At 32.0% G+C, this 60948-nt stretch overlaps 1 protein-coding gene and 2 long non-coding RNA genes across 3 annotated transcripts; all 3 read left to right on the top strand.

Annotated features, from left to right (window-relative positions):
* Positions 1–7071: 7071 nt before the first annotated feature.
* LOC143257272 (uncharacterized) lies at positions 7072–12820 on the top strand. Its single transcript, XR_013031758.1, has 4 exons — positions 7072–7300; positions 11547–11730; positions 12039–12118; positions 12404–12820. It is a non-coding gene; the product is annotated as an uncharacterized LOC143257272 (long non-coding RNA).
* A 2061-nt stretch (positions 12821–14881) lies between these two features.
* Positions 14882–51521, top strand: LOC143257872 (cyclopentanol dehydrogenase-like). The gene is made up of 6 exons (XM_076516899.1): positions 14882–15685; positions 15981–16073; positions 48284–48369; positions 50116–50209; positions 50429–50498; positions 51481–51521. Exons 2-6 carry the CDS (start codon positions 16032–16034, stop codon positions 51519–51521), a joined length of 333 nt encoding a protein of 110 aa, XP_076373014.1. The 5' UTR covers positions 14882–15685; positions 15981–16031.
* Positions 51522–52123: 602 nt separating this feature from the next.
* Positions 52124–53769, top strand: LOC143257271 (uncharacterized). The gene is made up of 2 exons (XR_013031756.1): positions 52124–52558; positions 53412–53769. It is a non-coding gene; the product is annotated as an uncharacterized LOC143257271 (long non-coding RNA).
* Positions 53770–60948: the final 7179 nt, after the last annotated feature.

Raw genomic sequence — 60948 nt, forward strand, 5'->3', positions numbered from 1 at the left:
AAGGTGTTTCTTTGTATTGGTTTTTTTTAGTTGAGTTGTTGCATAAGTGAGGCTTTTTTAATTTTGCGTTTGTTGATGTTTGTTACTTTATTTAGTGTTTGGGTGTTTTCTGAGGTCATGTTGTGGTTATTTGATTTTCAGTGTTCGGAAACTTGTGAAGGTAACTTTTTTATTTTTTGAACCTGGTTTCCGTTTTTTCTTGTTTTTCCAACATAAAAGTCGTCTCAGTTATCACATTGTATTTTATAAATAATGTTGGTGTGGTGTTTGTCAGTGTAGTTTTTACATAGTATAGACCTTAGTTTTGTGTCCGGTTTTTAAATAAATTTGGAATTAACTGGAATGTCATATTTAGTCACAAGATTTTGCCAAATGTTCTTAATTTTCCTCCTGATGTTGGGAATATATGGTGTGCAGCCGTATATGGTTTCGTGATTTTTTAAATCATGGGTTATATTTACTTTTGTTAGTTGATTTCTGTCTTGGTGTGTGCGTACAATGTTTTATACCCTTTGTGGAGAAAACTTATTGATGTTGATGAAGTATTGTTTAATTTTTCTAATTTGTCGTTAAATTTATATGGTGAACATAGTTTTAGTCTGTGTTTATTTGGTATCTTAGTGTGTTGAGTTTTTGTTTTGTTTCATGTATTGAGTCCTAATGAATGAATAGTCCAGTGTGGATAATTTGAAAAAATTAAGTGTGTGTTTTGTGGATATGAATCCCTCTTCATATCTATACCAGTATTGTGGTGAATGTAATGCTGTGTTAACAGCTCGTGTGTCAACTTGTGTTTAACGACAAACGCACCAAACTTACTTTAAGTGTTCAGAGATAGGACTTACGATACCTAAAGTCATCTCTTTTTACCAACAATTTATGATTGGATACTAACAACCAGACATACTTCCCTTTGTTTTACAAATCAAAACTGTGATCATAGGACTAATTACAGTTTGCTTCACATACCGTGCTGTCCTCTACATTCAGCAAGTTCGTTATTCCAAATGTTAAAATATTAAAAGTAAATCTTTCTTATATTTAGTTTTCAAGGAATTACACTTTCTTCTTATTTTCTAACAAATATTAATTTCAGTAGTTTTTATGACCGTGTTAATGATAGTTAAGCGATAAGTCTGAAAAGCTATAATACTAAAATTGAGGAGTCGATTCCTGTGGTGACAACAGTACAGATAGCCATATCAGCAAATTCCACCTTAAAAATAAAGAAGCATTCATTTGTTCTAGAGCAAGAAAAATAAACCAAACAAAGTTTTATCTCTCTGTCTCTATCTTGTTTTTTTTTGTAATACTTTCCCGTTATGTGTTTTTATGGTTTTTATCGGTAAGAAGTTAATTTATTTCTCATTTCATACTTTGTAAATAAACACTCCTGCAAAGAAACTCGATCACAAAATATAAACCAGTGTCTTAGAGCGTAAAACAATTCAGAACCAAAGTAAAAAAGGTGAACAATATAACATATTTTTCATGTCTTTGTTGAAATATTTCACAAACTGTTTTATTTCACTGTCACTAGCTGTCAGGAAATTAAACTAACTTTCATCCCCGAAGTTTGTTTGTTAGGTTTTTGTTCTTGTTGTTTCATTTTTGATAATCTTTTAACTGCAAAACTACACAAAAAACTATTTGTCTTATGACCACGGTTGGAATCAAACCCTTAATTTTTACACTGCGAGTCTAGAACCTTATTGCTTTTACTGTGTGGAAAACAGCTCTGGAACTTGCATTAACAATTTTGGATCGTGGTGTCCTTATCTATGACATGTCATGAGGCATTAAGACGACTTCAAAAGGTCAACCAGACATGATGTAAGTCTCGAGTAGGTTTTAAGGGTCGTTGCTTGTAACCTTCTGCATCCGAGGACGACATTTCCCTACCTCACTCAGAGGTACGCCAGAGGTACTATATTTGACACACGTGCTCAGGTACCTCATCAGGTGTCCTAATTGTTTTTCTTTATGGAAACAACAGCACTTCTTCAGAGGGTATCTATAGGAGTAATTAACAGATACTAATAATAATGGTGTGTTTGCTTTGAGTCGTATAATATATTTAAAGACATTCTTACCTGAGACTTTCTCGTACCTTTAGTAGTTTAGAAAGAATACATTTACTGACTTGGTATATTTGATTACAAAACCTTAAGACAATAGTACTTTTATATTAAGTTGTAGAGAAAACAATAACAGATTATTTTCCATAAACACGAATAGTGGGCATGTTACGATACATGTGTTGTAAGTTCAAGTTGCTCCTCGCATGTTCCAAAGTCTTCACATTGTATGTTTTCTCAGGATATGTAGCAAATTCGAAATAAATTATTCACTTTTGTAAAAACTCCCACGGTATTCTCAAATCTATACATTACTCACATGCTCAGGATTAAAGCATTGGTGACTTCTTTGTCTGTAACTGACATGTTCGGGATTTCAGTATGACATATCTTGTCTGTTGATGACATACCTTTCATTTCATATGGGATACTTTCTTTATATGCAGTTGAAATGCCCTGAGTTCCAATATGGGATACCTTATCTGTTGATTACATGTTTAGCATCCTCTATAGGAAACCATAATTATTGTTTCTAGGTGACATGACCTTGATCCCATGTAGAAAATCATTGTTGCTGACATATTAGGGGCTCCATAAGGAATATCTTAGATAGCCAGAAGGTACTGGCGAGGGTGCAATACCTCGTGTGTTCTGGTGGTATTTGATAGTCAGGTTATTTTGGTGGTATTGAATAGCCAGGGCTTTTTGGTGGTACTGGATAGTTAGGTTGTTGTAGTTGGGATGGATAAATTATTGGATTATCTGTATATGGATTTTGAAAATGTACTTTTCCAAGTTCTTTGTTCTTATGGAAGAAGAAAGGAAAAGACTTACAGTCAACAGAATTTTTATAATCACACGTCAGAATCTGCTGGTTGGACACTGGTTTATAAGAAATAAAGTAATGTAGAAATTGGGAAAAATTTGTTTAGTTTGTTATTAAGTTTAAAGGTACACAATGAACTGTCTGAATTCTGCCTGCTGTGTTACGAGACCTTACACTTATCACTGAACCGTCAGGGCCCAGGTTGATGAATATACCCTCCTGCTTTTAATAAGCATGATGAGTGGAGTAAGAGCTCCTACGTTATTAATGTAATTTAATTGATAAATTATTTAATTTTCACTATTCATCTAATGAAGCATTTGATAACAAACAAATAATCTGAAATAATTATTGTCTTTTATTTTGTATTAATTTTAAATACATTATTTTGTTGACCCGTATTCGAACGAAGAACATTTTTAAAACTGAGCGTTTGATACTAAACCAGTTTGCAACAACTATATCAATTCCCCAATGAAATTAAAAGTGATTATCTCTCTATAACAATAGGGACCTCCGATAGTACAGCGGTATGTCTTCGGATTTACAACGAAAATTTAGGAGTTCAATTCCCTTTGGTGGTCTCAGGAGATAACCTTGTGTGGCTTTGCTATAAAGAAAACACTCTTACAATAGAAAATGTGATTTTGTTGTTACTTTTGTAAAGTTTGAGTACTTGACAGAAATGGTAACCGTGATGGAATTTCACGCAAAGTTACACGACAGATATTTGCGTTATCCATCCACAAAGTAGCATTCTAAGGCTAGAGGGAAGGCTACTCTTGAGCTACTCTTTTTCCCAACGAATAGTGGTATTGACTGGCATATAATAACGCTCCGACGGCTGCAAGGACGAACAAACTCGGTGAGCCGCGGAGATTCGAACTCGCGACACTTCGATTGTGAATTGAGTACATTAACCACCTGACCATGCCGGGCCTTCAGAATTGGAGAGTTAGCAGAGTGCATGTTGTTTAATTAGTTTCGCTTAGTTTACAGTTAGTTAAGACCTGCTAGTAAGGTACTTTGTGATAACCCAAAGTACCATATAATTCCTCTTCTTAGACACGAGGCCGACCCTCATGTGTCATCTTAGAGTTGAAATTGAATACTAGTTTGACTCAGGTTTCTCTTTTGGTAATTTCAATTTTTTTATTATTATTTCTTCCGCTCGAATACGCTATCGTTAATTTAAACAAGAATTTGCAAGAAACAATTTTTAATTTTTTACAAATTTTGCTACTATTCATTACTCAAACACTACATTAATTAAACATGATGTATCATAATTTAAAATGACCTCACTTACGTCTTGGAACACACGGTATGATTCTATTCTTAGGTCTTGAAAATGTTGAGGTGCCATTTTGAGAAGATATTTTAAATAGAATACCTAACACAAAGAAAGGATGTAAGAAGTAAGGGCGGACCCAGTGGTATATGGGGAATACACTTTTAATATCACAAAAACCCTAACTTTACCAAAGTGTGAGATTAATAGTATAGTAACCTGTTTCACTCTCCCTCTTGTAACCGGACAAGTTCAAGATTTCGTTTTACCCAAGAAATTTGAAACTGTGTAGTTTTATCGTTTTCTGTCAAGCCCACAAAGGGAGGCGGTGTTTTTGAGAGCGTTGGTAAATAAGTCATAAATATGTGTCATCACAACCACAGTATAAGACGAGAAAAACGAGGGAAGGCAAAACACAATAATGATGAATCAGCATTGTTTTCTTTGGTGAATTTATTCACCGTGAAAATAGAAGAGAAAATAATGATGACTATTTCTCAAATACAACACACCAGTTGCAGCAAAAAGGTTATTACGACAGGTCACATAATAACTTAAGTCACAAGAGTTTGATACAATCCTGTTCAACTTGTATTTCTTGTCACACGCAATAAAAGAACCAGATGGTTAAGGTTAGGAAACTTATTCAGTTGTTTCGGACATTACACCTTTCAGTTCGTCAGTTACAGATAATATAAAATCGTCTCATTGTGCATTAAAACACAAACTGATCAATAGAATAACCCATCAAAGATATATTTTTCTTAAGAAACCTGATTAGTTATAGAATTTTTATAGTATTTATATTTATTTGTATTATCATCGATAAAAGAAACCTTTGAATAGAATAACAGTTTTTCTTAAGCAAAACTTTGATTCATTAAAATTAACTACTTATAGTCTGTATAGGCTAACCGTAGTATTTAGAGTTAAAAAGTTGACTTGTATGGGTTATTAAAAATGTGATTTTGCGCATTCCTTCTATGCAACGGGAAATTAAAAGTCTATCACTCGTTTTTGATGTGTCGTTCACGATGTGAAACATTAACATCTTAGCTTTTTCACATTGGGAGTCTGTTATTTCATGAATAACATGATAACATACAAATATATCCTAATTAAATCGTAATCAGTGAAGCTGAATATTAAACTTTTTTTTTTCCTACGACAAGAAAAGTTAATTACAATTACGCTGGCTGGTATGTCTACTAAAACTTACTAATTAAGCTGAGACCAACGTTTCCACCTTCTTAGGTCATCTTGTGTGTTGTTAGACATGCCAGCAGCCCTAAGACATTGGATAAAACACATAATTACATTTTTCTTGGTGTTGGATGAATATATACAATTTTATAAGTTATTAAGTGAAAACATAATTTCACAGTTGTACACATTCAAGTAATTTCGCTGATACCTAGAAAATAATATTTGTTTGTTTTTAATTATTAATTTAAAGTATAACGTACTAAAAGTGTGACGGTTACAGTTATATAATTTTATTGTTTTGGTGTTTTACCAGATGACAAGCTTAGACGTTGATTTTTAGGTTGAGCCAGTGTTCTATGTAGTTTGTTTTATACGTGGAACCAGTTCTGGTGTGTTTTATATAAGAATTTGAACCAATATCCGACATAGCTTATATAAAGATTTGAATCAATTCATAGTGTAGTTTATATACCAAGTTCATTCAATGCACGGTGAGATTTATATACCAAGTTAAACCAATGTCTTATGTATTTTGTATAAGTTTAACCAACGTTTGATGTAGTTTATATAATAAGCTGAACCAATATATGATGTGTTTCATATAATAATTTGAACCATTGTCTGACGAGGTTTATATAACAAGTTGAACAAATGCTTGGCGTGGTTTATATAACATGTTAAACCAATGTCTGACGTGGTTTATGGAAAATGTTAAACCAATGCCTGATGTTTTTTACATAACAAGTTGAACCAATACATGGTTTGGTTTATATAACTAGTTGAAATAATTCCTCGCGTGTTTTATTTAAGAAGTTGAACCAACTCGTGACGTAATTTGTGTAACACGTTGAACTAATGTCTTGTGTGGTTTGTATAATAAGTTGAACAAATTCCTGATGTGGTTTATATAACAAGGTTAACCAATGCCTGATGCGGTTTATATAATGTAAACCAACGCCTGACGTGGTTTATATAACAAATTGAACCAATTTCCGATATAGTTTATATAAGGAATGGAACCAATATCCGAAGTGGCGTGCATAACGAGTGTCCGATGTTGTTTATGTAACAAGTTAAACCAATGCCTGGTGTGGTTTATATAAGAAATTGAACTAATATCAGATTTAGCTTATATAACAAGTTCAACAAATGCCTGGAATAATGATCAGAAATCAGTCATTATTTATACATAAATATTGATAATTTTGCAGGTTTTAGCAAAACCTTTATAAAGACAAACTTATCCTGAATTTCAAGCGTCATTTTCCTTTAAACATTTTCTCATTTGTGATTGTAAACCTTTGAACACTGATATTTTGTTACTGTCCGAATCTTTTTCTTTCCATTTGGAAAGTATTTATATTAATTAAACAATATTGTATCACTATGTTTTGTATCAGACACAAAATAGATATTTCTTCTAGTATTTCATCTTTATACATTTGAAGATAGACTTATCGCTTTCTGCTTTTAAAAATTCCTATTTATTTACCCTTAATGTCACTAGTTATCCATACATTCTATATCTCTGTCCACTTATGGTTGGGTAATCTTTGTTCATTTTACTTTCTAGGTCTTACAAGATTAATCTGTATAACAAATCACAATGATAAACTCTATCTAATGTATTTAGTAATTCAACTCCTTTATGTTTTTCTTGTAGAGAGGGTCTAAGATCAAGTGGTTCCTGTTTATCACTGGCTCTTGGTGTTTATCACTACCAATTAGTATCTCTTCCTTGGTGTTATACTGATTGATTGACATGCAGACAACAGTCCTTCATACATTTTTGGTGAAGTATTTCAACAGATGAAAAGTAGTTGTGTATCATCTTTGTGTGTGAATTCAAATAATGGAGATCATACTGATATTATGTTTGTTTAGGAAATCTAGTTCAATGTGAGCAGGTTTTTTGTGCGTGTTACAGTATGTGCTTTTCACAATTTTCTGTCTTAACGTAATTAGCCCTGATGCCTTATATATATATGAAATATTTTTAGTATTCTCTTCATGTTGTATAAATATCTTGGTTCACTTGCAGGTATCTGTTGTATGTAAAGGTTAAACTTTTATAGATCTTTATTTTACATTTTTCTTTATGTATTTTTTTCTTGAACAAAATACACCTGTGTATTTTATTTAACTATAGCAATGCAATGTCGGTTGTATTTGTATAAATGGGGTATTTTTTAACAAAGACAGACACGACCTTTTCAAACAGAGATGTTATTATAGTCAATTTATGCTATTAAACTATTTGTGCTTCGACCACAAAATGTGAAAATCACTTCAGCGTTCATTACTACTACAAAGATTCCTGCTAATTGCTACAAAGCGATGTCATTTATTATTAGCTTAAACAGTAATGCGTTACGTTGGTAAAGAGAAGGTGTTTGTGTGTTTTCTTATCGCAAAGCCACATCGGGCTATCTGCTGAGTCCATCGAGGTGAATCGAACCTCTGATTTTAAAGTTATAAATCCGTAGACTTATCGCTGTACTAGCTGTGGACGTTTACATCTAGGATTTGGTTATAAATAATCTGGATTAACCGAGAGTTTTTAATTATAAATTATGGTTTAAATATTGAAATTCCCTCTGATATTGGACATTTTATGGTTGTGGAAATATGAAAATAGGATGAAAGACGGATATCCTGTCTTTGATTTATAATCTCTTCATCTGTTACATTGGCAGAATTTCAGTTTAAAACCATTCAAATTTACTTAACCTGAAGAATGGTCGCCATGGCCTGGTGGTTAAGGCATACGACTCGTAATCCGTTGGGGCGTTATAATGTGACTGTTAATCCAACTTTTCGTTGTTAAAAGAGTTTCTCAAGAGTTGACGGTGGGTAGTGATGACTAGCTCTCTTTCTATAGTCTTATAATGCTAAGTTAGAGACGGCTAGCGCCGATAGCTCTCTTGTATCTTTACACGAACTTCCAAAAAAAAACAAACGATCGGTCCCTCTATAAAAGGGCACGGCATGGCCGAGCGTGTTAAGGAGTGCGACTCGTAATCTGAGGGCCGCGGGTTCGCATCCCTGTCGCGCCAAACATGCTCGCCCTTTCAGCCGTGGGGGCGTTATAATGTGACGGTCAATTTCACTATTCGTTGGTAAAAGAGTAGCCCAAGAGTTGACGGTGGGTGGTGATGACTAGCTGCCTTCCCTCTAGTCTTACACTGCTAAATTAGGGACGGCTAACACAGATAGCCCTCGAGTAGCTTTGTGCAAATTTCAAAAAAAAAAAACTCTAACAAAGCTTTTGTAACTCTTCTTATGACCTTGAGAGCATAAACAGGAACATTTTTGACATGTCTCTCTTCTTAGGAAATTTCCATTATACAATCATTGTTTATATTTTTTTAATATAAGTCACATTTCTCCTGAATTCTAATAATTGTTCAATACTTGAAACATTTGAAAAGCCGCAAAATGCTTCAATAAACATTATATAGATTCTTTAATAAATCAGGTAAATCATACAGTGATTTTTAATAAACACAAGACACAACGAACACTTCCAATTAATGTTTAATGTCTAAATAAAGATTTAAATTATTAATTAAATATACGACCTACCACTATTGGTTTATTCGGTCGTAATTGTATCTATCATATCTGTGGTGTCAACGTAGTATTTCCACTTTAAAAACAGATCTTATCTAACACCAACAGTCTAGACGCTAAGTAAATATGTAAATCAGTATATGTATGTATGTATTGTTAAGGTACGTTCATATGAAGCTGAAAATGCCGACTATATTTAAAGTTCTGGGAAGTAAAGTACATCCGATAGACAATAGTATTATTTGTTTTTGTTGGTATATTAATGTACATATGCAATATCTGAGTAACAACTTATTCTGCAAACGTAATACATATGTATTATGTTTCTAAATGTTCTTGTTATTAAAACGATTTTTATTCAATCTCAGTAAGTTAAATTCATTTTCTGTAGACTTCTGATAGTTTTGTTGTAATATATGTTATGTAACCCTCATCGTGACTCTTACCCTCTATATTACAGGTTTAGATCCCTTGCCAGCCCTACGATTTTTAATGACCATTGATACTTTACAAAATAACGAGCAAACTAACCCTAAACAAAGAGAATACAAATTACAATTACATTTTGAGTACACGAACACATGAATATCGATTAATAATAATTATTGATAGACATCTATTGTAAAATGTTAAGTTGGATAACTCAATATTAAATATATACATTGGGAGATCAAGTAATATTCCTAGAAGTAGTCTCATAACAAATCGACCTTTCCTCTGACAGACAGTTACTGTTGCCATATGACTTACCTGCCAATATACAAGTTCATCTAAAACATTTAGATACACAACGATCACGTTAGAAAATCATAATTACTGTTATTTCTTAACACACCGTTATTATCATAGTGGATAATCCCATCATGACTATCGTAGGTTGTTAAATCTTCAGCATCTATATACAGGTACAAACTGTGACTTGTGGATCGCTTGTTCATTCGTCTGTTTTCAATAATTCCGCGCAAAGCAATACGAGAGCCATCTGTGCTGACTGTCCCTAATTTACAGTGCAAGACTAGAGGGAAAGCAGCTATTCATCGCCACACTACCAACTTCTGGTCTTCCCTTTTTACCAACGAATTGTCAGATTGACCATCACATCGTAACGCCAACTGGACGATCATGTTTAGTAAGGCGGAGGCTCGAACCTGCATCTATCCGATTACGACGCGAACGCATTAACCACTTGGTCATGCCTGAACTGTTGGTTCGCTTTCAAGATCTCTCACTAATGTATTGTTATTTAAGAGTATGTGATTTAATTTTCTTTTTAAATAGTCACATGAACATCACCTATCTATACATAAGAACGTGTATTTTTAAATATAATTATTTAAAGGTTCGTTATCAATAATTTTCAAAGGATATTTAACGTAATTAAATATTTTAGTTAGGTTAAATAATCTAGCATAATAATACTCAGTTTGTATCTGAATTGAAAATATGCATGCACGTACGCAAAGGGTAGATGTAAGTTTAATTGTAATAGATATTTGATGAAACAACGTGTTTAAAGCTTATCAAAGTTTTTTTAAAAGTCTATCTTTAATTTTAAAATAACATAATCAATTTATTTATCTCTTGTACCACGTACGATAATGTTTAGCCCCACTTAAACTATCACAAAACACGTACACAGATTGATAAAGGCGTAATTAATGTCAGGCCTAAAACAAATTGACTAAATATTTCGGTGTGTGCGATTAGAATTATTTTGTATTATTCCAGAAGTGCCGTGTTTAAAGAAGTACTACTGCAATAAATATATTAAATTGTGAGTAAGATATAGTATTTTTAAGTAATAATATGTGAAGATTGATTACTAAAATAAATAACAAATATCTGATGCATTTTCATAGAATCATAGCCAGCTTCCTGTTCAAGTTGTTTATTTATTAAAATAAAATTGCATATTATTATTATAACCCAGCTTTGCTGATAGATGTATTTCACAAGAAAGCCTACTATATACAACAACTACTGACTGTGTAGGAGTGTTTGAAAATGTTTTAATTAATTTTTGCAGGTTGATCTATGTACTGTTATTCTACATAAGGGAACAAATCACGTGATTACAAAAGGCTAACTTTATTGGTAGACCATAAAACAGTCATATGTTACCACAGACTGTGTAAAGTTATTGAACGTTTTTCAATTAATTCTTGCATGTCGATCTCATAGGGCAGAATCATGACCATGTTCACTTAAGGTGAAGGTACATCATATCCTGGTGGTGTAACTTACAAACTATCGACACCTGATTAGTTTACACTGGTGAAAAAGAAATATTAATTTACAGATTTAGGTGAAATCACAAAACCATATTAATATTTAATATCAAAACAGTTAAATAATTAAATAATTAAAGGAAGTTCCGTGTTACGTGAAACTTAAAAATTATTTATTATTGAATACTAATGGATCCATCCGCCAGTTTTTCGTGTTATTTCGATCATCAGATAACCACCTACAGTATCTCATGGTGCCAGGTTAATCTGGGAAAAATTGTAATTATAACTATTGTACACTTTACATTGCATTATTAAAAAAGTTTTAAATCATCTTTTATCAGTCACGTGGTTTCTGAATGTTGAAGATAGAACGTAAAGTTACAAAAAAAGACTAACATTGCAAAATGAACCTAACCAACCAATCAGTAACTAGAAGCTTGCTTGATTAACGAATCAGCAACCAGCAGTTTGTCTGACCGTAAGGGTAAAGAGATGTACAAACAGTCTGAAGTCCACTAATTCCTGGTAAGTTTATTATTCTGCATGAAATAATGTGATATGTAAATGTGTTTCAAATACAATTTCGCTGAACTGAACAAAACTTATATTTCTAATAAAAATATTTTATTTGTGTGAGAATTTGTTTATTGTGTTTTTGTACCTCCCTATTGGTATTACATTTGTGTTATTGTTTGAAGGTTATTCATATTTGACGCAATATAATTAAAGTTGTTTTTGTTGTTGTTTTGTTTTTCTCAAACTGACATTTTTAAAACCGAGCCATAGGTTTTTGGGGCTTGAGAATAAAATAGTATGTTGCTGTTTGTTTCTAGATTACTTGTATAAACATATAGGATGTCAACCTCTATATCTACGGATAAGAAAGTTGACCAGAAAGTGGCGATAATCACAGGTATGTAAAATTATATAATAAACTCATGTATGTTCTCTTACCCTTTCAGTTCCAACTATACATCTGATAACTATTTCTATATCCATTACCAATCAATCAATAATATTTTATAATCAATTTATCAATGTAATATATTTTTTTTCACCTTGCTATATTTGTAAAATTCTGTAAAAAACTATTTTTCTTCTTGTATAACAAACAGTCTCGTTTGGATAATAGAAAACAATATTTAAACGTTTATTTAGATAGAATAGTTCGATTATTTTCTGGTTTTTATGATTTTAGTCACTGGTTGCAAGATCTCTGTAAGGGTGTGATAATGGCGCGAAACCGTGTGACTAAACTGAATGTTGGTATAATATACCGAAAATAAAGATGGTATCACACAGCCTAGATCCAGCAAGTATATCGATTCTGAATTAAGTTATTTTCTGTTATATCAAAAACGTTTTTGATAAAAAATAAACCTGTTTATTCAACATTCGTAATAAGAAATCAACAAATATTTTCCATTTCTCATGTGCATATACTTCACATAGACTAGGTAAAATATCAGGTTATACTTTTGTTGCTATGCGACATAACATAATAGCTATTTTTGGAACATAGTCTTACCAATTCTGAAACAAGTTAAGAAAAAAAAAACTACCTTCACTCAAGATAAATTAAAAGAATACCTTTTTATTTAAACCAACGTTTCGCCTTTCGACAAACTTATTGACTTTTATATATGTTGAAAATTGTTAATCTAAAAGATGTTTACAAATTATTATTCAATGAATATGTCATGAATTTATTTCATGAATGATTTAAATTTTGTTTGACTCACAGATGGTTTGTTTGTTTGTTTTGGAATTTCGCACAAAGCTAGTCGAGGGCTATCTGTGCTGGCCGTCCCTAATTTAGTAGTGTAAGACTAGAGGGAAGGCAGCTAGTCATCACCACCCACCGCCAACTCTTAGGCTACTCTTTTACCAACGAATAGTGTTATTGATCGTCACTTTATAACGCCCCCACGGCTGAAAGGGCGAGCATGTTTGGTGCGATCGGGATGCAAACCCGCGACCCTCAGATTACGACTCGCACGCCTTAACACGCTTGGCCATGTTGGGCCGACTCACAGATGGTCAAGCTTTATTTCACAAAATGTGTTTATGTCAGTAAGTTTTGAAATGTAAGGTTAAGGTAAGCTGTGAGGTTGGGGTGGTTTTACTTACCTCGTCGTTTGTCACGGGCTGTACACTAGTAATAAAATAAATTAAAATAAACAACATTCATATTAATATTAATGAACTAAGTGTTCATTCTTCACATGTTTGTTTGAAAGCTATAAACACTTTCTTTTTCTACAAATTAAGATAATTAAGTGGATATCTAAACATTTAGGTGCTAGTTCAGGGATAGGTGGAGCAACTGCCGTGTTGTTCTCACGTCTGGGAGCGAGGCTAGCTTTGACTGGAAGGAACCAAGAAAATTTGACAAAATCTGCTGAAGAATGTGAAGCAGTTTCACTTTATAATATAAAAGTTTGACGAAACGTAATATAACATAGAAGTATTTAATACCTATTATAAAGGTTTAACGAACACTAGATACCATAGAAGTATTTAATACATAATCTATATGTTTGACCAATCATTAAATCATTAAAAACATAGAAGTTTTTAATACATTAGAAATGGTTTGAAAAAAAATCTGAAAAATACGACCTTCACCTTCAGATATACATATATATAATTATTTTAACCAATGTTTAATATTCAAACAGTTGTGTATTTTATATTTGATGAAGCCGAAAAAGCAAAACATTCGTTAATACATCTATTTATATATATATATATATATATGCAGCTCATAGGTCGTTTTTTTTTAACATTTTTATCAAAATGTCAAAATCCCTTCAGCATGAGCTACCTGAACTACCTGAAATGTGGGAGATGTTTACATAACAAATATTGCTCATTTAGGAATTTATAAATGACGTGATATTAGTTTTTGATTGAACTAAAACATGTTCTTATAAATTGGAACTGTTGTTTCAAGGATATAGAAACTGATCAGAAAGTCTGTCTTTGTTTGACCTTTAGTTGAGAAGCAAAATGAAATATATATATTTGATACCACTTCGGTATTATTCTGGGTCTGCCAAAAAAAAAAACACATGGAAGTATTCTCATATCGTGGTTCAGTAATGTATTCTTTCAAGTTTACTTAAACTACTTTCGACTCAGATTGTTTGTTCACCAACACACAAACGAACACCTGTACATGAGAAATCAAATTACAAAAAGTTACAAACGTCTAAATCTAGTGAAATGTGGTTAGTATACAAATGAAACTTAATAAATAACAATTAATACATCATGCATTATAATTAAAATGCTCAATTATAATTAGAACGTAACCAAATATAATTGGAACGTAATAATTTACAATAAATCGCAAATAATTTAGTTTTCAAAAATTGTTATTTTTACTTAAATCTTTACTTCTTTAAGTAAACACCAGATGGCAAAAGATAATCAATCATTCCTATGAAATTATTTTTGATAAAATAAATTTTTTTATTTGTAATGAATTCCCAAGTATAAATAAGAACACATCTTCACTACAGTTAAGTCTGTTGTATTAATTTTTTTGTCTCTGAATTTATTTCGTGCTTTTATTATGAATTCTAATTACTGTTATAGAATGTATAACTTTATATCTGTACCTAATAATATATTATGTTTAACACAGCATGCTGGAGATGGAATTTGTACATTCCATAAACTAAATGTTTCTGTCATCGTTCTTGAGTTCATCATAAAACTTTGATTCCCGTCGATTGAATTTGTTGCTAAAATATTTATCTTTATAAATACGCTATTTATGTATGATAACGTTGCTGGCAACTATATATAATACAAGCAGAGCCTATAACAGTACTTTGTGTTAACTATTATACTTCCAACAAAATACACTGTACTAAGGTTGACAACACAAAGAACATACTCCTGCGGAGTAGTTTATCGGATGTTTATTTTATGTGAACAGTTTGTAAATTCTGTTGATGTTGGTACGCTTGCATATAAAGAAACGAAAACAAAAACAAAAATTACAAACGGAAAGTTGTAGATTTGTATGCGTGCAAAATAAGTTTTATTACCATATAAGGTGTTTCATGGCCTAATGTTTTTTTATGTTAAACACAAACCTAAACAATACTAGTGAAACTCGATTTTTAGCGTATGAGCTCTCAAACGCTACCTCCGAGATAAACGGGAAGAGCCGCGTGACGTTATTAAAGATTGTTAACTTTAAAACATTAATTTTAACTTCAACAAAACGTCATTTCACGTGATCTTTAACAATGTTTGTTTAACGTTACCATGATATCACGAGTGACAATACTTTGATTTGTTCACTATCTGTATGGTAATTTTTGGACAAATAATCTTGAAACTCTCCTTATTATTATTTCTTTTTCAAACATTCATTCATTACCATAGATTTATTCTATTTTAGTGATCCCCGCCCAGTAATATAGTCTCCAGATCTTTCAATTCCTGCGGTGACAACCGTTATGTGAGTTTATTATCAGCTTCAAAACAAATAGGATTTATTTGAAATAATTTTATTTCTTGATTTAGTTTTCATAACTTACTAAATTTTAATATAACAACACAAGCGGTAAAATTGTATAGCTATTATGTAGTTGTGTTATACATTATTTAAGTACTTTATATTGTTCTTGGGGTTCCTTTGTTACATAAATTACATCATACAGTAATTTAAGGCAAAAATTTAATTTGATACATACGGCTCAGTATTTTTATTCCTGTTTTCTAACTTAAAATGTTCACTTTATTTTGTATTGCAGCCTTTGTGTATCGACGGTGATTTAACCATAGAATCAGATATTGAACGGATTATGAAGTCAACAATTGACACCGACGGAAGACTGGATATTCTGGTGAGTTTAGTTATTAGAAAAATATAGATTAACACATTACGTCTATAACGTTTTCTTCTTTCCTTTTCAGTGCAACACCTAGAAATTTGAAGACAAACGTTCCACGACACAATGTAACACAAATTTTGTTACTGGACAGTATGTGTTATTTCTTAATTGCTTATGTTGTAAAAGTACAGTCAATGGCAATTATTCCCTTCAAACTTTGCTCTCGTGACATGGATAACAAAATTTAGAAATTAATTTATTTTCTGAGTAAAAACGGGCAATTTTGCACATTTTTATTTACATAAGGTGTGAATAAAACAACATGTGAATCAATATTTTTATGTATTTATGCTAAAGTTATACAAAATTGAACAAAATGTTTAGAAGTGAGTAGTTTTTCGAGATTTGCGACTGTAATGTAAATCACTTTCACGTATGAGCCCCCAGATATAGTCTCCCATCATATTTTCTTTATATGCTTCCACGATACAGTATTTATGCTTAGCCTTTGGTTGCCGATTTTTTTATGTATTATAGTTACGTCCGAGTAAATATCCCATTTTTCTAATTATATATTGTATTTTATGTAAAGTTGGTAATTTTATTTATAAATAATAACCATCACGTAAGTTCCATTAGAGTTCCTTCACTGAACACATACCTTGTCCAAAGTGACGACCTAATTCTATGACCCAATACCAACTACCCTTGTTTCACCTTTGTTATGTTTTGTAGAACCTTTATAACGTGGCTCCTGTTACTTTTCTAAGTCTTACAGCCCCTCGCTAGTACAGCGGTAAGTCTACGGGTTTACAACGCTAAAATCAGGGGTTCGATTCCCCTCGGTGGGCTCAGGAGATAGCCCGATGTGGCTTTGCTATAAGAAAACACACACAAACACTAAGTCTTAAGGTAGGTTCCTACTTAACCTACAAAGTACCAAACCGTTCTTGGGTTTTTTCTGTTACAAAAAGTGCAAATCGTTCTAAAATAACCAGTGTTTTACTACTGTACTCAAAGCATCCCTTGTTTAACGATACAGTTAAATATTAAAAAAAGTCCGTTCGTTGAAGAGATGAAAATTTTTTCATACTTTAATAATCCGGAATAAGGACACATTCTGTAATGTAATATTCTTTGAAATTCATCTGTACTTCTTTTTAAATCACTTCTTTTTAATTGAAGTGTCACAAAAGGATCAGAGATTCCAGGGAAAGTGATTGCAGATTATGGAAATTCTTACTTAGATAAAGATATATATATAATAACGATCTGTACTCACTAAAAGTAAAAGGTAGGGAGAAAATAGAAATTACATCATGTGAAAGGATCATCATAGCGCGTGTTGCCTAATAACAAACTCAATTTGCTTCAGAAGTTTCGGTTATAGCCCTAAGAGCTAGCAAAGCACAAGAAACCAAAATGTCTAAAGTTGTGTGACACAGTTAACATTTTACATAACTTTAATTTTTCATTCTTAAAGGTGAAAATAATGGGAATGTAAGAGTAAAGTTAGAACATTAAAATGTGTTATTTTTGTTTTAGGTTAATAATGCTGGAATAGTTGTACTGGACTCAGCTCAAGATGGTTCTTGAGGGACACTAGATTTGGTGTGGAAAACCAATGTTCGGTAACGAAACTAACATCTTGTAGTTATATTCAGAAATAAGGAATATATACACATAACACACACACACACACATATATATTTCGACAAACAACGAGAGGACTGTGTGTATTTACTATTTGTATTCAATACTGTATGCACATAGTAGAATTTCTTTCTAGTTAAGCACAAAAATGATATGTCCTCTAATCATTCCAGGTTTCAAACACCAGTTTATAGTGTTGTAATTCTGTAGGCATACTTCCATGCTACTAGACGGTATATTGTACTTGTATTAAAAAATGAAACATTGTACATTAAATAAAAACTAGCTGTGTTTCTCAGTGTTGCAGAGTTTTCGAAAACAAAAAACACTTTACTTTCTCTGTTTTCCGTTCCATATTTCGATAGGTAGAAAAATATTTGGTTTATTTATGAAAAAAACTTAGCGTTGATTATGAAAATAAACCATGAACCTGTTTTAAATCATGGCTACCTCATAGACGATGATTTTCATTTTTTCCTTACTAGTAAAGATAAATAGGCCCTTATGGATTATATTTTGATTATATTGTACAAGTATGAGTGTCCGTTTTAGTGAACAGGATAAGCCCAGTTTTATTCCCCCATTCCCTCTCATCCCTCCAGAAATACTAAAATTTGAAACGTAAATATTTATTTAATATTATGTTCAATTTGCTTTAATGTTTATTTGATATATTTTTATGAATGCGATACCGTATTCACATTTTGATATTAATGAATGAAATATGCTATAAACAAAATGAAATATTTACTTTATAAAGTATCAAAGAAAAAATCCGCTTCCAGGTATTGAAGCATCCGGAAGAAAAAAAAGTAGAATAATATATATTAGTTGATTTGATTTTAATCTCATTTTATATAATAATTATTATAATGTAAACATTTTATTTTTTACATAGTCTGTTTTATGGTAGACATTATGCTTATATTTTATAGGTTTGCTTTACTGTTTGTTTTTTCCCATACAACATTATAATTCTGCATGTATCTCTTCCGTGTTTGAATTATATATATGATGCATTAGTAGGTATATAGTTAATAACTTTAACTATTTGGGACTGTAATTAAATATTAGCTCAAACTTACCGAAAAAGTGCCAAGTGAGCAAAGAAATTATTCGTGTTAAATATATGATGACGATACAATTACTGTTTCGGGTAGCAGACGATAGATGCGTGTATCAACATAAAGTTGTTGTTTGTGCACCTTCACGAGTGAGAAACATGACGTGCGCAGAAAAAGTATGACGAGAAGAATGAATCAAACAAGCAAACACAGAGACTTGGAGTATTATATGTACATAATGAAAGAACTTTATACATATATTATATGTAGAGATAAGGAAAATATTGTAAGGCTGAATTTTAAAAGTTCCAACCTCTAGTTTGTTATGAACAAATTTCGTTACTTTTCATGTATTAGAATATTGTTTATTCTATTAAAATAAAGCAATATGTACCTTAACTTATTATTCTCTATTAAATCTACCTAAAATAAACTGTAGAATTAGTGGATATGGATAGTAAATAGTAACTTATAAGCACTTTTCGATAAGGAGAAACGCTTCGAAACTTTCCAGGATCGTTGTAAAATAGTTTGGTAATGAAAATATTCTGTAGAGATATGCAACCTAACGCCATATTGGTTTTGTTAGTGACGTCATCTGTTGCTTTAATGATTAGTTTAAAAACATTCTAAGTATTTTTTTTTCTATGTTTACAAGTTCTGTGTACCAGTTGACGATGCTAGCTGTTCCTCACCTGATTGAAAGTAAAGGTTCAATTGTCAACGTTTCAAGCGTTCTCAGCAAAAGGGGAGTAAGTAGTCTAATATGGAAGAGCCAGTGAAAAATTATAGATTGTGATTTGATTGAAACGTGGTATGGAGTGATATATTTTTTCCATTACTTTTCAGGTTATAATTTGTCTTGTTTCACTTCTTAATGTCATGCTAATTTATCCGGATATTTTATCACAGTCCTATTTATCGCGAGTTTTTAATCATAAAATATTTTGGAACTTTCACTGTTAGCGACAAGTTTGGTCGTAATCCTAAATAATCATAAAAGAAGTAAAACTTAATTAAAATCTCTTGAAAGATTTAGTTAACTTTGTTGTAGTTTCTAAAGCAAAACATGGCATATTGGTAGTTTTCATATTATAACAATTTTATCAATTTTTCTAGTGTGCAAGAACCTTGTACAATTCCATGTCAAAAGTCGCTTTAGATCAGTTTACCAGAAGTGTGGCATTAGATGAGTTTATTAACAAATACATAAATATTGAGGAACAAACATAGTTTTATATAAAAGCATCTGAGACTGTTCATAAATTTTAAGTTATTTTTGATATAAGGTTTTGTTTATTTGTTCATTTTCATCGTAAGCTATAGGTTTCTTCGTCTGAGTGATTAACACAATATTTATACCTGCAAATTATTATTGACACAACATTACCAAAATTAAGCCCAAAGTGACAGTTTTCTGAATTCTGGATTAATGAAATATAATTACTTAAACATTCGTCAGAAGTTGACAACACCAGTTGTTTGTATAGCACATTCATTTAATTAAAATCTTAAGCGTAAAATAAACGAATTGATTGTGTGGAATAATACATATTTCACTCTGTATTTTCTCAAGATGATTTTTATCAGTACTTTATATTTAATTTTATTATAGAATACGTTAATTCTATCTTTAGTCACTGAGGTTGTTTTTAGTGTAAGCTTGATAACTGACTGAAAAAAATGTCAAACTCTCCCAATGCTTTCTTTCAGTATTAGTTTAAAGAGTTAGTAAAAAAATCTGTTTTCCCCATTGAGCGATAGTAACTGTCTTCTAACGTTAATATACGAGTGTAATATTACTTCATCGATTTAAAAGTGTAACAGATTATTCTAAATAGAATTTATTGGTGTATTGTCAAGACACTGTGTAATCTCTATAAACGTTATCCACTTTTATTATTCACTAAAATAAGAATGAATATTCATAAAAATAATATCGATTATTTATTACTTTTTGACCTATTTTTGTCTTAATATAATTTCACACCCTAACACAACTTCTTCTCGATGATAGTTTAATAAAAAAAAATTTGAAAAAGCTGTATACAATGTTATATTAAATGTAGTGTAACGTAACCAGAGAAATGGATATTTATCACCGGTTGGATTGTGTTTAAAATTTCTTATTTTGCCAGATCTGGCTCCCAAACAAATCAGAGTGAACTCAGTAAAGTAAGTGTGTTTTTATATGTTTATAACCCATATTCAGAAAAGTGTTCGAAGATATATTAATTTTTAATTTGATTTATTTAAATCTGGGCTCAGTTTATTGTTTGTCGTATTCGCACTGTGAATCTGCGGTATAGGCGGTGAGTATTTTGTTTTGATATCCTATTGTGTCAGATATCATGTACATATTGAGAACGATGGTGTTTATCACAGCGATCTTCTGTATTCTATTTGAATAGCTGTGCACGTAAGCAAACCTCAACATCCTCTTTTATAATAAATGGAGAACAGGAATTAATCACACTGTCATTTACATTTCAAAACTTGACGTTACTTAAATAATATAAATGTAGATTTACTGTATGTTATTGTTGAGTGACTCCCTAACATGAATGAAATACTCAGGAATTACTCTTTGTGGTGGAGGGTATAAGTAGCTAAGAACTTTGACTTTGAGTGAAACCAAGAATGTAACACAATTAACTTTTCTAATGTTCATGAAATATATTTCTTTTACTATATAATATTTTTCAGCTGTTGAAATTTATGCTCCATAAGGAGTGTTTTTGTTTGAAGAGCTGTTTGTTCATATACAACAGGAAGGGAAAGTTCTTTTTAGGCATTCAGGAAAGAGATATCTTTCTTCTCCTATTTAGGGAATCTATACCTTCTCAAGTCTCTTACACTTGCCATCACTGACCTCAGGGTTTATGATTGGCAGCCATAGATGATCCTACTATAGTTACCCAAGTGTTGGAGGTGGGTGTTGTTGATTAGTCTATGAGTTCAAAATTATGTAAGATTAGTTTGATGCTAAATTTGTAAAAAAATAGTCATCCAGTTTTGATCCATGTTCTTATTATCTAAAGACAGTTGATCAGTGAGAATGTTGAGCTGTTTCCAGAGCTGAAAACAATACAATTATTTTTGAGGAGTTACCCATCTTCTGATAAATTAAGAAAAGTTTAAATTAACGTATTTTATGAATGCTTCACAAATTCTGTAGTACTGTAATCCCAACTGAACAAAAGTACAATTAATTATGAACAAGATAAGATATTAGTTTATCTGTATTGTTTGAATTATTAGTTACCCTGTTAATTACTGTCGGGAAGATCTAACGAGATGTGATGCTGCTTAACACGTTCTGCACTATCAGCTATGGACCCGTGACATAGTAGCACTCAATCCCGTTTTAGAAATCAAAGATTCAACTGAGCCTTTATGCTACTTGCTGTGTGACTATCTATTAACCAGTAGTTCAACACCTCAAGTATTTTATTTGGCCAGTTAAGCTGATCTGATGCAGAAAATACCATTCGGGTTGTGAGATCCACTTATTTATAAAAAATACACTTTTTGTTTTTGTAAACGGTCTTCAAATGAGAGAAATATAGGAAGTTCACAGAATGAAATTTTCAATTCTTATACAGATTTCTAAGGAATTTCACTAAACACACATGAAAGGTTTTCTGAGCATGATCCTCTCTGTATTTGTAGTTACAGACTGGACTTGAGGGAGGACAGCGAGGTTTCACGTTAACAGCGCCCTCTGTCAATTTCTCTGGTAATTCTTGTGTGACATATACTATTCCCGTTGTCACATTCAAGACTATACATGTATTTCTTACTCTATTTATAAATGATAATTTAAAAGGATATCTATATTTATATTTAGTTTGATTTATGTTATTAGTTTTAATTTATTTTCTTCGTATTTCTTATACGTTGAACACAAAATGTTTGAAATCTGTCAGAATTTATAAAGAATAAAATACTTTGGTTGGTGTTACACAGCTGTTAAAGTTTGTAGGTATTGTTTTAAATATTTCACATGCCAATGCTCTCTGCTTATTTTTATTTTGCAGTCCTGGACTTATTGAAAGAAATATATTTTCAACTCTTGGATTAGACTCAAAGGAAGTACGTGAAAAGTGAATCAGTTTGTTCATATATAACTATAATACGATTTATTTGAAGTTAGAAAAAGGCAGTAGATTTATAGAAAATACTGGTCACTCTTGTTAATTAAAAGTAAAAATATAGTGTGTAAACCAGTATAAATTGTTGGCATTTGTTAGAATATTAGTGTTATTTTTTTTACTATTGTTTGTAACCCAAATGTTATCAGGAACGTCCTAATCAACAAAGTAATGGATCTCTAAACTATTCGGTTCATGAGTGTGTTTTCTTACAATTTTGTCACATCTGGCTAGCTTCAGTCTTCATCAAGAGGAATCGAACCGATGATTTTTGGGTTGTAAATCCGAAGAGTAACCACTGTCCTACCGTGAGATTATTTGATCCATAAATAATGTACAAGAATGTGTCTTTTACTATTAATCGTGTCAGTATATGTGAGGTTACGATAAAAACAACACATTTCATAAAACTAAATAATTTGTATCATACTGATAACAATCATATTGGTTTATAATTCATTTAATATTTTAATATTGCATATAACATGACATAGATACATTTGTTGGAGTATTACCTTTTCATGAATCAAACCAGAATAAAAACTAACCGGGAATATTTATTTTAAACCTTACACCAGATACACACTTACCATAATTTTCAACTGTATTCCAGAAGTTTCTCCGATCTGTTTGGTTTAGTTGAATAAGTTATAAATATAAATGTAAGTACAATTTATGTATACACTTACTTTTCACTTGATAACATTGAAACTTAACGTTACATGGAAATAAATATCTTTAAATCTATATATTACAGATAATGGAAAAAGTAGCCCTGTCGTGGTGGACAACCACAAGAGGTCGCCAATGCAATTGCTTTTCTCGCTTCTTACGAAGCTTCGTTTATTTCCGGGGAAACTGTGGTGACAGATGGCGCTAAAACTGATTCTTACCAATAAGTTTGCTTTTTGTTTTACTTCTACAAAAGTGAAACCTGAGTTACTAATTTATTCCGTATGTTCTTTATTTGTGTGATGGTAGTTAAGGTGGTGATTATACTGATCTAAGTGTATTGGTTGACTGTTCTGATCTTTCTAACATTTGTTTTTTTTGTGTAATACACTTTATTGCTTTAAATAAAACATTACTAATTCATTCAGTTCAGCCTCTAGTTATTTATTTTGAATACAATGGTCATTAAAAACAAGAGAAACCAATTGTAATAGTTTTTATAGAATGTTTATATTAAATGGTACATCAGCTAGGTGACATCAACCAAAGGATTCTATTCTAGATCAATTTCAGTCACAAATGTTTTAACATAGAAAAAGTACTATTGTTTGTTTTTATTTTTTGTATATTTGTTTATTAATTTCACGCTAAGGCACTGGAGAACTATCGGCGTTAGCCGTCCCTAATTTAGTAGTGTAAGACTAGAGGTAATGTAGCAAGTCATCATCACCCAACACCAACTCTTCGGCTAGTGGGATTGACCGACACATTATAACGCCCCAACGGCTGAAAGGGCGAGTACGTTGGTGCGACGGGAATGTGAACCCTAGCCCTCAGGTTACGAGTATTACGCCTTAACCCAAATGGCCAAGCCGGGCCACTACTTTTGTTCATGTCTAATGGGGGTCAATGTTCTTATAGATCATTTGAAAAAACATGAACGTGTTTGAAACAGTTATATTCTGCGTGTCTTTGTAAGATTAAAATAACGGCAATTCAAAAAAGGGAAGATTTTTCAAAAATGTGAGGAGAGAAGCCTGTAAAAATATGAATCAGACAGAGACGCTAAACATGTATTTTGTTTTTGTTACTAGGCCTATTCCAAACATATTACTTCCACATAATCAGAAAGTTTCCATATGTTGCCAAATATATAGAGAGATCAAAATTGTTTTATTTTATACGTCAACCTACATAAACATTGTTATTCTTCATCTGGAAACAATCCACGTGATTAGTGAAAGCAAACTTTGCTGGTAGATGTAACAGATCAGAAAACTGTCATATGTAACAACAACCTCTGTAAAAGTATTGAGATTTTCTCAGTTAATTCTTGGATGTCGATCTCTCAGATCAGAATCAAGTCCATGTTCACGTTAGGTAATATTCTGGTGGTGTAGGTTACAAACTCGTGACACTCGGTCAGTTTATATTGTCGAAGAAAAAAAAAGTTAATTTACAGAGATGGCTTAAATCACAATATTGAACCTTTAGTATTAATGCATTAGCCACTACCCATAATTCAATCATTCAGGGTCTTAAATCATATCTATAGATCTATAGTACAAACACAACACTTCTATTTACAACTCTATATTGTAGGCACTACAACTGTATTTGGAACTCTGTATTACAGACATTTCAATCGTACTTATAGTTCTTTAGAACAGACACTACAGTTGTACTTGGGACTCCACATTACAGACACTTCAATCGTATTTATAGTTCTATAGAACAGAACTTTACATTACAGACACTTCAATCGTATTTATAGTTTTTAATTACAAACACTACGATTGTATTTACAATTGTCACGTCACGGAGTCGTCGCTGATGTGCGAGCAGACCTAGTGGGCTGAATCTGTTTAACCGTTGAAGCTTCTACTCTTACTACCCGAAGTCGCGTGCAAAATTTATTTGTAAGTGAGGATGTCGTGGCGAATGGAACTCATATGCACTAATTCAAGGCTTTACTGTTCAAACAAAAGAGACTCGAAGCTGGGATGTCCAATAAAACACTTTATTCATTCTTTCAAACATTTAACATTACACACATATATACAGTCTGACTTGTTAAGATTTATTATAAACAATTCGTTATCCGTGATGACGAGAAAACGCACTTGAAGAGAAAAATATACATTTTAGAACAGCTGGTATGGATAGAGAAAGCACTAGTGAAGGAGCGAACAACGTTTCGACCTTCTTCGGTTATCGTCAGGTTCACAAAGAAAGAGGTAACTGACTGTTAGCTGACCACATCTTTGAAGTGGGTTGTGTAATTGAGTGTAGGAATATAGAGAACGTGCTTAGACGTTTGATTATATTTATTAATATAGGTATAAAGGTGACCTTTATATTGGTTTATTTTGAGTTGAGTTGTTGTATAATTGAGGCTTCTTTAATTTTGCGTTTGTTTATGTTTGTTACTTTATTTAGTGTTTGGGTGTTTTCTATGGTGTTGCTGTGGTTATTTGATTTTCAGTGTTCGGAAACATGTGAAGGTAATTTTTTTTATTTTTTGAACCTGGTTTACGTTTTTCTTCTTTTTTTTCCAACATAAAAGTCGTGTCAGTTATCACATTGTATTTTATAAATAATGTTGGTGTGGTGTTTGTCAGTGTAGTTTTTACATAGTATAGACCTTAATTTTGTGCCCGATTTTTGAATAAATTTGAAATTAACTGGAATGTCATGTTTAGTCACAAGATTTTGCCAAATGTTGTTTATTTTTCTCCTGATATAGGGAATATATGCTGTGCAGCCGTAATGGTTTCGTGATTTTTTTTAAATCATGGGTTATATTTACTTTTGTTAGTTGATTTTTGTCTAGGTGCCTATAATGTTTTATACGCTTTGTGGAGGAAACTTATTGATGTTGATGAAGAATTGTTTTATTTTCTCTACTTTTTCGTTAATTTTTTCTGGTGAACATAGTTTTATGGCTGTGTTTATTTGGTATCTTAGTATGTTGAGTTTTTGTTTTGTTTCATGTATTGAGTCCTAATGAATGTATAGTCTGATGTAAGTAATTTGAAAAAAATAAGTGTGTGTTTTGTAAATATGAATCCCTCTTCATATCTGTACCAGTATAGTGGTGAATGTAATGCTGTGTTAACTGCTCGTGTGTTATCTTGTGTTTAACGACAAACGCACCAAACTTACTTTAAGTGTTCAGAGATAGGACTTACGATACCTAAAGTCATCTCTTTTTACCATCAATTTATGATTGGATACTAACAAACACACACACTTATCTTTGTTTTACAAATCAAATCTGTGATCATAAGACTAATTACAGTGTGCTAAACATACCGTGCTGTCTTCTACATTCAGCAATTTCGTTATTCCAAAAGTTAAAATATTAAAAGTGAATCTTTCTTATATTTAGTATACAAGGTATTACACTTTCTTCTTATTTTCCAACAAATATTAATTTCACTAGTTTTTATGACCGTGTTAATGATAGTTAAGCGATAAGCCTGAAAAGTTATAATACTAAAATTCAGGAGTCGATTCCTATGGTGACAACAGTACAGATACACACATCAGGAAATTCCACCTTAAAAATAAAAAAAAGCATTCATTTGTTCTAGAGCAAGAAAAATAAACCAAACGAAGTTTTATCTCTCTGTCTCTATCTTGTTTTTTTTTGTTTTTTCCCGTTATGTGTTTTTATGGGTTTTATCGGTAAGCAATTAATTTATTTCTCATTTCATACTTTGTAAGTAAACACCTTTGCAAGGAAACTAGATCACAAAATATAAAACAGTGTCTTGAAGCGTAAAACAATTCAGAATCACAGTTAAAACGTTGAACAATATAACATATTTTTCATGTCTTTGTTGAAATATTTCACAAACAGTTTTATTTCGCTGTCACTGGATGTCAGAAAATTAAAGTAACTTTTCCCCGAAGTTCCATAGTTGTTTGTTAGGTTATTGTTTTTGTTATTTTGTTGTTTATCATCTTCTATAGGAAACCATAATTATTGTTTCTAGTTGACATGATCTTGATCCCATGTAGAATACATTGTTGCTGACATATTAGGGGCTCCATATGGAATATCTTAGATAGTCAGAATGTACTGAAGAGGGTGCGATACCTCGTGTGTTCTGGTGGTATTTGGTGGTCAGGTTATTTTGGTGGTACTGGATAGTTAGGTTGTTGTGGTTGGGATGGATAAATTATTGGATTTTCTTTATATGGATTTTCGAAATGAGAAGACTTGGAGTCTACATAATTTTTATAATCACACGTCAGGATCTGCTGGTTGGACACTGTACCTGGTGGACAGTACGCACTTTCCATTCGGCCATTTTGACAAACATGAAAACCTTGAAGTGGGAAGGAACAGAAAATAATATTAGTAATATGCCAGTTAATATAATGATATCTTTGGATAACTCGACTTCGTTGAAAATCTCGAAACTGAAATCCAAATACCTTTAAATTAAAACGAAATAATTAAAATAAAAACACTATTATTATCGAATAAGATATAAACTAATGTAGAAATTGGGAAAAATTTGTTTAGTTTGTTAATTTGTTATTAAGCCTAAAGGTACACAATGAACTGCCTGAATTCTGCCTTATCACTGAACTGTCAGGGCCCAGTTTGATGAATATATTCCCCCTCCCTTTAAGAACTTGGTTCTATTGTTATTTATTCAAATTTATTTGTCAAAACTAACACAGTGCAAATGTAATATGAAAAAATAATAAATGGATTTTAATGGATTTTGTTTTTTATGTATTTGGCTTTTTCGCCCACAATACAATTTTGTAGAACAAGAAAATAATTAACATTTACAACTGTCCCGACTTTTATTTAACTATAACATTAAAAATAAATACACGACACTAGGTCGAAAAATTCAACACTGGCAGAGTTACTGTTTGTTAGGCCCGGCATGGCCAAGTGGATTAATGTGTTCGATTCGATATCTAAAAATTACCAAACATGCTCGCTTTTTCAGACGTGGGGCGTTATAATGTGTTGGTCAATTCCACTATTCCTCAGTGAAAAAAGTATTCCAAAAGTTGGCGGTGGGTGGTGATGACAAGCTGCATTCCCTTTTGTCTTACACTGCTAAATTAGGGACGGCTAGTGCATGTAGCCCTCATGTATCTTTGCACGAAATTCAAACAAATAAATTGTCTGTTAACAAAATTATCTTGTATCATTTGTTTGTTTTAAAACACTCAAGTAAAAACATGATACAGAAAAGTAGTGTATTGTTATATCGTTAATTTATTCTTGTTTTTCCATTTTTTTATACTTATAAATAAGTGAATGGCTAATAAAATATTATTCATGCACTGTTAAAATTTGATTTTAGGTTTTGCTTTAAGTAGGAAAGTGATAACATATATTCTATCATTTTTAAAGCTACAGAAGTTCAAAGCCATGAAAATAAATAAATAGTTTTCACTCACCCAGCCTGTATTGGAAACAGATAATATCCCTACAATATATTAAAAAAAAATCATTAGATATATTTCATCAATTATCAATAATGAAAATTTATATAATCCAACTTAAAAATAAAATATTACTTAAGATGTTTGTTATTAATTATAAATAATGAGCATTTATATAACCCCAAATAAAAAAGACGAAATTATGTCAGATACTGGTTGTTAATTATCAAAATTAACATTAATATATTCCTTTTGAGAAGTATTGAATTACATTCGATGTCCATTGATAATTTTTTAAAATAAACGTTTACATAACTCTATTTAAAAATACAAATTACGTTATATACCGGTTAATAACCATTATTAATCAATGTTTATTGGTTTAATCCATATGTGTTTATAATATTTATGTTAATTTTGGGTTTGTGACAATTCTCGTAATGTATCAGTGTCGTGTTTTTTACTTGTGAAATACGGTACATTACGTAACCCTAAGTCAGTAGACAATGTTCAGAAAGCCTATTGTGTAGCTTTACACTAAAAAAATAACAAGAAGGAGAAGGTGAACTTCAAACTTTAATTGTCTGGTAATTAACACTAAAATGCCATCCATTTGGAGGTTTGCTAGGAATATAATTATTTCTAAACTAGTGACTTAATTTTAAATGGTGGTAAATTCACAAAGTTGTGATACAGTTCAGTCTCCTATATCCTGCTTTAGGCCTTATTTACATACTTGTGCAGTCAGTTTTATTTTAATATTGTATTGTTGTTTGTAACTTTATCTGTTAAACATCTCAGCTATTTGCTTTATTATATCACTAGTTCTTATTTCTATTATCACACAAATCTATAGTTAGTTTAATGAACAATATCAGTATTAGGCCTAGTCTTAAAACATTTGATGTATAGGCGTGTTAAAATATCTACAACAGGCAGTTGCCGTCTATTCAGTTAAATACTCGACCTAAAAAATGTATCAGATAACTAACAAAATTATTTATAGCCTCATATATCTTATAATAATGAAGAAATGTCTTGTAAGTTCTTATAATATAACATGAAGTAAATTATTAAGATATTACTGTGAACGTTTGCATAATTTTTAAATAAAGGTTAAAAAGTGGGATATGTTTCCATGACGTGCATGGTATGGAATAACTTATGTTAACAAACAATTAGTACAAAAACGGTCTGAGTTAAAAGAAATAAACAGAACAACTTGTAGTGAATACCAAAAGAAGGAATGTGTCAGATATTATATTCTATTTCATGTATGTGGACTGGGTGACAGCCAGTAAACGTACTCTAATGGTGTCGAGGATTTGAATAGCCATACGTTATTTTTCAGTTCCTGATATGTATAATATATTTCTTTAACGCTCTGAGAGCTTGTCCTTACAAGTTTGGTGCAATGGGGTTTTTTGTAGTGATCTAATTGCGTAAAGCTGTTCTGAACACAATGCTTGCCGAACTGAGGACCCAGGAACCGAAGATATAAGGCGCTAAGTTACAAAGTGTATTAACTTAATCATACCTGGATTATGGGAAAGACCCCGTCTTCTTTTGTTTTGTACCAGCTGTATTTCTTGAACACTTTCAAAATGCAGGGTCACCATCACCCATCTTTACTGAGAGCCTTGAGACATAGTTATTACTGTTCTCTGTGATCTGTACTAAGAAACAGTAAAATTACTCTCTGACATTTTACACTAGTTACTTACAGTAAGTATTAATTATGTATCCTTATCTCATAATTCTATTCCACTAATTTATTACCTTCAGTTCCACTGCATATAAAACAACAATCGTTTACAGTTTGTATGTACAATATAAACAACACTTTATTGCTTTACGTTTTATTTTATAATTTTTAAGAACATTTTAATTGTTTCTAATTTCCTCATTGCTTCCTTACTTGTATTATCATATCTCACTACCAGACGTGAACAATTAATTTAATACCTTACAAGAGTGAAATACTCTCAGTTGTTAAATGATCGTATGAAAACACAGTCTCTTAATTCTGTTCCAAAAATACTTCAGTTCATCACGTGAAAAGGTTCCCACTTCTCGATAGCAGTTTTAAGCCTACTTTTTTGGATGGATGAGTGGAGTACGAGCTTCTACTTTATTAATGTAATTTAATTGATAGAGTATTAAATTTTCGCTTTGCAACTATTGAAGCATTTGATAACAAACAAATAATCTGAAATTATTGTCTTTTATGTTGTATTAATTTTAAATACATTATTTTGTTGATCTGTATTCGAACGCAGGATTTCTCTACAACTGAGTGTTTACTAATAAATCAGTCTGCAACAACTATGTCAATTCTTCAATGAAATTAAAAGAGATTATCTCTCTATTATAATGGTGTCTTCCGATAGTACAGCGGTATGTCTTCGGATTTACAACGAAAAATTAGGGGTTCGATTACCTTTGGTGGGCTTAGGAGATATCCTTGTGTGGCTTTGCTATAAAGAAAACACTCTTACAATAGAAAATGTGATTTTGTTGTTACTTTTGTAAAGTTTGAGTACTTGACAGAAATGATGAACGTGATAGAATTTCACGCAAAGTTACACGACAGATATTTGCGTTATCCATCCTCAAAGTAGCATTCTGAAGCTACTCCTGGGCTACTCTTTTTCCTAACAGTATCATAAAGTAGCATTCTGAGGCTAGAGGGAAGGCTACTCTTGAGCTACTCTTTTTCCCAATAAATAGTGGTATTGACTGGCATATTATAACGCTCCGACGGCTGCAAGGGCGAACAGACTCGGTGAGCCGGGGGAGATTCGAACCCGCGACACTTCGATTGTGAATTGAGTACATTAACCACCTGACCATGCCGGGCCTTCAAAACTGGAGAGTTAGCAGAGTACATGTTGTTTAATTAGTTTCGCTCAGTTTACAGTTAGTTAAGACCTGCTAGTAAGATACTTTGTGATAACCCAAAGTACCATATAATTCCTCTTCTTAAACACGAGGCCGACCCTCATGTGTCATCTTAGAGTTGAAAATGAATACTAGTTTTACTCAGGTTTCTCTTTTGGTAATTTCAATTTTTTGTTATTATTTCATCGGCTCGGATTCGCTATCGTTAATTTAAACAAGAATTTGCAAGAAACAATTTTTAATTTTTTACAAATTTTGTTAATGGTCATTACTCAAACACTACATGATTTATCATAGTTTAAAATTACCTCTCTTACGTCTTGGAACACGCGGTGTGATTCTGTTCTTAGGTCTCGAAAATGTTCAGGTGCCATTTTGAGAAGATATTTTAAATTGAATACCTAACACAAAGGGAGGATAGAGGAAGTAAGGGCGGACCCAGTGGTATATGGGGAAAACACTTTTAATATCACAAAAACCCTAACTTCACCAAAGTGTGAGATTAATAGTATAGTAACCTGTTTCACTCTCCCTCTTGTAACCGGACAAGTTCAAGATTTCGTTTTACCCAAGAAATTTGAAACTGTGTAGTTTTATCGTTTTCTGTCAAGCCCACAAAGGGAGGCGGTGTTTTTTGAGAGCATTGGTAAATAAGTCATAAATATGTGTCATAACAACTACATTATAACACGAGAAAAACGAGGGAAGGCAAAACACAATAATGATGAATCAGCATTGTTTTCTTTGGTGACTTTATTCACCGTGAAAATAGAAGAGAAAATAATGATGACTATTTCTCAAATACAACACACCAGTTGCAGCAAAAGGTCATTACGACAGGTCACATAATAACTTAAGTCACAATAATTTGATACAATCCTGTTCAACTTGTATTTCTTGTCACATGCGATAAAACAACCAGAAGGTTAAGGTCAGATAATTTACACAGTTGTTTCGAACGATACACTTTTCAGTTCGTCAGTTACAGATAATATGAAAACGTCTCATTGTGCATCAAAACACAAACTGACCAATAGAATGACCCATCAAAGATATGTTTTTCTTAAAAAACCTGATTAGTTATAGAATTTTTATAATATTTATGTTTATTTGTATTATCATAGGTAAAAGAAACGTTTGATAAGAATAATTGCTTTTCTTAAGTAATACTTTGATCCATTAAAATTAAATACGTAAAGTCTGTTTTGGTTAACCGTAGTTTTAGAGTTAAAAAGTTGACTTGTATGGGTTATTAAAAATGTGATTTTCCGCATTCTTTCCATGAAACGGAAAATTAAAAGTTTATCACTAATTGCTGATGTGTCGTTCACGATGTGAGACATTAACATCTGAGCTTTTTCACATTGGTAAACTGTTATCTCATGAATAACACGATAACATACAGATATATCCTTATTAAATAGCAATCATTGAAGCCAAACATTTTTATTTTTTACGACAAGAAAAGTTAATTAGAATTACGACGGCTAGTATGTCTATTAAAACTTACTAATAAAGCTGAGAACAATGTTTCCACCTTCTCAGGTCATCTTGTGTGTTATTACACATGCCAGCAGCCCTAAGACACTGGATAAAACACATAACTACATCTTTCTTGGTGTTGGATGAATATTTATAATTTTATGAGTTATTAAGTGAAAACATAATTTCACAGTTGTACACATTAAAGTAATTTCACTGATACCTAGAAAATAATATTTGTTTGTTTTTAATTATTAATTTAAAGTGTAACCTATTAAAAGTGTGACGGTTACAGTTACATAATTTAATTGTTTTGATGTTTTACCAGATGACAAGTTTAGACGTTGATTGTTAGGTTGAGCCAGTGTCTTATGTAGTTTGTTTAATGGGTGGAACCAGTTCTGGTGTGTTTTATATAATAATTTGAACCACTATCCGACATAGCTTATATAAGGATTTGAATTAATTCGTAATGTACTTTATATACAAAGTTCACCAATGCACGGTGTGGTTTATATACCAAGTTAAACCAATGTCTTATGTAGTTTGTAAAAGTTGAACCAACGTTTGATGTAGTTTATATAATAAGCTAAACCAATATATGATGTGGTTCATATAATAATTTGAACTATTGTCTGACGAGGTTTATATAACAATTTGAACCAATGCCTGGCGTGGTTTATATAACATGTTGAACCAATGTCTGACGTGGTTTATGGAAAATGTTAAACCAATTTCTGATGTTTTTTACATAACAAGTTGAACCAATACATGGTTTGGTTTATATAACTAGTTGAACTAATGCTTCACGTGGTTTATTTAACAAGTTGAACCAACTCGTGACGTAATTTGTGTAACAAGTTGAACTAATGTCTTGTGTGGTTTGTATAATAATTTGAACCAATGCCTGATGTGGTTTATAGAATGTGAACCAACGCCTGACGTAATTTATATAAAAAGTGGAACATACACCTGACCTTGTTTGTTTAAGAAATTGAACTAACGTGCTTACGTTGTTTATGTAAGAAATTTAACCAACGCCAGATGTGGTTTATGTAACAAGGTTAACAAAAGCCTGCTCTTGTTTATATGACAAGTTGAACCAACGCTGTTTATATAAGAAATTGAATCAATGTATTATGTTGTTTGTATACGTTGATATGCTTTATGAAACAAGTTGAACTGACGCTTGATGTGGTTTGTATAACAAATTGAACCAATTTCCGATATGGCTTATATAAGAAATCGAACCAATATCCGAAGTGGTGTGCATAACGAGTGTCCGATGTTGTTTAGGTAACAAGGTAAACGATTGTCTGATGTTGTTTATATAACAAGTTCAACAAATGCCTGGAATGATGATCAGAAATCAGTAACTATGTATACATAAATATTGATAATTTTGCAGGTTTTGGCTTTATAAAGACAAACTTATCCTGAATTTCAAGCGTCATTCTGCTTTAAAAATTTTATCATTTGTGATTGTAATATTTTGAACACTCACACTTTGTTACTGTCCGAATTTTTTCTTTCTATTTGGAAAGTCTTTATATTAATTAAACAATATTGTATCACTGTGTTTTGTATCAGACACAAAATATGTATTTCTTCTAGTATTTCATCTTTATACATTTGAAGATAGGCTTACCGCTTTCTGCTTTTACAAATTCTTATTTATATGCCCATAATGCCACTAGTTATCCATACATACTATATCCCTATTCACTTATGGTTGGGTAATCTTTGTTTATTTTACTTTCTAGGTCTTACAAGATTAATCTGTTTAACTAATCATCATGATAAACTCTATCTAATGCAGGGGTTCCCAATCTTTTGGCCCTCGCGACCCCTTACCTAAACGTTTGAAACCCATGTGACCCTCTACTTAGGGCTTACTATCAGCAGCTTAATATTTCTTTTATTTTCTGTGAAGGAGAGGGAAAGAAACATCTAAAAATATTTAAAAATTCTGTAATTATTTATTAGCAAATTAAATCACATTGGTCCAACCTGAATTCACAAAAAGAACATATATTTCTTAAAATAATATTAACATAGGTTTCAACAGCTATCCAATCCAGCTAGTGAGATGCCTGATGTTGCATTTCAACAGCAAGCTTTGAAATTCGTGGCCAAACGTTTGTTAGAGCCAGTCTCATGTCATCTCCAACATCCAATCTGTTCCTATTCTTTGTTTTTTTATTAACAAGAGTGGAAAATCCTGCCTCACACAAGTAGGTAGAAGCAAATGGAACAAGGACACGTAAAGCTATCATGCTGACTTTGGAGTATGACTGATACATAGCGTATGAGAACTGAGTCACGGATTTCACCTTGAAGAGATCACGAGCTGAAGAGTCGTTCCTTAGATCCAGAAATTTATGTTGGATATCATCTGGGATGCTGGATACATCAAGTTCAGTACAAAATGGGTTCCTTACCAGGGCCTCCTGTTCCTGTGATAGCTCAGGGGAAGTAACGCTCGTCTTCCTTTTCTAGAGACTGAAGATGTTCGGTAATCTCATTCTTGAGGATCTGATCCAGTTGGATTTGAGACTCATCCGTCACTCTACAAAGTTTTTCAAACATCGCGATGTTTCCAAGATTGGTTTTCCGACGCCAGTTTTGCAGTTTGGAAACAAAGGCCCGAAGACTATCTTGAAAAAGGAGAACATGTGTTTCCCTTCCTTGAAGCTTCAAATTGAGCTTGTTTAGCTGGTCAAAAATGTTGGCTTGGTACGCAACCCTTTTATTCCATGCTTCATCTTCGAAGTGAGCTACAAGATCTTTCCTTTCTTGAGTCTCCAGGAAGAGCTTTATTTCATCTTTCATTTCAAAGACACGATTAATAACGTTTCCTTTCGACAACCAACGTACTGCTGTGTAGAAGAGAAGGACTTCGTGGTCAGCATTCATGTCTTTGCTTAGTTCTTTGAATAGGCGAGTGTTGAGTGCTTGAGTCAAAATTTACAATTTTGATTACAGATTCAAGCACTTCCTGCAGAGAGGCAGGGAGAGTCTTACTGGCGAGAGCATATCGGTGAATCATGCAGTGGATGCCCTTTGCTTGAGGTGCTAGCTTCTTCACTCTCGACTGGAATCCTGATTTCGATCCCAGCATAGCCGGTGCCCCATCCGTACAAATCCCACACACGTTTTCCCATTGAAGATCTTCGTCTTGAAAAAAAGTTGAAACTTTTTCCATGACATCATCAGCTTTTGTTGTGGTTTCAAGTGCACTGCAGAATAAGAATTCGTCTTTGATGTCACCTGAATTAATGTATCTCACGAAGACAAGAAACTGAGAACATGAACTTACATCTGTTGACTCGTCGAGCTGAAAGGAGAACAAAGGGGAACCCTTGATTTCAGTCAAAACCTGTTCCTTCACATCCATAGACATTTTAGAAATGCGCCTCTGTATAGTATTATTTGACAGGGATACTTGCTGCATCTTCTTTGCACTGGCTTCTCCAAGAATAAGATTTACTGCTTTTATCATGCAGGGTTTAAGAAGTGTTTCTCCAATCATGTGAGGCTTTTTTTTGTTTAGCAATTTCGAATGCAATCTCATATGAAGCTTCCACTACGGCTGCACTCTGCTGCTGAAACGACCTACTTCTGTCGATTCTTTGGCTTTTAAGACACCGTTCATGCCGTTTGAAGAAATCCAGACCCTTCTTTGCGTGTTCTGGATGTTTCGTCTCGAGATGACTCTTGAGTTTTGATGGTTTCATTGACTCTGCACTCAGGACAGCATGGCACAAAACACACTGTGGTTTCTCGATGCTGTCGTTGGCGAGCACAGTGGTGAAGCCAATGTTGAGGTAGCATTCTGTGTATCTGCGCCGTTTAGCCATGGACACAACTCACCTCTACTGCTTACTTATCTCCTTATAAAAATGTTGAATATTGAACGCTTTGGCAACTATAGATCTTACACTGACTACTTGTGGGGGATGCAGGTAGAGTAATGATGGGGTAAGTATTGGGAGGGAAGGGAGCGTGGCCAGTCGCGCGATTCGTCATCCACCAATCAGCAACGGACATGTAACTCACGTGTCGACAGTGAGCACACACACACTTAATCACAGCTAAACAGACACACAAGCATACGTACATGCGCGTGCACTCACATACTCGCTACTCACTAGTACACACATACATAGAGTTGCAGACACATACACATTCACACAGGCACGCATACATACACCTATAATATCACCTAATGACATTGAACTAACGTAGCACACGTTTTGCTTTGCACCGAAACAAAAAAAAAATGTAAGAGCATGAAAATGTAATTGATGAAATAAAATTAATGTTATCACAAGCTACTTCTAACAAGGCTACGCGACTACCCTGACAAGGCTTTGCGACCCCCTTGGGGGTCGCGACCCACCGGTTGGGAACCCCTGATCTAATGTATTTAGTAATTCAACTCCTTTATGTTTATCCTGTAGGGAGGGTCTAAGATCAAGTGGTTCCGGTTTATCACTGGTTCTTGGTGTTTATCACTACCAATTAGTATATCTTCCTTGATATTATATTGAATGATTGATATGCAGACAACAGTCCTTCATACATTTTAATTGAAGTATTTCAACAGATGAAAAGTAGTAATGTATCATCTTTGTGTGTGAATTCGTACAATAGAGATCATACTGATATTATGTTTGTTTGGGAAATCTAGTTCAAGGTGAGTAGGTTACATGTTACAGTAGGTGTTTTTCACAATTTTCTGTCTTAACGTAATTAACCCCGATGCCTTATATATATATGAAATATTTTTAGTATAATCTTCATGTTGTATAAATATCCTGGTTCACTTGCAGGTATCTGTTGTATGTAAAGGTTAAACTTTTATATATCTTTATGTACTTTTTTTAACGAAATACACCTGTGTATTTCATTTAACTATAGCAACACAATGTGGTTTGTATTTGAATAAATGGGGTATTTTTTAACGAGGACAGAAACACGACATTTCCAAACAGAGATGTAATTATAGTCAAGTTATACTATTAAACTATTTGTGCTTCGAACACAAAATGTGAGTCACTTCAGCGTTCATTACTACAACAAAGATTCTTGCTAATTGCTACAAAGCGAAGTCATTTATTACTAGCTTAAACAGTAATGCGTTACGTTGGTATAAAGAAGGTGTTTGTGTGTTTTCTTATAGAAAAACCACATCGGGCTATCTGCTGAGTCCACCGAGGTGAATCGAACCTCTGATTTTAGAGTTATAAATCCGTAGACTTAACGCTGTACCACAGGGGGACTAAACATAAGATTGTGCCCCCCAGTGGCTCAGCGGTATGTCTGCAGACTCACAACGCTAAAATACCCGTGATGGGCAGATCACAGATAGCCCATTGTGTAGCTTTGTGCTTAATTCAAGACAACAACAACAACACAAGATAGAAATAGATTATGAAGATTATGAAGATTGTTTAAAAAGCTTCTTGATTTACAACTGTAAAAAATATTTCTAAATCGACGAATATCGAAGATTATATTGTATTTTTATATCTGTAACTACAAAATACTGAAAACCAATAATGATACTTTTAAACATATGACAATTTAATAATAATTTAACGATTTTACTCCATACCTCAACAATATAACGTTTTGAAATTATTAGAAAACCAGTGATTGAAACATTGCCTTTATTCTAGGATGAAAAGAAGTTTCGGGTCACAGCTATTGGAGTATAACCACTCCACTAACTCAAATAACTTGGCAGGTAATTTGGTTTTTAAATCTAAAAGGGCTTTCGGGTCTTGAGGCATACATAACCAGGAACGATCAATTTTATTGGTCCTGCTTGTCAAATTCAGGTTTAACATTTTAGTGGCAAGGTTGTTTTTTAAGGTTTAACATTTTAGTGTATAAGGTGGGTTTTTAAGTTCAATATTTTAATTGGCAAGAATTTTTTAATTAGGAATTGATTATAAAGGATCTGAAGTAACACAGTGTTTTGTCAACTAGGGTGTGTGTGTTTTATTTATAGCAAAGCCACAGCGAGCTATCTGCTGAGCCCACCGACGAAAATCGAACTCCAGATTTTAGCATTGTAAACTCGTAGACTTATCGCTGTACTAGCGGTGGACGTTTACAACTAGGATTTGGTTATAAAGAATCTGGATTAACCGAGAGTTTTTAATTATAAATTATGGTTTAAATATTGATATTCCTTCTGATATTTGGACATTTTGTGGTTATAGAAATGTGGAAACAGGATGAAAGACGGAGATCCTGTCTTTGAGTTATAATCTCTTCATCTGTTACATTGGCAGGAATTTCAGTTTAAAACCATTCAAATTTACTTAAACTCAAGAATGGTCGCCAGGGCCTGGTGGTAAAAGCACTTGACTCGTAATCCGTGGGGGTGTTATAATGTGCGGTTAATCCCATTTTTCGTTGGTAAAAGAGTAGCACAAGAGTTGACGGTGGGTGGTGATGACAAGCTGCCTTCCCTTTAGTATTATAATGATAAATTAAAGACGGCTAGCGCCGATATCCCTCGTGTGTCTTTACGCGAAATTCCAAAAAAACAAACGATCTGTCTCTCTAACGAAGCTTTCGTAACTCTTACTATGACCTTGAGAGCATTACTTGTGGTAAGTAAAAACAGGAACGTTTCTCAACATGTCTCTCTTTTAAGGAAATCTCCATTATACAATCATTGCTTATATTTTTTTCATATAAGTCACATTTCTCCTGAACACTAATAATTGTTCAATACTTGAAACATTTGAAAAGCCGCAAAATACTTCAATAAGCATTATATAGATTCTTTAATAAATCAGGTAAATCACACAATGATCTTTAATAAATACAAGACATAACGAACACTTCCAATTAATGTTTAAAGTTTAAATAAATATTTAAGTTATTAATTATATATACGACCTACCACTATTGGTTTATTCGGTTGTAATTGTATTTATCATATCTATGGTTTTAAAATAGTATTTCCACATTAAAAACAAATCTTATCTAATGCCAACACTCTGGACACTGAGTAAATATGTAAATCACTATATGTTTGTATATATTGGTAAGGAACGTTCATACAAAGCCGAAAATGACGACTGCATTTAAAGTTCTGGGAAGTAAAGTACATCCGATAGACAATAGTATCATTTGTTTTTGTTGGTATATTAATGTACATATGCAATATCTGAGCAACAACTTATTCTGCAAACGAAATACATGTGTATTATGTTTCGAAATGTTCTTGTTATTAAAACGATTTTTATTCAATCTCAGTAAGTTAAATTCATTTTCTGTAGACTTCTGATAGTTTTGTTGTAATATATGTTATGTAACCCTCATCGTCACTCTTACCCTCTATATTACAGGTTTAGATACATTGCCAGCCCTACGATTTTTAATGACCATTGATACTTTAAAAAATAACGAACAAACTCACCCTAAACAAAGAGAATAAAAATTACAATTACATTTTGAGTACACGAACATATGAATATCGATTAATAATAATTATTGATAGACATCTATTGTAAAATGTTAAGTTGGATAACTGAACATTAAATATATACATTGGGAGATCTAGTAATATTTTAAGGAGTCTCATAACAAATCGACCTTTCCTTTGACAGACAGTTACTGTTGCCATATGATTTACCTGCCAATAAGAGTTACATAAGTTCATATAAAACATTTAGATACACAACGATCACGTTAGAAAATCATAATTACTGTTATTTCTTAACACACCGTTATTGTCATACTGGATAATGCCATACTGACTATCGTAGGTTGTTGGATCTTCAGCATCTATATTCAGGTACAAACTGTGACTTATCTATACATAAAAATGTGTATTTTTAAATATAATTATTAAAACGTTTGTTATCAATAATTTTAAAGGATATTTAACGTAATTCAGTATTTTTAATTAAATTATGTAATATATCATAATAATACTCAGTTTTTATCTGAACTGAAAATAGTCATCACGTACTCAATAGGTATATGTAAATTTAATTGTGACAGACGTTTTGTAAAATATCATATTGAAAGCTTATCAAAGTTTTTTCAAAAGTTTATCTATCAGTTTTGAAATAACATAATCAATTTATTTATTGCTAGTATTACATACGATAATGTTTAACCTCAATTAAACTAGCACAAAACACGTACACAAATTGATAATGGCGTAGTTGATGTTAGACCTATAACAAATTGACTTATAAATTTCGGTGTGTGCGATTGGAATTATTTTGTATTATTCTAGAAATCCCGTATTTAAAGAAGTATTATTGCAATAAATATATTAATTTGAGAATAAAATGTAGTATTTTATGTAATAATATATAAAGATTGATTACTAAATGTAATGACAATAGTCTGATGTATTTTTATATGATCCTAGCCTGCTTCGTGTACAAGATATTTATTTATTAAAATAAAATTACGTATTATAACCTAGCTTTGCTGGTAGATAGATCTGTATGACCAGAAAGTTACCACATACAACAACAACTGACTGTGTAGAAGTGTTTGAATGTTTTGGTTAAATTTTGCAGGTTCATCTATCGATGTACTGTTATTATACACCTGAAAACAAATTAAACGCTGGTAGACCAGAAAACTGTCATATGTAACCACAAACAGTATAGAAGTATTAAACTTTTTTCAATTAAATCTTGCATGTTGATCTCTCAAAACAGAATCTAGCTTATGTTCACTTCAGATGAAGATGCATCATATCCTGGTGGTGTAACTTACAAACTATAGACACCTGATTAGTTTACACTGGTGAAAAAGAAATATTAATTTACAAAGATAACTGAAATCACACTATTGAACCCTTAATTAATACAGTTAAATGATTAAAAAAAGTTCGCTGTTACGTAAAATTTAAAACTTATTTATTATAAAATATTAATGTATCCATCCGCCAGTTTTTCGTGTTATTTCGATCACCAGCTAACCACCTACAATTATTGTATTCCAGGGTGTCAGGTTAATCTGATGAAAACGTTGTAATTAAAACTATTATATACTTTATATTCCATAATAAAATAGTTCAAAGTCATATTTTATCAGTCACGTTGTTTGTGAATGTTGTAGATAGAATGGAAAGTTCCAAACAAAAGACTAACATTCTAGGATGAAACTAACCAACCAATCAGTAACTAGAAGCTTGCCTGATTAACCAATCAGCAACCAGCAGTATGTCTGACTGTAAAGGTAAAGAGATCTACAAACAGTCTGAAGTTCACTAATTCCTGGTAAGACTATTCTTCTGCATGAAGTTATGTGATATATAAATGCATTTGAATGAAAACTTCAGTGAACTGAACGAAGCTTTTATTTCTCATAAAAATATTCTATTTATGTAGAAATATATAATTTGTTTATTGTGTTTTTCTCTCCCTCTATAGGCATTAGACTTGTGTTATTGTTTGACGGTCATTTATATTTAACATAATACAATTAAAGCTGTGTGGTATTTTCGTTGTTGTTTTGTTTTCTCAAATTAACATTTTTAAAACAAAGTCATACGTTTTTGGGGCCTGAGAATAAAATTGTATGTTGCTGTTTGTTTCTAGATTACTTGTGTAAATTTATAGGATGGCAACTTTTAGCTTTACAGATGAGAAACTTGACCAGAAGGTGGCGATAATCACAGGTATGTAAAATTATATAATAAAATCATGTATGTTCTCTTACCCTTTGAATTCCAACTATACATCTGATAACTATTTCTGTATCCATTAACAATCAGTCAGTAATATTTTATAATCAATGTATCAATGTAATATATTTTTATTTCACCTTGCTATATTTGTAAAATTCTGTGAAAAACTATTTTTCTTCTTGTAAAACAAACAGTTTCATTTGGATAATATAAAACAATATCTAAACGTTTATTCAGATAGAATATTTCGATTTTTTTTTCTGGTTTTTATGATTTTAGTTACGGGTTGCAAGATCTCTGTTAGGGGGTGATAATGGCGCGATACCGTGTGACTAAACTGAGTGTTGGTATAATATACCGAAAATAAAGATGGTATCACACAGCCTAGAACCAGTAAATATATCGATTCTGAATTAAGTTATTTTCTGTTACATCAAAATGTTTTTGATAAAAAATAAACCTCTTTATTCAACATTCGTAAAAACTAATCAACAAATATTTTACATTTTTCATGTACATATATTTCACATAAGCTGGGTAAAATATTAGGTTATACTTTTGTTGCTGTGCGACATAACATGATAGCCAATTTTGGAACATAGTCTTACCAATTCTGAAGCACGTTAAGAAAAAAACTACCTTCACTCCAGATAAATATAAAAGAAACCTTTTTATTTAAACCAACGTTTCGCCTTTAGACAAACTTATTGACTTTTATATATATTGGAAATTGTTAATCTAAAAGATGTTTACAAATTATTATTCAATAAATACGTCATGAATTTATTTCATGAATGATTTAAATTTTGTTTGACTCACAGATGGTCAAGCTTTATTTCACAAAATGTGTTTAGTTCAGTAACTTATGAAATGTAAAATTAAGGTAAGCTGTGAGGTTGGGGTGGTTTTACCTTCCTCGTCGTTTGTCACGGGCTGTACACTAGTAATAAAATAAACGTTTAATAAAATAAATTAAAATAAACAACATTCATATTAATATTGATGAACTAATTGTTCATTGTTTATATGTTTGTTTAAACCTATAAACTTTTTCCTTTTCTACAAATTAAGAAACTTAAGTGGATATCTAAACATTTAGGTGATATTTCAGGGATAGGTAGAGCCACTGCCGTGTTGTTCTCACGCCTGGAAGCGAGGCTAGCTTTGACTGGAAGGAAACAAGAAAATTTGACAAAATCTGCTGAAGAATGTGAAACAGTTTCACCTTATGATCTAATGGTTTGACCAAACATAACATAACATGTAAGAATTTAATACCTATTATAAATGTTTAACCAACACTAGATACCATAGAAGTATTTAATACATAATCTACATGTTTGACCAATCATTGTATAACATAGAAGTTTTTAATACATTAGAAATGTTTTGATAAAAAATCTGAAAAAACAACCTTTACCTTCAGATATACATATATATAATTACTTTAATCAATGTTTAATATTTAAACAGTTGTGTACATTATATTTCATGAAACCGCAAAAGGAAACATTCGTTAATACATTTATATTAATATATCTGCATAGGTCGTTTTTCCCTGAACTTTTTTATCAAAATGTGTAAGTCCCTTCAGCATGTACTACCTGAAATGTATGAGATGTTTACATAACAAATATTGCTCATTTAGTAATTTATAAATGACGTGATATTAGTTTTTGATTGAACTAAAACATGTTCTTATAAATTTTATTATTAAAACTATATATATTTGATACTACTCCGGTATTATTCTGGGTCTGCCAAAAAAAAAAAAACACATGGAAGTATTCTCATATCGTGGTTCAATAATGTATTCTTTCAAGTTTACTTAAACTACTTTCGATTTAGTTTGTTTGTTCACCAACACACAAACGAACACCTGCACATGAGAAATCAAATTACAAAACGTTACATATATTCGTTTCCAAACGTCTAAATCTAGTGAAATGTGGTTAGTATACAAATAGTTTATAGTAATTGAAACTTAATAAATAACAATTAATACATCATGCATTATAATTAAAATGCTCACTTATAATTAGAACGTAACCAAATATAATTGGAACGTAATAACTTGCAATAAATCGTAAATAATTTAGTTTTCAAATATTGTTATATTTACTTAAATCTCTACTTCTTTAAGTAAACACCAAATGGCAAAAGATAATCAATCACTTCCTATGAAATTATTTTTGATTAAATAAAGTTAATTTATTTCAAATCAACTCCCAAATATAAATGAGGACACATCTTCACTACAATTAAGTCTGTTGTATTATTCTATTTTGTCTCTGAATTTATTTCGGTCTTTTATTATGAATTCTAATTACTGTTATAGAACGTACAAACTTTATATTTGTACCTAATAATACATTATGTTCAACACAGCCTGCTGGAGATGGAATTTATACATTCCATAAACTAAATGTTTTTGTCATCGTTCTTGAGTTCATCATAAAACTTTGATTCCTGTCGATTGAATTTGTTGCTAAAATATTTGTCTTTATAAATACGCTATTTATCTATGATAACGTTGCATGGTAACTATGTATAATACAAGCAGAGCCTATAACAATACGTTGTGTTAACTATTATAATTCCAACAAAATACACTGTACTAAGGTTGACAACACAAGGAACATACTCCTGTTTATTTTAGGTGAACAGTTTGTACACTCTGTTGATGTTGGTACGCCTGCCTATAAAGCAACGAAAAAAAATTACAAATTGAAAATTGTAGATTTGTATGTGTGCAAAATAAGTTTTATTACCATATAAGGTATTTCATGGCCTAATGTTTTTTATGTTAAACACAAACCTAAACAATAGTATGGAAACTCGATTTTTAGCGTAAGAGTTCTCGAACGCTACCTCCGAGATAAACGGGAAGAGTAATGACGTTATTAAAGATTGTTAACTTTAAAACATTAATTTTAACTTCAACAAAACGTCATTTCACGTGATCTTTAACAATGTTTGTTTAACATTACCATGATATCACAACTAACAATACTTTGATTTCTTCACTATCTGTATGGTATTTTTGAACAAATAATCTTGAAACTCTCCTTATTATTATTTCTTTTTCAAACATTCATTCATTACCAGAGTTTTATTCTATTTTAATGATTCCCGCCCAGTAATATAGTCTTCAGATCTTTCAATACCTGTGGTGATAAGAGCACCGACAACCATTATGTGAGTTTATTATTAGTTTCAAAACAAATCGGATTTATTGGAAATAATTTTATTTCTTGATTTAGTTTTCATAACTTACTACATTTTAATATAACAACACAAGCTGTAAAATTGTATAGCTATTATGTAGCTGTGTTATATATTATTTAGTACTTAATAATGTTCTTGGGGTTTCTTTGTTACAGAAATTACATCATCCAGTAATTTAAGGCAAAAATTTAGTTTGATACTCACAGATCAGTATTTTTATTTCTGTTTTCTAACTTAAAATGTTCACTTTATTTTGTATTGCAGTTTTTGTGTATCGTCGGTGATTTAACCGTAGAATCAGATATTGACGGATTATGAAGTCAACAATTGACACCTACGGAAGACTGGATATTCTGGTGAGTTTAGTTATTAGAAAAAATATAGATTAACACATTACGTCTATAACGTTTTCTTCTTTCCGTTTCAGTGCAACACCAAGAAATTTGAAGGCAAGCGTTCCCCGACACAATGTAACACATATTTTGTTCCTGGATAGTATGTGTTATTCCTTAATTATTTATGTTGTAAAAGTAGAGAGAATGGCCATTATTCCCTTCAAACTTTGCTCTCGTGACCTGGATAACGAAATTTAGAAATTAATCTATTTTCTGTGTAAAAACGGGCAATTTTGCACATTTTTATTTATATAATGTCTGAATAAAACAACATGTGAATCAATATTTTTATGTATTTATACTAAAGTTATACAAAATTAAACAAAAATGTTTAGAAGTGAATAGTTTCTCGAGATTTGCGACTGTAATGTAAATCACTTTCACGTATCAGTCTCCAAATATAGTCTCCCATCATATTTTTGTTATACGCTCCTAGGTCACAAAAGTTTGAAGAGAAAAATAGGTGTTTTCCATCTACTTTAGGCATAAATAATTGCGAAATAACACTTTATGCCCGGGAACAAAATAGCAGTAAAAATTTTATGACATAGGGTTACTATTACTTACAAGTCAAAGTTTAAGCGTAGCGGATATATTTTAACACATAAAAAGATTAGCACTCTCATTGAAAAAACTAAACTAGTACAGTTTTTAGATACAGTATTTATGCTAAGCCTTTGGTTACCGATTTTTTTATGTATTATAGTTACGTTCGAGTAAATGTCCCATTTTTCTAATTATATATTGTATTTTATGTAAAGTTGGTAGTTTTATTCATAAATAATACCCATCACGTAAGTTTTGTTAGAGTTCCTTTACTGAACACATACATTGTCCAAAGTGACGACCTAATTGTATGACCCAATACCAGCTGCCCTTCCTTCACCTTTGTTATGTTTTGTAGATCCTTTTGAACGTGGTTCCTGGTTCTTTTCTGAGTCTAAATGTCGATTCTTACTTAACCTACAAAGTACCAAACCGTTCTTGGGTTTCTTCTGTTACACAAAGTGCAAATCGTTCTGGAATAGCAAGTGTTTTACTACTGTACTCAAAGCATCTTTTGTTTAACGATAGAGTTAAATATTTAAGAAAGTCCGTTCGTAGAAAAGATGAAAAGTTTTTCATACTTTAATAATCCGGAATAAGGACACATTCTGTAATGTAATATTTCCTGAAATTCATCTGTACTTGTAAATCACTTCTTTTTTAATTGAAGTGACACAAAAGGATCAGAGATTCCAGCCAAAGTGATTGCAGATTATGGAAATTCTTACTTATATATATATAATAACGATCTGTACTTACTAAAAGTAAGAGGTATGGAGAAAATAGAAATTACCTCATATGAAGAGATCATCATAGCGCGTGTTGCCTAATAACAAACTCAATGAGCTTCAGAAGTTTCAGTTATAACCTTAGAGCTAGCAAAGCACAAGAAACCAAAATGTCTAAAGTTGTGTGACACAGTTAACATTTTACATGACTTTAATTTTTCATTCTTAAAGGTCAAAATAATGGGAATGTAAGAGGAAAGTTAGAACATTAAAATGTGTTATTTTTGTTTTAGGTTAATAATGCTGGAATAGTTGCACTGGACTCAGCTCAAGATGGTTCTTTAGGGACACTAGATTTGGTGTGGAAAACCAATGTTCGGTAACGAAACTAACATCTTGTAGTTATATTCAGAAATAAGGAATATATACACATACACACACACACACACACACATATATATTTCGACAAACAAGGAGAGGACTGTGTGTATTTACTATTTGTATTCAATACTGTATGTACATAGTAGAATTTGTTTCTAGTTAAGCACAAAAATGATATGTCCTCTAATCATCCCAGGTTTGAAACCCCAGTTTATAGTGTTGTAATTCTGTAGGCATACTTCTATGCCACTAGACGGTATATTGTACTTGTATAAAAAAATGAAACATTGTACATTAAATAAAAACTAGCTGTGTTTCTTAGTGTTGCAGAGTTTTCGAAAACAAAAAACACCTTACTGTCTCTCTTTTCCCGTTTCATATTTCGATAGATAGAAAAATATTTTGTTTATGTATGAAAAAACTTCGCGTTGATTTTGAAAATAAACCATGAACCTGTTTTAAATCATGGCTACCTCATAGACGATGATTTTCTTTTTTTTTTTACTAGTAAGGATAAATAGGCCCTTATGGATAATATTTTGATTATATTGTACACGTATGAGTGTCCGTTTTAGTGAACAGGATAAGCCCAGTTTTATTCCCCCATCCCCTCTCATCCCTCCAGAAATACTAAAATTTGAAACGTAAATATTTATTTAATATCATGTTCAATTTGCTTTAATGTTTATTTGATATATTTTTATGAATGCGATACCGTTTTCACATTTTGAAATTAATGAATAAAAACATACTATAAACAAAATACAATATTTACTTGATAATGTATCAAAGAAAAAATCCGTTTCTAGGTATTGAAGCATCCGGAAGAAAAAAAATGTAGAATAATATATATTAGTTTATTTGATTTTAATCTCATTTTATATAATAATTATTATAATGTAAACCTTTTTATTTTTTGCATAGTCTGTTTTATGGTTGACATTATGCTTATATTTTATAGGTTGGCTTTACTGTTTGTTTTTCCCATACAACATTCTAATTCTGCATATATCTCTTCCGTGTTTGAATTATATATATGATGCAATATTAGGTATATAGTTAATAACTTTAACTAAATGGGCCTGTAATTAAATATTTGCTCAAACTTACCGAAAAAGTGTCAAGTGATCAAAGAAATTATTCGTGTTAAATATATGATGACGATACAATTACTGCTTCGGGTAGCAGACGATAGATGCGTATATCAACATAAAATTGTTGTTTGCGCACCTTCACGAGTGAGAAATTTGACGTGCGCAGAAAAAGCATGAAAAGAACAATGAATCAAACAAACAAACTCAGATACTTGGAGAATTATATGTACATAATGAAAGAACTTTATGCATATATTATATGTAGAGATAAGGAAAATATCGTAAGGCTGAATTTCAAAAGTTTCAACCTCTAGTTTGTTATGAACAAATTTCGTTACTTTTCATGTATTAGAATATTGTTTTTTCTATTAAAATAAAGCAATGTGTAATTACGTTATAATTCGATATTAAATCTACATAAATAAACTGTAGATTTAGTGGATATGGATAGTAAATAGTAATTTATAAGCAATTTTCGACAAGGAGAAACGCTTTGAAACTTTCCAGGATCGTTGTAAAATAGTTCGGTAATAAAAATATTATGTAGAGATATTCAACCTAACGCCATATTGGTTTTGATAGTGATGTCATCTGTGTCTTTAATGATTAGTTTAAATCATTCTAAGTATTTTTCTTCTATGTTTACCAAGTTCTGTGTACCATTTGACGATGCTAGCTGTTCCTCACCTGATTGAAAGTAAAGATTCAATTGTTAACGTTTCAAGCTTTCTCGGCAAAAGGGGAGTAAGTAGTCTAATATGGAAGAGACAGTGAAAAATTATAGATTGTGATTTGATTGAAACGTGGTATGGAGTGATACATTTTTCCATTACTTTTCAGGGTGTAATTTGTCTTGTTACACTTCTTAATGTCATGCAAATTTATCCGGATATTTTATCACAGTCCTATTTATCGCGAGTTTTGGTAGTTTTCATGTTATAACAATTTTATCAATTTTTCTAGTGTGCAAGAACCCTGTCCAATTCCATGTCAAAAGGCGCTTTAGATCAGTTTACCAGAAGTGTGGCATTAGGTGAGTTTATTAACAAATACATAAATATTGAAGAACAAACATAGTTTTATATAATAGTATCTGGGACTGTTCATAAATTTTAAGTTATTTTTGAAGTAAGGTTTAGTTTATTTGTTCATTTTCATCGTAAGCTATAGATTTCTTCGTCTGAGTGATTAACTTATGTTTCATCGTGAATTTTGACCACAATATATCCACCTACAAATTATTATTGACACAACAGTACAAAAATTAACCCCAAAGTGACAGTTTTTTGAATTCTAGATTAATGAAATATAATTACTGAAACGTTCGTCAGAAGGAGTTAACTACATCAGTTGTTTGTAGAGCACATTCATTTAATTAAAATCATAAGCGTAAAATAAACGAATTAATTATATGGAATAACACATATTTTACTCTGTATTTTTTGAAGATGATATTTATTAGTACTTTATATTTACTTTTATTATAGAATAGTTGAATTCTAACTTCAGTTACTGAGGTTGTTGTCAATGTAAGCTTCACAACTGACTGAAAAAAATGTCAAACTCTACTAATGCTTTCTCTCAGTATTAGTTTAAAGAGTTAGTAAAAATTCTATTTTCCCCATTGAGCGATAGTAACTGTCTTCTAACGTTAATATACGAGTGTAATATTACTACACCATATTAAATGTGTAAGAGATTATTCTGAATACAATTTACTGGTATATTGTCAATACTCTGTATAATCAGTATAAACATAACCTAGGTTTTTATATTATTTACTAAAATAAGAGTGAATATTCCTCAAAGTAATCTCGATTATTTATTACTTTTTGAACTATTTTTTGTATTAATTTAATTTCACATCCTTAGAAAACTTCTTCTCGAAGATAGTTTGATATAAAAAATTGAAAAATCTGGTAGCAGTGTTTTTATTAAAAGTAGTGTAACGTAAACCAGAGAAATAGATATTTATCACCGGTTGGATTGTCTTTGAAATTTTCTTATTTTTCCAGACCTTGCTTCCAATCAAATCAGAGTGAACTCAATAAAGTAAGTTTGTTTTATGTGCTCATAACCCATATTTATAAAAGGGTTTTGGATACATGTTAATTTGTAATTTGTTTTATTTATAACTTGGCTAAATTTATTGTTGTCGTATTCACACTGTGAATCTCCTGTATAGGCGGTGAATATTTTGTTTTTGTGTCCTCTTCTGTCACATGTCATATACATTTTGCGGACGATGGTGTCTGCCCCAACGATTGTCTGTGTCCTGTTTGAACAGCTCTGCACGTAGGCAAACCTCAACATTTATAATGATGGAAGAACAAGAACTAATCAGACTCATTTACATTTCAAAACTTGACGTTACTTAAATAATATAAATGTAGATTTACTGTATGTTATTGTTGAGTGACTCTTAACATGAATGAAATACTCAGGAATTACTTTTTGTGGTGGAGGGTATAAGTAGCTAAGAACTCTGACTCTGAGTATTACCCAGAATGAAACACAATTAATCTTTCTGAAGTTCATGAAATAAATTTGTTTTTACCATATAATATTTTTCAGCTTTTGAAAATTATGCTCCATAAGGAGTGTTTTTGTTTGAAGAGCTGTTTGTTCATATACAACAGGAAGGGAAAGTTCTTTTTAGGCATTCAGGAAGGAGATATATTTCTTCTCCTATTTGGGGAATCTCTACCTTCTCAAGTCTCTTACACTTGCCATCACTTACCTCAGGGTTTATGATTGGCAGTCATAGATGATCCTACTATAGTTACCCAAGTGTTGGCGGTGGGTGTTGTTGATTAGTCTATGAGTTCAAAATTATATTTATATTTAGTTTGATTTATGTTATTAGTTTTAATTTATTTTCTTCGTATTTCTAATCCGTTGAACGTAAAATGTTTGAAATCTGTCAGAATTTACAAAGAATAGAATACTATGGTTGGTGTTACCCAGCTGTTAAAGTTTCTAAGTATTGTTTTAAATATTTCACATGCTAATACTCTCTGCTTATTTTTATTTTGCAGCCCTGGATATACTGAAACAAATATATTTTCAACTCTTGGATTGGACGCAAAGGAAGTACGTGAAAAGTGAATCAGTTTGTTGATATATAACGAAAATACGATTTATTTAAAGTTAGAAAAAGTCACTAGATTTATAGAAAATACTAGTCACTCTTGTTAATTAAATGTAAACATATAGTGTGAAGTCCAACAAAAGCTATTAGCATTTGTTAGAATATTGTTGTTATTTTTGTTTACTATTGTTTGTAACCCAAATGTTATTAGGAACGTCCTAACCAACAAAGTAATGGATCTCTAAACTATTCGGTTCATGAGTGTGTTTTCTTACAATTTTGTCACATCTGGCTAGCTTCAGTCTTCATCAAGAGGAATCGAACCGATGATTTTTCGGTTGTAAATCCAAAGAGTAATCACTGTCCTACCGTGATATTATTTGATCCATAAATAATGTACAAGAATGTGTTTTTTACTATTGATCGTGTCAGTATATGTGGGGTTACAATAAACACAACACATTCAATAAAACTAAATAATTTGTATCATACTGATAATAATCATAATGGTTTATAATTCATTTAAAATTTTAATATTGCATACAACATGACATAAATACATTTGTTTGAGTCATACATTTTCATGAATTCGTAAAACCTACAACCGGGTTGAAGTACCGGGAATCAAACCAGAATAAAACCTAACCGGGAATGTTTATTTTCAACCTTACACCAGATACACACTTACCATAATTTTCAACTGTATTCCAGAAGTGTCACCGATCTGTTTGGTTTAGTTGAATAAGTTATAAATATATATGTAAGTACAATTTATATATACACTTACTTTTCACTTGTTATCATTCAAACTTAACGTTACATGCAAATAAATATCTTTAAATCTATATATTACAGGTTATGGATAAAGCAGCTCAGTCATAACCGCTTTGTCATTGTGGACAACCACAAGAGGTCGCCGATGCAATCGCTTTTCTCGCTTCTAACGAAGCTTCGTTTATAACCGGTGAAACTGTGGTGATAGATTGCGCTAAAACTGTCTCTTACTAAGAAGTTTGTTTTCTGTTTTTCTTCTACAACAGTGAAACCTAAGTTACTAATTTATTCCGTATGTTCTTTATTTGTGTGATGGTAGTTAAGGTGGTGATTTAACTGATCTATGTGTATTGGTTGACTGTTCTGATCTTCTAACATTTGTTTTTATTTTTGAAGTAATACACTTTGTTGCTTTAAATAAAACATTACTAAATCATTCCTTTCAGCCTCTAGTTATTAATTTTGAATAAAATGGTCGTTAAGAAGAAAAGAAACCAAAATGTAATATTTTTATAGATTTTGTTATTAAATGGTACATCAGCTAAGTGACATTAACCATAGTATTCTATACTAGATCAATTTCAGTCACAAATGTTCCGACATAGAAGAAGTACTTTTGTTTTTTTTTTTTTTAATTTCACGCAGAGCTACTCCAGGACTATAGGGAATGCAGCTGGTCATCATCACCCACCGCTAACTCTTGAGCTTGGCTTGGCCAGATGGATTAAGACGTGCGACTCGTAAACTGAGGGTCGCGGGTTCGCATTGCTGTCGCGCCAAACATGCTCGCCCTTTCAGCCATGGGGGGCGTTATAATGTGACGGACAATCCCACTATTCGTTTTTAAAAGAGTAGCCCAAAAGTTGGCGGTGGGTGGTGATTACTAGCTGCCTTCCCTATAGTCGTACACTGCTAAATTAGGAACGACTAGCACAGAGAGCCCTCGAGTAGCTTTGTGCGAAATTCCAAAACAAACAAACAAACAAACCAAGCCGGGCCACTACTTTTGTTGAAGGATGTGTAATGGGGGGTGAATGTTCTTATAGATCATTTGAAAAAGCACGAACGTGTTTGAAACATTTATATTCTGCGTGTCTTTGTGAGATTAAAAAAACGACAATTCAAAAAAATATGAATCGGACAGAGACGCTAAACATGTATTTTGTTTTTATCACTTGGCCTTTTCCAAACATATGACTTCTACATAATCAGAAAGTTTCCATATGTTGCTGAATATATAGAGGGATCGAAATTGTTTCATTTTATATGTGAATCTACATAAACATTGTTATTCTACACCTGGGAACAAACCACGTGATTAGTAAAAGCTAATTTTCCGTCTCGCAAATGTTTTCTCTATAGAACTCTAAAAGTCCAAATGTTTAGACAACTGTTTCCTATCATGTAACAATTCTGAATTTTCACACACCTGTAATTATCACCATTTTCTTGTTTAGTTTCTTAACTTTAAGATTTCAGGCTGCCATTCCGCAAATTTTTCCACGTAATCTAGAACGAAATAAGATTTTAAAATTTTATTTTTTAGATCTCAACTATTTCTGATGCTGCTTTAGAATATTTAGTATTTCAAAAATATACACTGTTTTAATTTCATTGTGTTAAATATAGAAAGCCTTAAAACAATAACACAAAAGACCTCACAAATGCATTTTTTTCACACAAAATAATAATATTACCAGAAATAATCGGACTTTAGACTATTTATACGTCACCTCATTTTTACAGTTGGGCATGTGGTTGATTGCTGGTTTGTTAAACAAAACAAGCTGCTGGTTGCTGATTCGTCAATCAGGAAAGTTTAGCCTCAAATGTTAACCTTCTTTAATAGTAATGCGACAACTCGGCATGGCCAAGTGTTCAGGGCGCTCGAATACAATTTAAGAATCGCTGGTTCGAATCCCCGTCCCCATAAGCATGCTCGTTTATTCAGCCGTTGGAGCATTATTATGTGACAGCCAATCTTACTATTCATTGCAAAGTTAGTTGGGGTTGATAGTGATCCTTTCTCTAGCATTGCATTGTTAAATTAGGAAAGGCTAGAGCAGATAGTCCGCTTGTATCTCTGCCCGAAATTCAAAAACAAACAACAATTGTAAGGCAAAGAAATGTACTGAACATAAAGGTAGTTACTGTTGGTTACCTTCACATTACAAGAACGTTCTACTCCACCTGTAACCTTTACCTTTGATCTAGGGTGAACTATTAGTCTTCGCCTGGGAACAAACCACGTGATAATAAAAGCTAATTTTACTGGTTGATCTACAGAACCAGAAAGTTACCATATGTTGTTAACTGTATAGAGAGATCAAAATTGTTTAATTTTATACGTCAATCTACATAAACATTGTTATTTTACACCTGGAAACAAACCACGTGATTAGTGAAAGCAAACTTTGCTGGTAGATGTAACAGATCAGAAAACTGTCATATGTGACAACAACCTCTGTAAAAGTATTGAGCTTTTCTCAGTTAATTCTTGGATGTCGATCTCTCAGATCAGAATCAAGTCCATGTTCACTTTAGGTAAAGATACATAATATCCTGGTGGTGTAACTTACAAACTATTGACACTCGGTCAGTTTATACTGGTGAAAAAAAAATTAATTTACAGAGATGGCTGAAATGACAATATTCAAACTTTAGTATTAATTTATTAGCCACTACCCATAATTCAATCATTCAGGGTCTTAAATCATATTTATAGATCTATAGTACAAACACAACACTTGTATTTACAACTCTATATTGTAGGCCCTACAACTGTATTTGGAACTCTGTATTACAGACATTTCAATCGTACTTATAGTTTTATAGAAGAGACACTACTGTTGTACTTGGAACTTTACATTACAATCACTTCAATCGTATTTATAGCTCTTAATTACATACATTACAATTGAATTTACAATTGTCACGTTACGGAATCGTCGCTGATGTGCGGGCAGCCCTAGTGGGCTGAATCTGTTTAACCGTTGAAGCTTCTACTCTTACTACCCGAAGTCGCGTGCAAAATTTATTTGTAAGGGAGGATGTCGTGGCGAATGGAACTCATATGTACTAATTCAAGGCTTTACTGTTCAAACAAAAGAGACTCGAAGCTGGGATGTCTAATAAAACACTTTATTCATTCTTTCAAACATTTAACATTACACACATATATACAGTCTGACTTGCTGAGATTTATTATCACATATTAGTTATCCGTGATGACGAGTAAACCCACTTGTAGAGAAAATTATACATTTAAAAAACAGCTGGCATGTTTAGAGAAAGCACTAGTGAAGGAGCGAACAACGTTTCGACCTTCTTCGGTCATCGTCAGGTTCACAAAGGAAGAAAGAGGTAACTGACATGATAGCTGACCACATGTTTAAAGGGGGTTGTGTATTTGAGTGTAGGAATATAGAGGGCGTGCTTAGATTTTTATTATATTTATTAATATCGGTATAAAGGTGTTTCTTTGTATTGGTTTATTTTGAGTTCAACTCAAAATTGTTGTTGTATAAGTGAGGCTTATTTAATTTTGCGTTTGTTTATGTTTGTTACTTTATTTTGTGTTGGGTGTTTTCTATGGTTATGTTGTGGTTATTTAATTGTCAGTGTTCGGAAACGTGTGAAGGTGACTTTTTTATTTTTTGAATCTGGTTTCCGTTTTTCTTTTTGTTTTTCCAACATAAAATTCGTGTCAGTTATCACATTGTATTTTATAAATAATGTTGGTGTGGTTTTTTTAGTGTAGTTTTTACATAGTATAGACAAAACATAGTATAGTTTTGTGCCTGGTTTGTGAATAAATTTGGTATTAACTGGAATGTCATATTTCGTCACAAGATTTTACCAAATGTTGTTTATTTTTCTTTGTTGTAGGGAATATATGGTGTGCAGCCGTTTATGGTTTCGTTATTTTTTTAAATCATGGGTTATATTTACTTTTGTTAGTTGATTTTTGTCTAGGTGTGTGCCTATAATGTTTTATACGCTTTGTGGATAAATCTTATTGATGTTGATGAAGTATTGTTTTATTTTCTCTAATTCGTTGTTAATTTTATCTGGTAAGCATAGTTTTATGGCTGTGTTTATTTGGTTTTTTAGTATGTTGAGTTTTTGTTTTGTTTCATGTGCTGAGTCCAAAGGAATGATTTTGCAAAGTATGGGTGATTGGATTCCTGTTTTACACTGTTTCTCGGTCATTGTAATTTTGAGGTTAAGAAATGATATTTGATTGCTTTCTTCCTGTTCACATGTAAAGTTAATGTAGGGATGTGTAGAGTTAATGGGATTGAAAAAATAAAGTTTGTGTTCTGTAGATGTGAATCCCTCCACATATCTGTACCAGTATAGTAGCGAATATAACGCTGCTTACCTTAAGTGATCAGAAATACGACGTACGGTACCTAACGCCATCTTTTTTTACCATTAATTTATGATTGGATACTAACAACCAGACATACTTCCCTTTGTTTTACAAATCAAATCTGTGATCATAAGACTAATTACAGTGTGCTACACATATTGTACTGCCCTCTACATTCAGCAATTTCGTTGTTCCAAATGTTAAAATATTAAAAGTGAATCTTTCTTATATTTAGTATACAAGGAATTACACTTTCTTCTTATTTTCTAACAAATATTAATTCCAGTAGTTTTTATGACCGTGTTAATGATAGTTAAGCGATAAGCCTGAAAAGTTATAATACTAAAATTCAGGAGTCGATTCCTATGGTGACAACAGTACAGATAGCCACATCAGCAAATTCCACCTTAAAAATAAAGAAGCATTCATTTGTTCTAGAGCAAGAAAAATAAACCAAACAAAGTTTTATCTCTCTGTCTCTATCTTGTTGTTTTTTTGTAATATTTTCCCGTTATGTGTTTTTATGGTTTTTATCGGTAAGAAGTTAATTTATTTCTCATTTCATACTTTGTAAATAAACACTCCTGCAAAGAAACTCGATCACAAAATATAAACCAGTGTCTTAGAGCGTAAAACAATTCAGAACCAAAGTAAAAAAGGTGAACAATATAACATATTTTTCATGTCTTTGTTGAAATATTTCACAAACTGTTTTATTTCACTGTCACTAGCTGTCAGGAAATTAAACTAACTTTCATCCCCGAAGTTTGTTTGTTAGGTTTTTGTTCTTCTTATTTTGTTGTTGTTGTTTCATTTTTGATAATCTTTTAACTGCAAAACTACACAAAAAACTATTTGTCTTCTGACCAAGGTTGGTATCAAACCCTTAATTTTTGCACTGCGAGTCTAGAACCTTATTGCTTTTACTCTGTGGGAAACAGCTCTGGAACCTGCATTAACAATTTTGGAACGTGGTGTCCTTATCTATGGAATGTCATGAGGCATTAAGACGACTTCAAAAGGTCAACCAGACATGATGTAAGTCTCGAGTAGGTTTTAAGGGTCGTTGCTTGTAACCTTCTGCATCCGAGAACGACATTTCCCTACCTCACTCAGAGGTACGCCAGAGGTACTATATTTGACACACGTGCTCAGGTACCTCATCAGGTGTCCTAATTGTTTTTCTTTATGGAAACAACAGCACTTCTTCAGAGGGTATCTATAGGAGTAATTAACAGATACTAATAATAATGGTGTGTTTGCTTTGAGTCGTATAATATATTTAAAGACATTCTTACCTGAGACTTTCTCGTACCTTTAGTAGTTTAGAAAGAATACATTTACTGACTTGGTATATTTGATTACAAAACCTTAAGACAATAGTACTTTTATATTAAGTTGTAGAGAAAACAATAACAGATTATTTTCCATAAACACGAATAGTGGGCATGTTACGATACATGTGTTGTAAGTTCAAGTTGCTCCTCGCATGTTCCAAAGTCTTCACAATGTATGTTTTCTCAGGATATGTAGCAAATTCGAAATAAATTATTCACTTTTGTAAAAACTCCCACGGTATTCTCAAATCTATACATTACTCACATGCTCAGGATTAAAGCATTGGTGACTTCTTTGTCTGTAACTGACATGTTCGGGATTTCAGTATGATATATCTTATCTGCTGATGACATACCTTTCATTTCATATGGGATACTTTCTTTATATTCTGCTGAAATGCCCTGGGTTCCAATATGGGATACCTTATCTGTTGCTTACATGTTTAGCATCCTTTATAGGAAACCATAATTATTGTTTCTAGGTGACATGACCTTGATCCCATGTAGAATACATTGTTGCTGACATATTAGGGGCTCCATAAGGAATATCTTAGATAGCCAGAATGTACTGGCGAGAGTGCAATACCTCGTGTGTTCTGGTGGTATTTGGTAGTCAGGTTATTTTGGTGGTATTGGATAGCCAGGGCGTTTTGGTGGGACTGGATAGTTTGGTTGTTGTGGTTGGGATGGATAAATTATTGGATTATCTGTATATGGATTTTCAAAATGTACTTTTCCAAGTTCTTTGTTCTTGTGGAAGAAGAAATAAGAAGACTTGGAGTCTGCAGAATTTTTATAATCACACGTCAGGATCTGCTGGTTGTACACTGTACCTGGTGGAGAATACACACTTTCCATTCGACCATTTTGACAAAAAATGAAAAACTTGAAGTGGAAAGGAACAGAAAATAATATTAGTAATATGCCAGTTAATATAATGATGTCTTTAGATACCTCGACTTCGTCGATAAACTCGAAACTGAAATCCAAATACCTTTAAGTTGAAACGAAATAATTTTAATTTTAACTCTTTATTGGAAGAATAGACAAAAATTTAAAGTAAAAATAATATAATTATCAAATAAGAAATAAACTAATGTAGAAATTGGGAAAAATTTGATTACTTTTTTAATTTGTTATTAAGCCTAAAGGTACACAATGAACTGTCTGAATTCTGCCTGCTGTGTTATGAGACCTTACACTTAACACTGAACCGTCAGGGCCCAGATTGATGAATATACCCCCCTGCTTTTAATGAGCAGGATGGGGGGAGTAAGAGCTCCTACTTTATTAATGTAATTTAATTGATAAATTATTTAATTTTCACTATGCAACTATTGAAGAATTTGATAACAAAGAAATAATCTGAAATTATTGTCTTTTATGTTGTATTAATTTTAAATACATTATTTTGTTGACCCGAATTCGAACGCAAGACTTTTCTACAACTGAGCGTTACAACTATATCAATTCTTCAATGAAATTAAAAGTGATTATCTCTGTATTATAATGATGTCCTCCGATAGTACAGCGGTATATCTTCGGATTTACAACGAAAAATTAGGGGTTCGATTCTCTTTGGTGGGCTCAGCAGATAGCATTGTGTGGCTTTGCTGTAACGAAAACACTCTTTCAATAAAAACTTTGTTTTATTATTACTTTTGTAAAGTTTGAGTTCTTGACAGAAATGGTGAACGTGATGGAATTTCACGCAAAGTTACACGACAGATATTTGCGTTATCCATCCTCAAAGTAGCATTCTAAGGCTAGAGGGAAGGCTACTGTTTTTCCCAACAAATAGTGGTATTGGCTGGCATATAATAACGCTCCGACGGCTGCAAGAGTAGAACAGACTCGGTGAGCCGTAGAGATTCGAACCCGCGACACTCCGATTGTGAGTCGTGTA

The sequence above is a fragment of the Tachypleus tridentatus genome, chromosome 7, assembly GCF_004210375.1.
Source record: "Tachypleus tridentatus isolate NWPU-2018 chromosome 7, ASM421037v1, whole genome shotgun sequence".
Lineage (NCBI taxonomy): Eukaryota > Metazoa > Arthropoda > Merostomata > Xiphosura > Limulidae > Tachypleus > Tachypleus tridentatus.

Bases quoted from the DNA above. Each gene is read 5' to 3' on its own strand.
- LOC143257872 (XM_076516899.1), top strand. From the start codon at position 16,032: ATGAAGTCAACAATTGACACCGACGGAAGACTGGATATTCTG. The intron at 16,074-48,283 runs GTGAGTTTAGTT...TTTTTGTTTTAG, and splicing joins ACGGAAGACTGGATATTCTG to GTTAATAATGCTGGAATAGT. The intron at 50,499-51,480 runs GTGAGTTTATTA...TTATTTTTCCAG, and splicing joins TACCAGAAGTGTGGCATTAG to ACCTTGCTTCCAATCAAATC.